This window comes from Mytilus californianus, unplaced genomic scaffold (genome assembly GCF_021869535.1).
Source record: "Mytilus californianus isolate M0D057914Y unplaced genomic scaffold, xbMytCali1.0.p SCAF_2, whole genome shotgun sequence".
Taxonomy (NCBI): domain Eukaryota; kingdom Metazoa; phylum Mollusca; class Bivalvia; order Mytilida; family Mytilidae; genus Mytilus; species Mytilus californianus.
Window position 1 is genome coordinate 96,919,950 of NW_026262668.1, and position 65,082 is coordinate 96,985,031.

Here is a 65,082-nt window from a genome sequence, read left to right on the forward strand (position 1 = left end):
ATTTTAGTCAATCTAATGGACAATTCTTTAGTGGAACATGCAGATGAGCCGGCAATGTACCGTTGTTTGTACGGAATTTTGTAAATTATTAAGTCAGGGATTTCGTTACCATGAATTACGTAGAACTTTTACTAAATTCTTTCATAGATACAAAGATTTTATTAGTAAATTTGGCTGTACCTGTAGAAAACTGATTAAAAACGGTATTTCACATCCTAAATTTTACGGTAATATTGTACTTAAAGCGCGGAAATCACTATGCGATCCGTGTAAACTCATCGAACCTTTAAACAAATGTATTAGTAAAGATTATCTTACCAATGTTGTAATTAGATCTTTGAAGGTTGTTTACATTGGCACTAATATCGATTGTGTCATCAGCAAATTAAAACATAACTAAATTTGTATTCTTTTCAAACGGGATGTATAAAGACACACCCATGTTCATTTTGATCTATAAAGAGGTTAAACTCCTAACTATCCTACTGCCTGTCGATACATTTGTTTTTGCCATTGCACAAGTCATGTCTTCTTTGACTGTCCATGACGTTAAAATACTAAATCCCTGGGATGTGCTTTAGTTGATTTTAGTCTCTGATGCATGATTTTTTATTATTAATTGGTTTTTGCTTTTAACTAGCTGTCAGTAACTGCGAGTACTTTCAAATCGCACTTTCTTGTTCATTTGACCTGTTGATACTAATTGTAATGCTTTTTTGTTATTTAATGTTTACTTATTCAGGGTTATATCTGGTCTATATACCAGCTTTGATAAGTGTTTGGTATTACTATAAATTTTCACTTCTTCGTACTATGAACATCAAAATTATTTTGTAAAAATATTTCCTTTTTCCATTTGAACTGTACACGTATACCTAACATAATTATTTTCATTTACCTGTGTTTAAAGTAATTGCATATGGCTGATATTTTTGTTCAAGTATATTGTTTTTCTTAAATTGTTTAACATTGCACAGCGGTATAACATGCTACTTTAATTATTCTTCCCTTAGTTTATTTATTTTGTATTTGTATCACAGATCAAATTTATTTGTTCAGTGTATGTTCACTGGTGTTAATATGTCTTTTGATTGAGTTAAGCCATTTCAATAGATATTTTATAGTGTGTCTTTCTATGTTGTGATGTTACACTATTGCTTCAGATAAGGGTGAAGGTTTGGAACCATTAAACGTTTAAACCCGCTACAATTGTTTGCACCTGTTCTAAGTCTGATGTTCAGTAGTTGTCGTTTGTTGATGTTGTTAATAAGTGTTTCTCGTTTTTAATATAGATTAGACCGTTGGTTTTCCTGTTTGAATGGTTTTTCACTAGTATTTTTTGGGGCCCTTTATAGCTTGCTGTTCGGTGTGGGCCAAGGCTCCGTGTTGAAGACCGTACTTTGACCTATATTGGTTTACCTTTATAAATTTTGACTTGGATGGAGAGTTGTCTCATTGGCACTCATACCACATCTTCTTATATCTAAATAAGATAAAACCAGGTATAACCCACCATCTTCGAAATATGCCTGTACCAAGTCAGGAATATGCCAGTTGTTTTCACTTCTCCCGTTGATTGATAGCGTTCGTTTTTTAGTTTGCCTTGGAGTTTAGTAATTTTGTTATACCTTTTCAAACTTTAATTCATTGTAATGATCATTACGAAGCAATAACATTTGAGCTGCATCGGATAGAAATCGACATTGTTCAAGTGCACGTATACATGTACATGTTTTAGACTTTGGTTAATTTTGGAACATTGGAATACGAAATTAAAGATGATATTTTTGTTTGTTTTGTAGGGTTCTTATAAAAACTCAAATTTAAACTGTTACAGACTTTTCATGGATTTTTTTCAACCCGAAAAAGGTAAACAGATGTATTGACAGTCATTTGCTCTTTGGTCGTGTTGTTGTCTCTTTGACGTATTCCCCATTTCCATTCTCAATTTTTATTTTCATAAGGGCGATTTCTATCCGACGCAGCTCATTTGATGATTCATTCAGATCTGTTAATGAAATAAAAACTGAATGAAAAATAGACAGTTTCTATGAAAAAAGTGTTAATTGCAGAAATCATTAGACGATGTACATATTAAAAATGCACAAGATCATAAATGGTTGGTCCATTATCAAGCAATAATATAATTGGATTGTATTTGATTTCATGATATTGCACAAGCATAATACCTAAATATATTAAATTAGTTTGATGTGTAGTTAATAACAATGATTTTAATTGTATATAATGAACAGTTACTTATAACTTTCATTTTTTTCTATTCATACTTAATAATGTTAACCCAAATAAAAAACAATTGCTAAATATATATATATATATCCAAATGTATATCAATCGAATAAAAAAAAAATCCATATTAAATAGATGAAATACTGATTCATGTTTGTAATCATTACGTTATATGAGTATCATTTTTGATTGAAAGTTGATATCCTCAAATAGAATGCTGATATCCCCCCCCCTGGAAATGGAATGCTGAAACACTTTAAAATCCCTGGTTTTGACTTAATCGCCTGTAGCCTTTTTCAGGTGCAGAGATATGTGTACAGTGTCCATTTAGGTAAATAAGTACATTGTTTTTGAAATGATAATAAATTTTTAAAAAATGCTGGGCAATTATGTAATTGGGTGGACCGTATCAAATGAAATTCAGGTGTTTTTTTTTTATTTTGGCACCTCTGTGGAAACGTAAAAAAAAAAAAGGAATCTCAAAATCTTTTAAAAACTTTTAAAGATTCTGAAACATATAATGCATTTAGAATGTAATTATCTAGTTCCGGCCATGCCTTAAAACATTACCAGATGCACATATTTGTCTGTAATCAGAGTAAATTTTGTGGTGTAAACACGGCCGTGTTTTTCAATTCCTTTTAGCAAACATGGCCGTATTTGTTTGTTTATTTTTGCTATCTCCTGCAGACTGGAAGAAAATGCACATGAAAATCAAGGTAAGGAACATAAACACATATAACTTTTATATATCTAGGTCCAGCCATGTCTTAAAACTTTCCTAGATGCATCGGTTTGTCTGTACTCAGAGTAGATTTTGTGGTGTAAACACGGCCATATTTTTCAATTCCTTTTGATGAACCTTAAAGTTGACTTTTATTCCTTCGTTCGAGAGCCATTCCGTTCAGTTCGGATTTAAGAAAAAGATTAAGAAAAAGGTAAAATATAATTATTTGACACATTAAGTTAATCACTAAATATTTGATAAATATTAATACTACTATTATTATATTATTGAAAAAAAATATGAAGCAACGTTACGAAAGGTATACGTCCATGAGATAGGGAACATACATTTTTAAACCGGATTTCGCGACGGAAATCCGGTTATTGATTTTGGATTTTGATTAAAATACAGACCATGTGTCCATGCTTTGCTTAAAATGGTCTGACAACGCTCTGTTCTACTTCTGTTATAAAGACATTTAGGTATCATTTGACGATGTATAAATGACAAGTAACCTGCTATTACTTGGAACTTTTTGAAAAGTTCCCCCAACTCATGACGTCAATATTGACCTTTCGGCTTTTTTGGGGAATCGCCTTAATTTATCAGTTGTTTACGGAAGTATGCGATGAGCATACAATGTAATAGGCAAAGTAATATCGACTGTGCGTGTTGAATTAACTGTTAACAAACTGTTAACATATGTACATGTAAAAAGTTCATAACAATAAGTCAACAATCCAACACAAGTAAAAAGAGGGCTTGCGGTTGGAAAACAAGACATAACGTCCACAAAAGTTAAAATATCTTAATCGGTGCGTATTTAGCCCAACAAAATTTTGTCTTTCTTATCTTTACTTTGCTCTTATGTGATATAGTTATATTTACAAATTTTGTTTTACACTCAAATGTATAATGTAATATTAACAAAAAATCATGGTGCTTGATCTCTGACACTTGAAAAAGTAATTGAATATAAAATACCAACTTACTCAAAAGGTCTAATTTGAAGTAATAAAGTGTGTTTAACAGGCTTATCCTGACTGATATGATTTAATTTTTCACGAAGAAGAAAAGTCTGCATGGTACTAAAACGTTAAATATATCGACAGTAATTTGCTCTCCAAGGAATATAATCAAATTATCGAAAGATCCTGTTAAATTTATTTAGCACAATTATTGGTGGAATATCAGGAAGAAGATGAATTTCGTGTTTAGCTATTGAAAATACTTCAAATTTAGATGCCTTAAGGAGAATTATGACAATGTGACAATATTTCATTGAAAAATTAATCAATTTGACGCCAAGTTTATGCACGTTTGTAAGACTACTGTGTTTTAATAATTAGATCCTGATACTTAATTTGAAGCACAAATCACGTGTCTCAGAAACGCCACCATAAATATAAAAATTATTTTGTTTGTTTCATAAAAATAATATCGAATTATGAACGACTTATAACACCTATTTATGGACTATCTAGTGGCCTTGATATTGACCGTGTAACTGTTAACCTTTGAGTATTCTTGACATTGAGGGTGGATTTGTATCTCTGGAATAGTGTTGTCCTGAGAATGTCGGTGACTTTATTCTTTTGTATTGTCTTTAGATTTACAATGGTTGTCGGTGGATTTGTCTAGCTTGAATTGTGTTTTTTCCGATTACCGGTAACCTTGGATTGTTTTTCTTGGGAAGTGTCTTTGGGATTGTTGATATAAAGTAAGTAGTATTGGTGTTGGATTTGTCGATATAAAGTAGTGTTGTCTTGAGATTTTGGTTTGTCTTGAGATTGCCAGTACATTTATATCTAGAGAAGATAAAATAACCCTGCTGTCGCTACTCACTCATCATGTACTAGACTCTGCCGAGTTGTCTCAAATGGAGCAAACCTGAATTTATTACTAAAATAAAATAATGGTGCCATATATCCTGAAACTAATCAAGTGACTACAAATAATGTATTACGAAAATGTATTTCATTTTGAATGTTCTACTGATCTGTACCAATCTGATTAAAATTCAGACCTATATTAACTCGCGTGCTCGTACGTATGAGGATAACGAAATCAGAGATCTATATTTTAATTAGATTGGGTCTGTACGAACGTCAAGCTTGAAAGAGATCGAGGGTGGCTTTGGTTCGGTTGTCTTTTTAATTAAATTCAATTACATTTTTTGTTAAACCTAATCATATGATAAAGGTTACCCATCATATATAAGTTTTAACTGATTTAATGTTGGTTGATCAATGTTCAGTGACAAATATTTCATGTATATTAAGGACGAGAACAAATTATCAATAGATTTGTATACAAAAGATAAGTTCTACAAGGTAGATCGACAGAGATGAAGTGCAGGTTTTTGACTGTCACTTGGAAAGAAGGTGGATAGGGACATATTATTTACTTGCAACAGGCCACCCACGGACCTCTCCAAGACTTGTTGCATGAGTTCTTTAACGTGCATTGAATAAATGATAATGTAAATAAAAAGTTTTAAAGGTACAGGTATCTGAGAAAAAAAAACAAATTCTAATCAAAGAATCATCATCTTTCCTTCATTCTGTTCTAAATGGTGTTAAACGGGGGTTAGTCTTGTGGACTCTTTTGTTTTTACTGTTCGTATAAATAAAATTGCCGAGAAAAGATATCGTTGACAAGACCGACAGTGTCCAGACATCTTTCAGTTATTCAAATGATGTCGCTTCACGACGTTATATGGAATATTAATATTGATTATATGATATCAAGTATATCTAGGCATTTTTTGAAATATGGATCCGATTTCTTAATTAAAAAAAAGAAAATTTAAGAAAGTAAAGGCAACAGTAGTATACCGCTGTTCAATATTCATAAATCGATTGAGAAAAAACAAATCCGGGTTACAAACTAAAACTGAGGGAAATGCATCAAATATAAGAGGAGAACTACGACACAACAGAAAGGTGTGTTATAAAGCATGTTTTTAAGAATGCTCAGATCATAATTTTGATGACGTAGCGGGGAGGATAAGGATCACCAAATGTCAAGATACAAAACTTGAAGGATTGGTCGATTGTATTGTGTAAGTGCTGAAATTAAAAATTTACATTACACCTAGAAAAGACCGTATTTTTGGAAATGACAAAATGTGGTCTTTCAAGTAGGAGAGTAACAGACACTTTAAAAATGTTCGAAGGGTTCTCTAACGTTAAAAAAAAATGACACTTTCCCAATAATGGGCATCGAGTCTAACGTCCCATCCCGTCCTGACGTTCCTCGTTGTTGGTCTAGCTTTTAATTATAAAAAAAAATAGTCGTGTTTGTTAAAGTGAAAAATAAAAGTGTCTTCTCATCTCTCATTCTATGGTTGGCAACGATTTGGGCAATCGAGCATAGTACCGGTATTATACCGGTTCTCCGCCTGTGAACACCAACTCGTAGTATCAGGGAAAATACAGCCGTTTAAATCTGACAACTAATTTATTCCTGATTGTATATAATCCATTCATAAATATCACTGCTTTTCCTTTGTACGTTTTATGATAATACACTTGTTTTGTCTTATAATCTGAAAAGAAGGAAAGCAGGTTATATCTTTTATTTTTTTTCTCTGAAATCTTCATTTTTCTTAATTACGGGCAATTTGTAACATTCTATTTTAGAAGTAAATATCTACATTTAGAATGTGGGAATAAAGTTCTCATAGATACCAGGGTTAATTTTTTTACGCCAGACGCCAAAGTCTTAAATACCAAATAAAGGTCGAAGTTGAAAAACACAAGTCTTGTAATAATTTCATTATAAAGTCACTAATGTCAATATTATAATAGATTTTGCAAGTTTAGAAGATAAAACACATCGTTTCTGAAATTGTAAAAAAATATTAAAAAAAATTATGAGAACTATTTAAAGGACATGAAAACAAATCAAGTGAAATAGTTCGTAACCTCACGTCTCCATTGTCCTAGATTTTCAGCAACAGGCAATTGTTTTCACTTATCAATATTTCGAGTATGTTTATATTGTTGATAATAAGGATAAACTTACTTATTAGATGATATACTCTCACTAAATTCAAAGTCTGGTGACTATGTTGAACGCATCTATCCCATCGAACTAGAAATAAAGGATACAACAGATAAAGTTAAGTCTGCCTCATATCTTGACTTACATCTAGAAATTGACAATGAGGGTCGGTTGAGAACAAAACTTTACGACAATTAAAATGATTTCAGCCTCCTAATTGGGAACTTTCTATTTCTAGGTAGCAACATCCCAGCAGCACCTGCATATGGAGTATATATCTCCCAGTTGATACGATATTCCAGGCCTTCGATTTCCTTTCATTATTTCTTAGATAGAGGGCTGCTGCTCATAAGGAAGCTATAAAACCAAGAGTTCCAAGTGGTGAAGTTAAAATTATCCCAGCGAACATTTTACGGTCGCAATCACGAGTTAAATGACCGTTATGTCATCCGTTTCACGGATGACAACGGATATATTTTAATTGTCGTAACCGCAATCCCGTCCTCTTTTCCCCGAATGTGATCTACCGAATTAGACTTATCACCGGATTTGTACTTACCTGAGCAACACGACAGATGACGCATGTGGAGCAGGATCTGCTTACCATTCCCAATGACATGAGATCAACCCCGGAATATGGTGGGGTTCGTCTTGCTCAGTTTTTTGTTTTCTAAGTTGTGTTTTGTATACTGTTTTTGTCTTTTTCTTTTTTGCCATGGCGTTGTCAGTTTATTTTCGAGTTTGAATGTCCCTTTGGTAGCGCTCACCTCTCTTCGATAAGTTGTAATTTGTAATCATCCAATAGACGTGCAAGTAAAGTATTAAAACAGTTCGAACTAGTTTGATTTCATATTTTAATTTTTTAAATCCACGTGTTCCATCTTCAACTTTATGAAATAATTTGTGTATCATTGAATAGATTGAACAGCGCATTTTATCTGTTTCTTTCTTTGCTACATTTATGTTGGGTGTAGATGATTAATTTTCACAATATTATGGTTTATCTGATTGTTAAGTTAGTATGAGTAACGAAATTGTTTAGATTGTCTGATGTTATTTTAATTGTATATTATGTACCAAGTCAGAAATATGACAGTTGTTCTCCATTCGTTTGATGTGTTTGAGCTTTTGATTTTGCCATTTGATAAGGGACTTTCCGTTTCGAATTTTCCTTGGAGTTCGGTATTTTTGTTATTTTACTTTCTATGACAATTTCTATAAAAATAAATGCATTCAAATATGGATTTTTGTCAATAAAAAAGTCATTAACTTTTCAGAAAAAAGTATTACAAATGTAATGTCTACAAATAAATAAATTTTCATGGTTTCCGATAAAAATGATAATATGAGTTTGATGTGTTCGTTTTTCTCATAAAATCATCATAAACCTTTTTTAATTGTTAGTTTTTTGTCTTGTCTTACTCTTTCCTTTTTCTGATTTGGCCTAAATAGCTTTGAATATTGAATTAGAAATAAACTACTGACTTAAGGTAATTAATCACTCAGTGAATTTCTTCACATTTTTACTTCCTTCAACAAAATAGATCATTGTAGAAAAGTGTCGTAAAGCGAAAAGTATGGTGTCTCATCATACCTTATAATGGAACAGATGATGTCTAGCGCAGACTATTGTACACAATTTAATGTTTGAAGCCATATTAGTAGTTATCGTGAAATTCTGCAGACTAACGTGGCGACATTCAATTTTGGTAATGAATAATGTAAGTACACTTCATCATTTTATCTAATAAAAATCTCCAACAGTTTGAAAGAAAAGATGTCAAACTTTGATTAAATGCTGCACTAGCCGTATTTTTTATTTACCATAGGCAAGCATTTTATTCTGCAATCGAATAATATGAAAGTCCATTCAAATCTTACGACAAAATCAATACCACGCCACTGCAAGTGAATATATTATTACAGTTCTGTTCTATTACTTCAGATGAATATAAAGTGAAGTTTACTGATTTTCCAAATAAATTCAATAAAATGCCATCTTTAATCATACCATTCATCCTTGAAGGAGTATAAGTAAATATTCAGCTTAAATAGAAGCCAGACTTAGAATTGGATTTCTTTAAGACTATTAATCGAAATAAGAGCGCCATCAAACGTTTAGCAGATTTTAGTTAAATTGTTTTTTCTTTTTTCTTTTTTCTTTTTTTTTGGGGGGGGAGGGTTACTGATTTAGCTTTACGGCCTACTTAAATAACAAAACTCAAAAAATGCCTTCACCTACTGTTAATACATATAAGTAGAATATAACTTGATCTTTATTAAGATATATAAAACCGGGGCCGAATATTTAATCACTTTTACTTTACTTTACTTGAAATTGGCATTAGCTAATATATGTGTAAATTTCACAAAAACTGACGATTGTAACTGCTTAGGAATAGTGTACCTTAAATAATCTTATTTGTTGCACATACATTAACAGAGTCACCCTAGTTTCAAGGGGGAGCAACGGGAGACAAATACACCTTTTCCGATTCCCGACCTTAATCTGATTTATGATAGGTTCATTGAAATGACATTGTGGAAATGTCGTTTATGGAGGTAATATATGCTATAGGAACACATAAACGGTTAGTAACTTACTTATATTTTAGGTGCAAAATGTGGAAACATATCTAAATCAAGCATTGAAAAAACAGTCGTAGGTTGTCTTTACATGTGTTTACATAAGTACTTTAGAAAATGATTTAATACATTGCTTTTTAGCCAAATGTTTATGATAAACTCATCATAGATATCAGGATTAAAATTTTGTACGCCAGACGTGCGTTTCGTCTACAAAAGATTCAGCAGTGACGCTCTAATCAACAAAGTTAAATAGACCAAATAAAGAACAAAATTGAAGAGCATTAAGGACACAAAATTCCGAACGATTTTGCCAAATACAGCTATGATCTGTTCCAGGGGTAGAAACAATATAGAAGATATATAAAGATTATAATATTGAATTTCCTATTTATTCTCAAAGTATGAAGTGTAAAATTATGCAGTACAATTAGTAATAACTAATAATGAAATAAGTGGCCGACTGTGGTATTTTCGTCACCCATCACGCGTCCTTAAAAAACCTTTCAACTGGTACGCATGTGACTAAATATATAAAAATTATTAAGAGCATAAGAGCACAAAACCAAAAAGAGCTTAAATAGAACATCCAAAAATGTAAAATATTAACTAAGCGAGTTGCAGCGTTACCCGTTACCAGGGCAAGATCATAATTTAACATGAATGCCATATTTACAGATCGAATAACCCTGCCACAGTCGTTTTTGCTTTGAACCGTTAATGTATAGTTACATTTGGAGAGGCAAAGCTACTTTTTGTGTCGTATAATAAATAGAAAACCCCCAACTTAATACCAAATTATAACTATGTAACACATGCCTCTAAGAAACACATTGAGATATATAGATCTCAACTTTATGCTTGCATTCGAAAGAAAGGCCAGAGCTCGCGCAAGTTATTGAAAGCAATATAAGGTTAACATACTCAACAGCACCACCGTATGTATGTGATAGGTAAATCCTATCAAGTAGACCATATAAACAAATATGTTGTGCTGTTTTAACGAAGTAAGGTTGGACACCCGCAAACACGATTTACCCAGTCACACTCTGTATATGCCTATTCTAAGTCATCATATCCTGTTAAAGGAAACCCTATTACATATGTTCTGCATTTTAATCACGATACTGAAATGATTTTACTTATTACGCAGTCGTGGTTAAATTCCGCCGTGTAAAATTATCAAGATAGAATATATAATTATAAAATCTAAGGTGAACCAAAGAGAGATAATTCTAATTCATTTGATTTGATTTCTTAAGCCTTGTGCATGTAATTTCTTATTTTTAAGTCAACAAGAAAGACAAACATATCAGCTTGTAAAATATTTTACCATTAAAATGCAAGTGAGACACCAGTCTTATTCAAATTATTAAAAGTATCATACTTTCCTAATAAAACCATTGAATAGTTATAGATTTGACTTATAGATAATATACAGTTGGGATCACTTCTAAATTGTCTTTAAATTTGTCAGAAACTGTATTTTTATAGTTTTTATAACACTTTTAGAAATTTTAGAAAAGTTTTTGACACAATCAGCTCTAAGGACAGTTTTACTATAAAACAGTGTTAGACAGTTCTTCCTAGAAATAGTTTTATAAAGTTCTAACCTAAAACAATTTTGAGTAATTCTATCCTAAAACATTTTTGGACATTCCATAAATATCGAATTCAACAGCCATTCAACTGGAAAAAGAACTTCAGGTTACTGATAGGTGAATTTGAGGCCAGATAATTTGTAAAGAGTGAGTAAGATGAACAAATACTGGACACAGAACATACATACCAGTTGATACATAAAGCAGTAATAAGATTCAAACCAACACTGTAGTACATAATGTAAATCACAGAAAGACTCAAATATTAAAAGATCATTAGTACCAATATTTATACCAAATAGACCAAATTAGAATAGTTGGTTGCATGGATTGGACGGATTACCAAGTTTATTTTGAGATCGTATCTAAAGTTAGCCAGTGGTCAGGAAATATACACTAAAAGAACTTCAGGTTACTTATAATGCATATGAAAACTATGAAAATGGGTAAAGCGTGAGTCAGATGAACCAAAAATGGACATGAATGGATCAAAGCTGTTTGGTCATGCATTCATAAGCGAATTATAATTTAACTATGTTCACATGAATTTCTGCACGTTGAAGAAGCCCGAGGTTGTCGATGCTTTATCCTCTCTTCAAAACAAATATGCTATTTCAATTGAATGCTGGAATAATTCATAGGAAAGAGGGTGTCATTTTATTGTTTTCTATCAGGCTAAATATAGCACTATCTATACACGATCGAATTAACTTTCCTTTTCTTAATTATATGCATTTGCCAATGCTACTAGACTGAATGATTTCCTGTTGACAATACTCATTATAAGATCAAAGAACGTCGTAACAAGAAATGACGTTTTCTACCCTTTCATCTATATATAGTTAATCCTTTTCGCTTATAAATCGTCATTGTCTTCTCCTTTTATTATATATGATATATTTATAATCATTGATAAATGAATACGTAGTCAATCAATAAAATAAGGGTCTGTTTTTTAACATTGCACTTTGAAAACAAAAACTAAAAAAGGACAGTATTGACTAAATGTATGTATAGCATGAACAGATATGGATTGGTATTATTACTGGAGAAGAAATTTGCGTATTGGCCGATAATAAATGTCACCGATTTTTTTTTCATCCTAAGAACGGAATTAATAGAGGGATAGTTAAAAGCATAGAATTAATGTTTTAATGTACCGAACCCTCCCAATATACGGCTATTACTTAACCATTCGAAAACTTATCATCTGTAGTATCTGTTTTTGCTCAGTCGTCAAATATTCTTAGGTGCAATTTATATCAAATATAGATGAAGTTAAGTTCAACAATAGACAATTTCTAATTCCTCAAGATTTAGACAAAATTGCATTGTCTGTCTGGGAAATTATCAAAAAAACTAAGGTTCGGGGAACTTCCAACTCTCTTTAGGCAAAGTTGACATTCGATGTATTTGGTTATTGTTAAGGCTCTTTTCGGTCATATAGCTCTTAACGTGTTTATATAGTTAAGCCCAGGTTTTCAAATGTTTTGGTATGAGTGTTCCCGCTGAAGGTAAATCCAGAAAAGCGCATTGGACTCAACAAATTTTTCTAGCACTGGGTCAATTCTGCTGTAGGTGACCTGTTGGTCACGGATGGTATTATAAACTTTACAACATACTTTTGTGATTAAATTCTTCGTTGATAAATTGAGAAATTATATAAAACAAATAAGGTTCCAATTCTCTAAGGTAAAGTTGACCATAACAGATGTATTTGATTATTCTTTTATAGTCTTATGGTCTTTTGGTCATATTCATATTCACTTTAGTAGCTCTTCGTGTGTTTAGGTAGTTATACATTCCTTGTTTTCAATTGTTTTGGGTATGAGAGTTCCTGATGGAGTAAAGTCCAGAAATCGAATAAGACGCAACAAATTTACAAAGTGCTATTTTCATTTTTTTTTATCAAACGTACTTAAATATTATTGTCGTATATTGTTTTAAATCAAAAGTCCCTTTTCCTAAATTCTAGGGAAAATAGAATATAGATTTCTAAAGGAAACACATTTCTTTGTGGTACAGACTATTATCATCTAAAACAAGATATTGTCAACTTGTCAACGGGGAAATATGGGTGACCTGTAGGATTGTGTAACAAGAGCCTGACTGAATGGCCTCTTGTTAATGAAACTGGGTGATGCACCTGATCACACAACGAACGAATACTCTGAATGACGGTGACAGAATGTGTGGAGTAAAACTTTGTTCAGATAAATATTATGACATTTGCTTAATATGTGTACTTTTACCCTCCACAAATTTTTCTTCGGAGGTTTATATGAATTATATTGATGAGTTATGTACATGCTATGACATGTATTCTGAAGATTGTACTACTATTGTAGAAGGTGGCTGTAATATTGACTTAACTAGTAATTCTACAAGTAGTAAATTAACTTGTTTTAAAATTTTTTGAATGATAGAAAATTATGTCTTGCACCATTACTACAGGGCAGAGTTGGTCCTAAATATACTTTTAGAAGTAAAGATTTTACCAAACGATCATTATTAGATTATATTTGTGTACCTGAATATTTGTCAAATGATATTTTTACCTTAGAGATTAAATCAAATTGTCCATATGCAGTTTCTGATCATTATCCAGTCTTTGTACAGATGAATATTGATCTGCTAAGTAGGACGTCAAACGCATACAACATAAATAAAAAGACATTGAAATGGTCAAAATCAAATGATTTTGAACTTAAGATGAATCACACCGAAATCGACAAAATTTTAAACTTTTAGACAAACTCTGATAATTTATCAAAAGCTGACGTTGAGAGATTCTCCTCTCTACTAATAAACGCTCTACATATGGCGGCAAATTCTTGTATTCCAGTTGGAACATTCCGACCATACTTAAAACCTTATTGGAAAAATCAAAATCTTTACAACAGTCATTTCGAGCAAAGAAATGCAAGACATAAATGGATAACCAACAATAAAACAAGAGAAAAAACTGATCTCAGCTATGTTGAATATAAAAATAAAAAACGAGAATTTCGTAAGCGAAAACGAATCGCTGAAAAACTTTGGCAGGAGGAAAAATTCGAGGATATAAAACTTGCTGCTGAAATGGATATTGGTGAATTTTATCAACGTGTACGCCGTATGCGAAAAAGTGGTCCATCAACTACAAAGTTGTCATACAATGGTACTGAAGCTACAAACGATAGTAGTATATGTGAATTATGGGGTGAATATTTCCGCGATCTATACTCTGAGCAACCAACTGAATGTTTTAATGAAACTTTTTTCCATGAAATTTCGTCGAAAGTGAAAACATACTTTGAAAATAGTGATAAAGCATCTATTCCAGAACTTGAAAAACAAGTTACTTTAGAAGAAATTCGTGAACAAATTAATATTTTAAAGTGTGGGAAAGCACCGGGTCCGGATCGTATTACTAACGAACATATACTATATGGCGGTGATCAAGTGATCAAATGTTTGTGTAAACTTTTTAATATGATATTGAAAACTGAATATCTACCTGTTTCATTTCGGCATGGTATTATTATTCCACTGTTTAAAGGAAGTAACAAAGATAAAACTAAACCTAACAGTTGCAGAGCTGTGACATTAACATCAGTTTTAGGAAAACTTTTAGAAAAGATATTTTTGTCTCGTATTAAAAGCTTTTGGAAAATATAAACAATGTTGTACCTCATGGCTTACAATTTGGTTTCGTAAAGGAACATGGACCAATTCCTGCTATTTATACATTAAAAGAGTCAATTAGGTACTATATCGAACGTTACTCATATGTGTTTTCAATATTCTTAGACAACGAAAAGGCCTTTGATCGTATATGACAAGACGGACTTTTGTTTAAATTGTGGAATGCTGGAATTACCGGTAAAATGTGGAAAATAATACATATGTCATATAAGACAGCAACTGCACATGTACAATATAACCGTTTAATGATCAGGTGTTTCAAATAAAACAAGGTGTAGGTCAAGGTCAAGTTATGTCAGCTTGGCTATTTGCGATATTTATCAACGATTTAATAACTCAACTATTAGAAACAAACTGTGGGTTAATGATTGGACACATACATATACCTACAATTTTACTAGCGGACGACACCACTTTACTAAGTGGCACAAAATCTGGTTTACAAAAAATGTTGAATGTTGTTAATAAATATGCATATACATGCCGATGGCGGTTGAAATACAACGCAACTAAGAGCAGTCACCTTCTTTTCAAACCATCAAAATCTACTATAAAACATAATGAATCAAAGTATGAATTTTGTCTGGGTGAAACAAAGGTCCCTATGAAGCAAAGTATTATTTATGCTGGAACTTTGATTGATAGCAATATGAAATCATACGATCGTACTGAAAATGCGTGCAAAAAGATGAAAATGAATCTGCATTCTCTATACAGTATGAACTTAATCGGAATGGCATGAACTCAATTACAAATATTATTATTTGGAAACGTATTGTGTTACTAACTGCACTTTACTCGTATGAGCTTTGGGGACAGTTAACATTTGCTGAAACTAGAATGTTAGAGCAAACACAACGATACTTCGTACGATTTGTATTAGGTCTAGATAAACGGTCACCAACTGATTCTTGTACAAGTACTGTCGGACTATGGTCTGTACAAGGACTCATCGATAAATTCAAATTATTGTTCCTTGGACGGTTGTTCAGAGCTAATTCCAATACAACTCCTCATAAACAATTATTTACTGTACGTCTCAGTCAACTGTTGCTTGGCGAATCCGATAAACGTTCAATAACATATGTCGTAATAAAAACTCTGATTAAATATGACATGCATTCCTTTCTTGAGAGTTACATGGATGATTTGTTTATCCCGGATAAAAAACTGTGGTCCAAAATTGTGAATCAATCAATTGAAATCCGAGAAGAAAATATTTGGAAATCATCTATACAGAGTCGACCAGAACTTTGTCGTTACTACGAAATTCAAAACAGATTATCTAGTCACAAACTTTTACGTCTTGCCGTTGTCTATACGCATTTGAACTATAAATTATTAGTCATGATAAAACTGGGCTCAATAGCAATAAAGGATGGCCAGTGCTCTTTTTGCGGATGTTATTCCACAGATGTCGTTCAACACTTAATTTTATACTGTGAAAAACTTTTGGATGTAAGAAATAACATGTTTTACGGAATTGTCGATGTTTTACCAGTCCAGGAATCTGTACGCTTTTTTCAGCAAGATGATAGCGATATAATCGTAGCTTTACTTGGTGGCATTACAGATTTTATGCAATCTGTGAACTCTGACAACTGGAGAAACATGATGTTCTGCTTGGCAGATCAAATATTTCATCTGTACGGAAAATTTAAAGGCGAATTATCTGAGCATAGGTTTAATTTTGTACACTTAAATATTTGCATCAAACAAATGTAGCATGTAGATATATACATATATATGTAAAATGTATTTTTTTTTTTGTGTGTGCTTTAATTTAGTAGTAGTTTGTATTTATATGTTGTTCATTTCTTGCAATTAGTATACTTGTGTTTAAAAATGTAAATCTTCTGTATAATGGAGGAAATAAAGAGAATCAATCAATCAATCAAACCTGATCACACAACGAACCAATACTCTAAATGACAGTGATAGGCTAGGTGACTGACTGAGTCGGTTGCCTGGAACTGTGAATCTGAAACTCTGGTGTAAACTAACAACTGAGACTCTGGAAAACGCGATGATTAATCAATAATTCAGCATGGAATACTTTTATTACAGATGGACTGTGTTCAATGTAAAGTCATGAGTCCAAAGCTAATTCATAAAAATTATCAATAAGTATTTATACAAATTTATATAGACAAGAATAAACATAACAAACCACTCTCAGTTTGAGTGATATTGTTCACTGTCAAGGTTTATACTATTTTTAGAACTTGAAGAATAAAGTTAAATTACTTATCTGATTATAATATTTAAAAACATATAATTATGAAAAAGGTAAATTGTCACTAATTAGTTAACAGAGTAAAACATGTCACTCAATGTCTAAACTGAGAATTAAATTGTATATCAAAGCATGTTGATTTAAGTCCTGTATATGAAATGTAAATAGAAACGAAAATATAAAATAAAATGAATTATAAAACACAAAGAATTAAAGTCTAAAATATCAGTCAAAATTGAGAATTTTATATTAAAGTCCTAAATAATAAATGAAGCTGCTTTTTCCCTGGTCACATATGCCTCTCCTCCAAATTAAGTCCGTCATCGGACTTAGCACTATCTAAATCGGCCTCCTCTTCGGTTGTTTTAGTGCCTGTTGTTATAATTGAGTCGCTGTTGGTTTTGGCGGGAAAATAAAAGTTGGTATTCTTGGTTGAGGCTCTGAAGTTCTTCTGACAGCACTTTGAATCAGCTTGAAATTGTACCTTGGAACTTAGGCCTGCCTTTTCTTTTTCCAATATTTGTTTTTCATCTGAAAATTAGCTGCAACGTAAATAATAAAGATCATTCAGCATTTTCACAGTCTTGTCTTTTTCATTTACACTGTCTTTCAATTTCTGAATTTGGCTTTCATATCTTTTGATGTCATTAAGTGAAGCACTTTGTTGGTTTTGCTGCCAAATGTTCTTTAGCTCTTGTTCTGACTGGTCTTTCTTGGACTCGATAATGTGTTGATTCTTTAATTGAAGTTTTAGGTCCTCGATGCACTTTTGTTGTTCTAGATTTTTATTCCGTTCCTATGAAATTTTCTGCTTTACACTTATCAGTTCTGTTTTTAGCACATTCGCAATATCCAAATATTTAATGAAGGCTGAATTCCTCATAACAGAGAAAGATAAGGCTCGGATGATATTTTTGCGCTCAATATAGCTGTTCATTCTAGCTGTATCACAATCATTTTGTTTCTAGATTTCACACTGACTGGTTTACTTTGCCTGTCCTTTGCTACTTTTGAAAAACACTTACTCGAAGAATGTCTAAATTTTTCACAAGAAAAACATCTCTGATTGATAGAATTACATATATAATATTTGTGAAATGTACCGCATCTTCCACATGCTTGACTATAACCTGACTGAAAGTTCCATGGTTTCCATTGTGGTGGAAAGCTGTACTCCATCGCTGAATATCTTTGCTGGGGAACTCGCTTAGCTGCTTATTGTCTTTGTTGGGGAACTCGCTTAGCTGCTTGAGGTTTCTGGGTCGTGTGCTGAGCTAAAACGTCAGCATGCCGTTCGCCTGCACCAATCTGTCACCGGGGAAAATGGGTGACTTGTAAGATTGTGTAACAAGAGCCTGACTGGCTGGCCTCTTGTTACTGAAACTGTGTGATGCACCTGATCACACAACGAATGAAAACTCTGAATGACAGTGATAGGCTGGGTGACTGACTGAGTCGGTTGTCTTGAACTCTGATATGAAACTCTGGTGCAAACTAACTACTGAGACTCTGGAACACGCGATGAATATTCAATAATTCAGCATGAATACTTTTATCACAGATGGACTGTGTTCAATGTAAAGTCCTGAGTCAAAATCTTTTTTATCAAAATTATTAACAAGTATTTATACAAAATTAAATAGACAAGAACAAACATAATAAACAACTCTCAGTTTGAGTGATATTGTTCACTGTCAAGGATTATACTATTTTTAGAACTTGAAGAATAAAGTTAAATTACGAATCTGAATATCATATTTAAAAACATATAATTATGAAAAAGGTAGATTGTCACTAGTTAGTTAACAGAGTAAATCATGTCACTCAAGGTCTAAACTGAGAATTAAAATGCATATCAAAGCATGCTGATGTAAGTCCTGGATATGAAATGTAAATAGAAACGAAAATATAAAATAAAATGAATTATAAAACACAAAGAATTAAAGTCTTAAATATTAAAATTGAGAATTTTATATTAAAGTCCTAAATAATAAATGAAGCTGCTTTTTCCCTGGTCACAATATACAAGATCTTTACTTTATGGCCAATTAAAGATGTAGGGACGTAACTGTGGTATTTCAATATCTTTGATTACTGCAACCATGGAAAAAATCGTGATTTTTTTATAACCATGAAAAGAAATCATAACACGTAAAAGACATGTAATTTTCTATAAACAGATTATTGACATGTTGCTGGTATATTTGAACATCAAAATGCAATGAAAATCTTTTGAGTAACTGCTTCAAAATTTAATGGACACGATTTCTCCTGGTCCAGCGTAACTTGGCCTGTCTTGGATGCAAAATTGCAAAACTACAAACTATGTCGTATTTACTTCTGGAAAAGCTTACTACAATCCGAAAATTCTACAAATTTATCCAAAATACAACAATGTACATTACTTTAGTCAATTAATTGTTTTTTTATCCATCAAAATGATTGAATTGTACCTTTTCAGACAAGACATCCCGATAGTGTGCCCTTCATCCTAAATGCGTGCCCCTCTTCCCTAAAATACTTACCAGAAGACTCGATATGATTGCCAATCAGACAACTATCCTCCAGAGATCAGAGGTCATGTGTGTTAGCAAATATAATTCACCATAGTATTACGGCCGTCATCAATGACCACAAAAATAATAATATAGTAAGCTTTACAAGGACCTTGCATCAAAAATGTAAAATACAATTCAAAAGACAAAAGAAAACAAACGGGCTTATTTATGTTAAAACAATCAACAAAAATGACAGACAGCAATCAGCGATTAACATTGAATTACAGGATCCTGACTTGTGACATGCACATATAGAACTTGTAAAAGTTAAAAGTGGCTGTGAGCACTCAACCTTCCTCCTTACCAGGGACAGTGGTGTAACAGTACACACCTTAAAAATCAGTCAGAAAAGGCTTGACTCATCAGATCGGTATAAAGCACAAAAACAACTAACACAAAGACAAAAAGACACAAAGTACCGATCTTAGAGTACTCGCAATTACTGAAAGCACCCCAAAGCCAAGAACAACTATTAATTAATTCTTGTTTTCCGAGACTAAAATATCAATCCGTACACATCCAATGGATTTCAGTTTAAAGACCTTATAAACAGTACCCTGCATTCCTTAAGCCTGGTCAATGCCAAAATGTAAATACATTGTATTGAAAGGATGAAGCACCATAAGTTTTCATAGATATATAGCGATACGTATCATTTGTGTTTTAATTTATTATCCGCCTGGTATCTATGGTGACTCTCCATATACATTATGGTTTAGTCATCAATTCATTCATAAATCAACGTTTAAGTTAACATGTGAGAGCTACGAATTTATAATAATGAGAAGAACTTTCAAAAACATTGCTGACTGCTAGGTACATTTCTTCACAACTTTGAGCCTGGAGGTCTTTAAGGCAATTTAACAAATTTAGATTTACATTCTTTTGAAATTAAATAATTCCATTTTAATCTTTGACTATTTCTTCGTGCAAATATTTCTAATTTCGCAACTCACTCACACTTGTCTGACAATTTCTATTCACTATTCACAGAAATATACCCACTTCCAACGCAAAAAAGGGTCCAAACGTTTAGCGCTAAATTTTCTCACTTTCTTTTTATCTCTTTTTTAAATACCGGGAAATTCAGGGTAGGGAATACAACCGGACAATGGATTTTGCAACTTGGGAAAACGAGGTACGTAAAAAGTACTCCAAAGTATCAAGTGGAATTAACATTTGTGAACGAGAACAAGTTTGCCCTAATGAAAGTGATAACCTATCCTGCCAAGAATATGTTGTTTAAAACAATTAGTGTGACGTATGTTTACACATTTTTGACTGCTGGATTCCAATTATTGTCACATTAACCAATTATTCTGTTGAGGTTGCTTACCCAATTTTGTCAATATAACGGAACTATAAACAACTTTCATACAAGTGGGAGGTTTAGATAGCTATAAAACCAGGTTTAACCCACCATTTTCTTCGGAATAATGCCTGTCAGGAATGTGGTAGTTGTTTTTTTCACTTGTTCCGTTGATTGATAGCGTTTCATTTTGTCAGTTATTATGGACTTCCCCTTTTTGAATTTGCTTTGGAGTTCAGTATTTTTGTTATACTTTTTTGGTAGTTACTACTGGAGGAAAGGAGTTATGATTTGGATAGACGTGTGCTAAACAAAAATATATTAGAAAAATGAAAATGACATTATCAAGTTGATGCATTACTCATCAACGAACAGTTTATTTCTATATTTTTTTTAAATATATAATATTTTCCATTTTTCCCCAGGAAATAATGAACAAGCGTCACATTGCGTTTCTTAAGTGATCTTGTCACGTTTTGATGCAAATTTCACCGTCATTTTCGCTCCATTAATTCAACAATTTTCTAAAGCCAGTGATAAATCTTGCTATTTTATCCAAAGATAACACACATTTGGCTCTTGAGTTCACTGTTATTCGCCTTTCCGTTTTATCCAGAGATAACACACATTTGACTCTTGATTTCACTGTTATTCGCCTTTCCGTTTTATCCAGAGATAACACACATTTGACTCTTGGTTTCACTGTTGTTCGCCTTTCCGTTTTATACAGAGATAACACACATTTGACTCTTGATTTCACTGTTGTTCGCATTTCCATTTTATTTAGAGATAATACACATTTGACTCTTGGTTTCACTGTTGTTCGCCTTTCCATTTTATTTAGAGATGATTTCATTGTTGTTTGCCTTTCCGTTTGATCCAGAATTGCAAATATTTTACTCTTGAAATTTTTGTTGTTCTTTTGTAATGCTGATCCATTTTGTTAAATACCCAATAAAATATGCAAAAGCAATACAAATACTAAAAGAATAAACAATTCTACGAAATGTGAAGCATTATTTACAACTTACTCTCAATAGACCAGAAGGATTCTCGATCAACAGACTTTTCATACAAACGTTGATCAACGGATTGAGTCTTCAATAATCCAAATGGTACCTTTGTAAAATTGAGATTTTCTCCCCCGTGTTTGCAAGCGTTTCTATTCATAGAAAGTATAAATGAGCATTTCCTTCTTCATCTCTGCTTTAAATGATAAATAGGGAGGTAACAAGTCGTCACATAAAATTGTTTTTGTTAATGTTAAATACTTGTATTGTTTAGATTTGTTGTTTCGTAACTATCCTGTGGTTTGTATTCTACACTAGTAAAATGCTTATCTTATCTTAAAATGAGGGGAAAAATTGCTGCATCCAAAACTCCTTTGTGGATGTACCTTTATCGGGAACGCTCATACCCAACATATTGAAATTCATGATGTATATCGACATAAACTCGTGAAGAGCTAGATGAAAGATGAAAGGGAAAATATTAGAATAAACGACATAATAGAAATTGATTTTCACCTGATTCTATTGCGAATTATGATGAACTGCGTTACTCGATGACAGGAAGGAGATGCTCAACCTGCCAAGTAAACGCCTCCAATCCCAGTCATTTTGGAGATCATTTCTACGGTGTTTACACTATGAAGTATCTTACCTCTACATCCCCATTGTTGCATATACAGTCATTGACATTTTGTTTTCTCGAACTTAAATGTTACACTTACAAACGAAGAGAACTTTATAAACAACTAATACATTGTATATGACTTCCAAAACTTTCATGAAAAGGGCAACATTTAAATACTTTTACAATTGATAATCAACTTTTTGAGGTCCTGAGCATTTTTAAATCAATTATACAAAGAAAACCGAAATTTGAGCAGTTCATGATACCGGGTCTAAAGTCCCAATAAATCTTCTTGTTTGGAATGTTTTCAAATTACCATTATAAGCCTGGTACCTTTGATAAATATTCCAAACATGGATATGATAACGGATTTGTTTTTCAGAACCGTTGACACTTTTGTGCTATTATAGCCATAAGTGGGCACGTTTCAAAGTCCTACTACACCAGCCAGCAATGTTTGGCATATAGTTATACGTTTGAGGGATTGGACACCTTTGAACGGAAGGACACGCCTGTTAGTGTAAGAAATTGTTGCAATGTTCTCTTTTTTAATTGTGGGTGTGAGAGTCTTTTATGAAAGTACCAACAATTGAAATAGAAAGAAGACGGAAGATACCAAAGTGATTTTTAAACTCATAAATCGAAGACAAACTGACAAAGCCATGGTAAAATACGAAAAAAAAAACCAAGTATACAAAACACAACATAAAAAACTAATGACTGAGCAACACGATCAAAATCTAAAAAAACAGTGGTGGTCTCAGGTGCTCCGGAAGGGTAAGCAGATCCTGCTCCATATGGGGCATTCATCTTAGAGAAGAATTTGATTTGCTTCCTTGTATAATACAATTGTTACATGTCAATGTTTAGGTCACAACTTTTACAATCATTTAGGGTGCTAAGTGCTTTACCAAAGCATAACTGTTTTGAAAAACTTCAATGAAATGTATCAAAATTGGGATCACAGCCTTTTTAAATCTAATTCGCCACATGTATCTCTGTCAATACTATGATGTCGAAAATGAGGGACACAAGGAGAGGCCACCAGAGATCATTAACATATAAGGGTCAGACAGGGCATGTTGGATAGAATTACAAAGTAAATAACAACCAAAGTCAAGAGGAGACAATTCAAATACAATAAAGAAAATCAAGTTTATCTATATAATTTTATAATTACTCTAAATATCAGCACAACAATACTTAGAGTAATTATGAATATAATATTGTTTTCAGCCGTGTATCACCTTCACTGGTAATCCAATGCATGGATCTGTCGTAGAGTTGTCACTTGTTTAGACGTACTTATTATATAATTTTATTTATCTTACCTTCTATAGGTTTATGTGGATATGATTGGTTAATCGACTTCACGTACGTGGTGACCATATAATACCACATGGGAAGATAGTCGGTAAGATAAATTCGTTACACGGTGTGCTAGTGACCTAATACGATCGCTCTCACCCAATATGGAATTTACTGACCCCATATATATCGTATTAGGTCACTAACACACCATGTAACTAATAATATGTATAAAAATATCAGTAAACATCATAGAGAGCAATTTTATGATGCACACAAATCACTGTCCAATATTTTGTAGGTATTTTTAATCATAGTTATCGCACCTGTAAGAGTTGGTAATGAAGTGTTAAAGCGACATGTATAAATGTAATACTTAACCAGAACAGTGAATAAGTTTATTAAACATCCCATGACTCTGACCCAAGAACAATATTTTTTTTGCATTTAATATTAAAGTTAAATAACATTTAAGTTGAAAAAGTGCTGAAATTTCTGTCCATAAATTTCAAACTCGATTCCAATTTTACTGCACCAGAAGCCCATTTCTACAATTAATGTCTGCTAGATGTGCTTTCCACTATTATTCTTCTCACAAACTTCTAGAACATTTTTCTAAAACTTTGAAATCTTGGATTATCTTTCAGTTTGGAAATATTTACTCCATATGCAAATCCAGCTTGTATGGTGCTCCATAGAAATTAAAAGTTTACAATGTGGGAATTCAAGTAATCTCTTTTGTCTTAAAGTTTAGACACATCTTTTAAATTCTATAGATGTAAGTCAAGGTAACAGATCCTATAATCATGAAATCCTCCGACTAACGATTTCTAAGAACTGCCGAGTAAGAACAAATGTATTTGTAAGGAAAATAAAAAAAGAAGAAACGTGGCTAAAAATGTCTTCCCAACACCGTTCGGAATCTTAATAAAATGGATTGGAAAACTTGACTGACTCGCTACCTTCTGTTCATATTCAATAAGATTAGAATGTTGACTCGTCTTTATTTAACGTTTGTAACTAATTCATTGTTCGACTAATCGAAATAATAGGGAATGTATTGGGGGAGGGGGATTAACCTCCTTATTTTAATATGACTTCCAAGTCAGGATCATTGTCCATAGTTATTGCTGCCCATTGATATCTTTTGTCGATTGAGAAGTTAGTGTTCTGTCAGATGTTTGGTCGTAACTCACAGATTGTCTTTTAAGTTACCCTTTACTACTTTTATATCATCAAACCGGAAATTGTCACAGCAATATCAGATCAAATTTTATTTTTTTTATTTTTGGACGGATTATCAAGAAATCGTAATTCTAAATGAAAATTGACGTTCTCATTTTTACCTAACATGTAGATCACCCCCAGTTTTTGGTGGGGTTCGTGTTGCTTAGTCTTTAGTTTTCTATGTTGTGACATTTGTACTATTATTTGTCTGTTTGTCTTTTTATTTTTGGCCACGGCGTTGTCAGTTTGTTTTCGATCTATGAGTTTGACTGTCCCTCTGGTATCTTTCGTCCCTCTTCTATACATTTAGAGATATATTTTAAGAATGTTTAAGTTAATTGTATCTTTTGAAGAATAAATACAGCATTTATCATATTTCGATATTCAAATGTAGTTCAGCGATTTCTAGATGCATACAAAATCCCAATTCTGTCAATTTAACTTTAATGAAAAGAACATTCTCAAGTTTTTAAACACTCAAATCTTTGAAATTATATAGAATCAAGAAAATGAATTTTTATTTTTTATTCATTTTTGTGTTATCCGACAATTGGTCCCCCAACTGAAGTATGTGTATTGTCGTGAATCCATTGTAGGAACGTGTAAACTTCATTGTATACACCTGGGTATCCTGGTTGTGCACATCCAAATCCCCAACTACTTATACCTGAAATTAAAACAGAGAAAAGTGTAATCTGCGTTCTTTATTGAAAGACTTTTACATAACTGACTGATATAAACGTATTTACACTTTTGGTATTTAGCTGAATTTTTGTCTCCTAATGACCCGAGTAATGACCTAAAATCTGTCTCCGAATAACCTTCTGACGTCAAGCAACAATCACTTTTTAATTATGACGTCATTTTTTTAAATTGTGATGTCAAATTTTACGGGAAATAGTGTGATTTTAAGTAATTGTGGACTAATTTGCATACAAGTGTAAATACGTCTATTGACTAAGACAGATGTCACTATAATCGTGTAAAACCAATCACTTATAAATTCACTCTGATTATATATATATATAGATTCTAACATTGATACCAGTGGATTATCGGATTTATCCAATCGAGATAGTTAAATTATCAATTTTAAAGTCCGAGCCTCGGCGAGGACTTTAAAATTTATAATTTAACTATCGAGATTGGATAAATCCAATAATCCACGAGTAACTATGTAAGAATCTGTTTCTCTAATGTTTAATAAATAAATTTTCATTTTTTTGTTAAACGAAAGTCCCCTTCGAATGCCTTCCACATTCCCCGAAGTTGTCAATTTCATTAACACCTGTTGGCATATTATGATACATCCAGTGTGCTGATAAAGGTTTTGACCCTTAAATTCATCCAATCATCTTCTGAGATCAACGGCAACCACACGTTGATTAAATTTTTTTATACAATGGGTTCGGAAAGGAATAAATTTCCATAGAATTAGAGAAATGATATATATAGTGTTATTTTCTCACATTAGAAAGAAATATTCAGCTGAAGTTGTTCATATTAATTAACATCGGTGTTTTAATCATTGCTGATACGACAGCTTATTTTTTTTTTTTTTTTTTTTTTTTTCAGAATCAACGCTTCGTAAACAGATCTAATATTATATTATGTATACCAGTATGTTCATCGTATGACATCTATTGACTCTTTTTTGATATATTTTATAAAGTGGTTTATTTTTCATATGACGTGAGGGCTGCCGGAGATCAAAATAAACATTTGTTTTGGTGTTGCTCGCTGGTAAATTAAATAAAATCATTCTAAAAATAAGTCTACATGTTTTTGGTTCATTTTTTTTATCGTGAAACAGTTGATTTTCTATATCGTTTTGGCTTCATCAAATCGAAATGTCTGCCTTTCGAACGTGTATTGTAGGTCAGCTTCGAAGTACAAAAGTTCTAAATTTTCCTATAAGAATCGAAATAATACACGCAAATTTTGTTTCGTCCTCCCAATTCAATAAAAAAAAAGTGTTTGCACTTAAAAATTATTTCTTATACGCCTTCATTTTTCCATAATAAGGATAATTTCTGCTTCATACCCATCCAATGGAAATTTCAATAATGTATACCGAAAGTGCGAATTTTTGTTTTAATATTTGAATCAACTACGTTTATACTTCTAATAAATGAATGTTATTAATGAACCATGCAGTTATTTGAGCTCACTGATATAAAGTGACATCTAATTAAATTAAGTCTAGGTTAGTCTTTGAAAAGGTATATACTATGAAATTTAGAACGAAGGGCTTGCCCCGAGCTCTTAATTTCATAGTATATACCTTTTCATAGACTATCCAATTTAGCACATATTTACAACTCGAGTAATCTTTTAATTGGTCTATTGATAGTTTATTTTGGCTGACTACTTGTATCACATGTGTTTGTAAAACGGAGCTCATTAACGAAATTTTGTAAATCTACTCACTATTATCATTGTAAAATATGTGATTTCAAAAGGCCCTTGACTCCAGAATGAAAAGATGGTAGCTGCTGGGGTAAGTATGTTTATTGATATAAAGCGGTGTTTTACTATACATGTACGTCTTTACGTGGTTAGATGACAAAATAAATTGACCAAAAGCAGGCAATAATTAAATTGAAGTGGAAGCTTTACATGTCTTGAAAACAATTTTCAATTTCACAGTAAAACTAAAGCTATAATAAATTTAAAACATATAGATAGTATGCAGTGGTGGATCCAAAGGGGGGGGGGGGGAGGGGGGGGGGGGGGGTCAGGGGATTGCAAAACCCCCTTTTTTGGACGATCAATGCTTTTGAATGGGGACATATGGTTGGAACCCCCCCCCCCCTTTATCCTGGGTTGGAACCCCCTTTTAAATGGCTGGATCCGCCCCTGGTATGTCCCAATAGATAGTCTAGCGGATAGTCATTAAAAAGCAACTACCAATAGATCAAAGATACTAGGGTTTGTTTATTTTATTCATTTCAAAGTAAAAACTAAAAGATTTATCAGAACATATATATATATATATATATATAGGTGGCACATTCTCTTCAGACATTATCACGGTTTTTTCAACTAATGACATCGTCCTGAACATGCATGAAATATTTGCCACTGTACATTAAGCAAACAATAATCAATCAATCAATCAATCAATTCATGACGAAAAGTTGCCTTAATATCCCTTCACAAGGTTTCATAGTACACACTTTTTGCTGTACAAAGTAATTGCATGGATGATAAATTATCACAATTTTAAGATGGCGTTGTACTCTAATCAAGGTATAAGGAACCATAGTTGTTACTCTTTATTTAAATGAAAGAAACTTGCAATCGTCAAGAACATTTTTTTTAGATCCAAATATTTTAATAGCAGGATATTTAAAAATCAATGTGAAAACTTATTACAAATTATTTAATTTAATTTGGAACACAGCATTTTATTTCAAAATAGCCAGTGGCATTTTTTGTTTTAATATCTTGATTACGATACAATGAAATCTTACCCTTGTGGTCATGCGTAGTTACTTAGTACATGGAAAAAGTATGTACTATGAAAATTAGAAGGCAAATTCAAGCAATTTGATTGGACGAGAAGTTGTATGTGCTAAACAACTGTGATTATAAATACTATGGCTCGTTATTAAGATATTATTCGCTCCTCAAGCTAATATCTTTAAACACCGTGAGAGAACTGCTCATTATAAATCCCTTTTAATTTTTTATTATTGTTTATTATATCTCCCTTGTAGGAATCGTGTAAACATGTATAATTAACTCTGTTCATTTTTTTTTTAAGATTTTGCTTAATACAGACCAACTAATTCCCATTCTCCTTTGGTATTTTTACATGCAAATGGTACCCCAGAGTCAAACTGAAATATAAGCACAAATATGAATATTTGATAATCTGTTATTTCACAAAAATGTCTATATACGGATTCACTTTTACATTCCATTTAGTGGATACCTTTAGCTTATAGCATACACACAAAATTGATGTAAATATTAATCAAAGTACTGAAGTACTGAACATCGGATGACTGCAAGTTCTTGTGGATGGTCACAAGCACTTGTCTCAGAAAAACAAATCACATCTCTATACCTGAAAGTGAGGTTAATGTACAGATATAATTTTTTTTCTTAGACAAGTTCGTGCGTGGATGATAAATAAATGACAGGGAATTCAACCTCACCGTAATAAATATGATATTGAAGTGATACAAAACAGTATACTCTGGTTTGTTGTTACATATTATATTAATATTTGTATATTACAGTTGCATGTATATATAATTTTCATCCATTTGTATATCATTCTATTCTACTATATTTATAATAGTGCAGTGCAAGTGCATGGTGGACACTCTTCTGTAATAATTCGATTTTTCGAATAGATTGGATTTGAGTAGGCATTCATATTTTCCCGCCAAACTTTCAATCTCCCATGCAGAGTTATCGGTCCTTGAGAGAGAGCGAGGACCGATAACTCTGCATGGGAGATTGCAAACGTTCTTGAGATATTCTTTCGCGTGCGTTAACACACATTTTCTGTACGTGTGCATGGATATTAAAGATGTTTAACTTATATTTTGCACTCGATAATGTCCGCGTATTTATCATGTTTATAGAGCGGTTACAATCCCAACACGAAAGTTACGTAATGGAAATCTAGGCGACAGCAATAAACCGGAATGCCCTCACGGTCATCCGATGTAAAAACAGATATTTACGTCAAATAAATATGTGCACACATGGGAAAAAATAGTATATGATTCTATTGATGGCGAAGTTTATTGACATTCAACCGAGTTTAAGATGATAACCAATAAAATAGTCTTTCATTAAGTGCCCATCATGAAGGGGAAAGCGGGATGTACATGTCACTTAATAGAAGGAGGTATTCAAAGGGAGTAATAAAATCTTAATATACTCAACCGATTTAACGGCTGCACTAATGAGATTTAAATCAAAAGAGAGTCAAGATACAAAGGGGCCAATCAAAATGCATGAGTCTAATAAAAACAGACAACGCTATGGCTCTTTCAATTGTCGCATCTATTACAGGGTTTTCTATATTGTTTCTTTATAGGTATGATATGGTTTTGAATGAGTAACAATGTGTTCCATTATACACATTAACGTTTGGTTTAAACATTTTAAAATGGAAAACAAAACTTTCACATTACTAACAATAAAGCATGATTCAAATTGCACATTTTTAAACTTTAGTTTATCCTTTTTTTTAACTAATTTTCAAATCGTCAGATTTTTCTTTTTTTTGCATTCAGCATTTGACAAAAAACATATGAATGAAAACATACGAGAACATCACTTCTCTTTTCATAATTTTTACGCCTTTTTAAAAAATAATGATGTACCATAGCGTCATTTTAATGATATTAATTTGAAGACATTGTAAGGCGTCAATAATGACACAGACAGAACTCATTATATGTTATTTTTAATGTAGTAACCTGAACAAATTTAGTGTTAATTTGAAAACGGAAACCAGAGACAAATGTTAATACAGAATAAGGTTATTTTAATGAAATTGCAATAACTTGATATTCATGCATTTGTATTCTTTTTATCATTTTGAATCCATTGTTCGTTTCTATTTATCGTTTTGTAAATAAAAGGTCTTTTCCATAATGTGTATGTATTATAATGGTAAAATAGTTTAAAACAAAGTAGATTTGACCTAAAACTTAACGAAAGCTAGAAAATGTGAAAGTTCAATACAAGCCAAATTATGTAAAATTATGAAGAAACTCAACCCATATTTTTACTCTTTTACAACAATTATTAATATGTGTTTTACATTTATGCAGTACAAAATAGGAACAACATTGCAGGAAAGCCGATTATTTTTTTAAAAGTCCACCACTACTTAAAATAACAAAATATTGTCACTTTGAAGCTCAACACATGAATCATCTTCATTCTAGCAAGTTTTATTCTTTACAAAAGAAGTTGAAATGTTTCCAAATACTACACATATTTCTTTGATTGTAGTGTGAAGTGAAAACAAGTCAATCCATTTCAATGATTTAATTTCTAAACATGATCTTTCTTTCAGATTTCTCAGAATCTCTTCAAAGTTTTCAGAATCCACATTTGCATGGTAAATGCTACTAGTTGAACAAAAATCCTTGTACAAAAATAAGAAGATGTGGTATGATTGCCAATGAAACAACTCTCCATCAGAGACCAAAGTTAGCAAATAAAAGATGATTTTGCAATTTAGATTTATCACAATTTAATAATTTGGCCGAAGTAATGAGGAGACAGTATTTTATATTTGTATTCCTTTTATTGAGAGAATGTCGATTATAGCTCTGTGCATACACTCATATCTTGACCTTATCTATATGAGGGTCAGTTGAAAACAAAACTTTACGACAAAAGAGATGATTTCGGGTTTCAAATTGTAAACTTTCCATTTCTATGTACACCATTTTAGCAGCGCATGCATATAAAGTTTACCTTAGTATATCTTTAAGTTGATACAATATTCTAGAGCATGCGTTTCATAACATGATTTACTTTATAGATATTTGCCGCTTAATAGGAAGCTGTTGAACCAAGGGTTCCGTTATAGATTATTTGTGTAACAAATGACCACGAATATATTCCAATTGTCGTACCCACAATCCTGTCCTCTATTCCTCGATTGTGAAACACTGAAAGAGACTTAGCACCGATTTTGTACTAGCCAAGAGTAACACGACGGGTGTCACATGTGGAGCAAAATCTGCTTACCCTGACATGCACCGGAGATCATCCCGGTTTTTTTGTGGGTTCTTGTTGTTCAGTCTTTAATTTTCTATGTAGTGGTTGGTAGACTGTTTTTTTCTTTTTGTTTCGTCGTTTTGTCATGTTTTGATCGGTGACTCTTCGACTTTTGATTGTTCTTTTGGTATCTTCTGCAACTGTTTATGCACATGCCAATTATATGATACGTTTTTTCAGCATACTGCCATTACAGAAGGTGTTAAAACCTTGCTTCAGAAATTATCAAAAATTATAAGCTGTACTGGATCGGACAGCAATACTCTCGAAAAAGGAATATCGTTTGCCTTTAACACTTATATTTAGATTTCCTCATTCAGTAAAACAGAATGCCATGCAATTTTATAAATTTTATCAGAATTTTTTAACTTTCCCTTGTTTTCTCGTACCTTCTTATATATATAGTCCATACTTATCTTTTCTTATGCTTAACTAACAGAAAAATATATAAAATAAATCTACGTACACTACAGGCATCAACTCCACCCTGAACTAAATTTCCAGCACACAACATTGAATGGTTATTATAACCAAATACACTTAATGCAGTTGCACAGTCAACGTCAGCAATTATAGGCTTGTAAACTTCATGAAGCCTATCAACTGGTGATCCACCTTAAACGACAAAAACAGCAATAATATTTCCACGAAAAAACTAGTAAAACAATCGTAAGATATAAATCACCAATACCAGAATGTAATGAATACAATCATTATACAATTAATGGCGATAGAAATATAGATTCATATTATCCATCAGTCATATTACGAACAGAATTATGACAATTGCAAATCAAATGAAACAGATTAAAGGTTGAGAACAGATGCTTCAGAGCAGGGCGAATTTCAAAACTGGTCACACAAAGATATCACATTGCGTGCTGTAATAATCGACCAACCTATCTTTAATATCATTGTCATTGACTATCCACAAGTGCTTATGCCGCCATAAACATATTTGAAAGTTTAATAGTCATTCGTAAGGATGTGTACCCTTTGTAGGTCCATCGAGCTCATGCCAGTTGTAAAACTAACTTAATTGTTGAGAGCAAAACTACAGACGGGAACCGGAGATGAATGAACTGGTGAATTACACGGTCTAAGCTTTTTGGCAACTGAAAATACATACGAAAGGCTTTATATAACGTAAGAAGATACTAAAAGGTCAATCCAAATATCATTATTCGAAAAAAGACAGGCAACACCATAACCAAAATTTTTCGAAAGACAAACACGAAAGTTGATGGAAATCCATAGTTTAAACATTATGTTCTGTAAAAATGTTTGAAAAAACTCATCAAAGATATCAGAGTTATATTAGTTATCTTGGTGTAATCAGGGGTGTACAGAATTTTACACCGTTGTTGAAAATTCATACACCCTGAGGCGCAGCCGAATGGGTGTATGAATTTTCAACAACGGTGTAAAATTCCGTACACCCCTGATTACACCAAGATAACGAATTTATTTCTTATGAACAATTTCTTTACTCATTTTTAAACCAGGATGTAAAATTGAAAAATGGTAATGAAAAATTTCCAGTGTAACATTTTTTCAACGTCGTTGTCAAATATTTTTTTCTTTATTTTTTGGAAAATTCAGAAAATTTTTGTGTTCTTTTGAATTTTTTGGAAAACATTTTTTTTAAATATTTAAAAAAAAAAAATTTCAATTTTTGTCCTCAAATTTATTTATTTTTTTTATTTTATTTTTTTTTTTTTTTTTGACATTTTATTATATTTTTTTTTTTTTGAATTTTTTTTTTTTTTTTCTTTATTTTGGCAAAATTTTATTTTTTAAAATTTTTTAGCAAAATTTTATATATCCCGGGTTGAACAAGGGTGGGGTGTTATTTACACCGGGGTAATTAACCAATCAGATTGGAGTATTTTTGCTGCATAAGAAATAATAGTTTTTACACCAGACGCGCGTTTCGACTTGAAAAGACTTATCAGTGACGCTTGAATCAAAAATTAGAAGTACGAAGTTGAAGATCATAAAGGACCCAAAATACCGAAATGGTTTTGCCAAATACATCTAACGTAATCTATCCCTGAGGAAGAAAATCCTTAATATTTCGAACATTTTAAAGAGTGTCGTCAGATCATTAAAGCTATTCTTTCTTCTTATTGTAAACATTGGTCAACACGGGGTTCATCTGATAAAAATCAAATGTAAGGAATATTGTAGATATTCGCATATCAGATTTCAAAAATATTTTTAAAATTAATACTAGCAAAAGGTTTTATTATACGATCATTTCTAGGATTAGAAGTAGACTTCAAATACTTCCGGATTAGTTTTCTACAAGTAATCTATTTGCCTTTTTAACTAGTTCCATGACTACAATTATTAAAGAACTATTAATACATTTTATAATGAAGCGTATGCAAATGATGGATTCATTAATTTTAGAGTATATAAATTCTTTGGGTGTTTAAGATAGATAACGTGTTTTTCAAAGTCCTTTTAATTATATTGACAGTTGTGACTTTTCGACTCTCTACACTACACTCCATATTCTAAATTCAATTTCATTGAAAATAAATATACCACTGACCGTTACCTTGAGGATAGTTTTACTTAGCGTAATCAAGAATAATACTGCGAAAATACACATAAGGGAACTGATATAAAATAAAAGTCCTTTTATAGATTTGGATATTTCAGTTTCACATCTTAATTTTACCGTGATGTGTTTATAGAGCTCGTAAATTTAGATACGATCAATGTAAACTTGTTAATCCTCTGAGTAAACTTATTCTTAAAGGTTATCAATTTGATATTAAGGAAGATCTTTGAATATTATCTTTATCATTACTAAGATTGACTTTGGTGTTCATAAACTAAAACATAACTAAATGTGTATAACTTATACAGTTGGATTCTTGATTTTTGGATGTTTTAACCTCAAGCTTCGCTGAAGAGACATTAAATGTCGAAATTGTGCATCCGATGCAGTATAATTTGTATCGTAGATGTTATTTTATCACTGGGTCGATACCTCTGCTGGTAAACTGTCAGTCCCCAATGGTATCATCAGTCCAGTAGCCACAATTTGATGCTGACATGAAAATACGGATGTTGTTAGATTGAAATTTGCTGTTTTTTTAAATCATTTTGAATTATGCCTCGAGAATCACTGAAGAGACATGAATTGTCGAAACGAGCATCTGGTGTAGTAAAGTTGGTACCATTAATGTTATCGTTCTACATCTTGTCAATACTTATGTTTTGGCATTGCACACTGTTTCTGACGTCTTTATACTTAAGTTATCATTTGGATGTGTTCTTGTTGATTTTTTTAATCTTGGGAAACATATCCTGTTATTTAGTTGAAATTGGCGTTTATATAGCTTGAAGTTACTACGAGTACTCTTTATATAGATCGATACTTTTTGTTTTTTGTTAATTGTTTGTTGCGCTACATGTCGATCTGATGTGTAACATATAAACACTTTCCAAATGATTTTGTAGTTTTTTCTTGTGCTTTGATTACACTATTGTTCCATGTTAGTGGTAGGGTTGATCGCTAACACATGTGTTCAACCTAGACACGTTCTTAATGTGCCATCTCAAAGTCAGGAGCCTCTAATTCAGGGGTCGCGATGGTTTCTGTCTGTCGTACTTGTTTCTCGATTATTGTTATTAGCATAAATCATGACAGTGGTTTTGATTGTTTCACATTTTGTCATGACAGGGTCTATAAGCTTAATATATGGTATTGGTTTCGCTCATTGTTGGAGGCTGTACGGTGACCAAAAATTGTTTAAATCCACGACTTTTGTACACTGGTGTATAGTTATTTAATTCGCAATCGTACCATTTGTTATTTAATACATGTATCAGATAAAGATGAGAATGGAAATGGGGAATATGTCAAAGAGACAACAACCCGACCAAAGAGCAGACAACAGCCGAAGGCTACCAATGGGTCTTCAATGCAGCGAGAAAATCCCGCACCCGGAGGTGGTCCTCAGCTGGCCCCTAACTAAAATTGTGTGCTAGTTCAGTGTTTTGATATTGTAAATGTTTTAAAAAATCTGACTGAGTTTTTGGAGATGTTTCTAAACTTTAAACTTAGAGAATGGATACATCATACGCCGCCTTGAGTGATATTCCAACATTTTGATTCATAATCACACACCTGAATATTTATTATCCCTTTATAACACCTGTCTACCTTTTTATAATGCTATGAAAGCCGACACTATTCAAAACTATTTTCCTTGCCTAATATGTCCTTTTCCGACAGATGTGAAATAATTATTAAGCCATGGAACATATTTGCCGTACAACCGGATGTAATCTACATTATTGTGCTCAGTGCATTAAATACAATTGGTTAAACAAATCAGCGTTATAATTAAAAACTATTGAAATGTAATAAAATGTAGGATGGAGAATAATTGCGTCGGACATTAATATTGCATTAGATTATAAATCTAAATCAGCAATAGACATAGTAAAAGATGAAAATAACCCTTTATAAATTGCATGCATCCGAAGAGTTTTTCTGGATTCACTTCTATAAGTAAAGCTCAATGCCAAGTATTTGAAAGCCAAGGATGTATATAGATATAAGAACTAAAACACGTGAAGAACTATATGACAAAAACGGACCTTAATTAATAGCCAAATGCAAAGGTCGAATTTCCCTGAAGGAGTTGGAACTTTCATTTCTTTATAATTTCTAAATCAACATACAATTTAAGAAAATTTTGTTATAAATCATGTCGGTACCGAAGCAATGAATACTGATCTTGGGGACTAATAGATCACAGCAGCGGTATCTTCCTAGTGCTACTAAAATAGGGAACACACACTTTTATTTATTTATTTATTTATATGTGTCCGACGCGCTTTTCAGGATTTACCTTCATCAGGAACGTTCACAGTAATTTTGGGATCATTTGTCACTTTTCAAAAAAAAAAATACGCAGTTATTGTCCCTATATATCTATCAAATATTAGTCCCTCAATACATCTTATATTGAACTTAGGCACCGGGTAGATTATCATGCTGTTCTGTGTCGAGGTGATGGAGGACGACGACGATGATGCTGATGATGTTTATTGGTGTTTATATCCAGTGGGAAACAAAATGCAAACTAGGCGGAAAAAACGTGAATGGGATATTGATCGTACTTTATACAAGACCGACATGGTAAGCCGGATTTTAACGTGCCAGTTCCCAACAGTCCACAAAAGCAGATATCCCTACTCGGACAAATTATTCTGACTCCGAGCAAACTAATGACATGAATGAGTAAAAATCCAATTTTTAAGCCTTTCGAACCAACGACTCTCCGCACTAAAGGCGATCACGAGATAACCGAGGCGTTATAATTATATAGAACGTTTTTGAAAAAAAAAGAATTTAGTGAAATAGTTTAAATTGATAAATGTATAACATGGTAAAAAAAACAACCAGTCTACTATCTAGAATAAATCATTTCAGTATTTTTGAAGTGTTTTTCTGTTGTTTGAATGAAACACATTTACATATTGAATTGGCTAAACCTAAATAAGCTTTTATGGTATAAATGAAACCCTTTAGTTCTGAACACGTGTGACACAACCAATCGGACAAGCTTTATGTTTACCCTACCACCCTCACCCCGTCCACTGTTAATCTTGTTAAAGATATTATTGTTATAATTTAAATGGCCTCCAACATTAAGAAGGTAATATATGCTTGGCTGTAAATATGAAAAATAATGATAAGTTTTATCACCTCTATACATTAATGCTGTGCTTAGCCGACAAAATTATTTTCTAACATTAACATTAGTTATAGCCACTACATTAATTTATGAAATTGGACAGAGGAAAAATCACTTATTCATGTCTACTTTCTCCCTTCTGCTTAGTTTGCAAAGTTATTGATTTGCAGCAGTTTTAACTCATTTTTAAATTGTATTCTAGTATGCATTGTTTCAGAAAATTAAAAAGACTTTGTGATTGCTTTGTTTATCTTTCCCACAGAAGGTGTTAAAATTAACTAAGTTTGAAAAAGATTTGAAATGTTCACTCATCTACTAACTGTAGTGAGTTGCATTGCATGACATAGCCTACAGAGGAACAATATATATCTGCACAACAAAAGGTGACTTAAACTGAGTATAATAGTGGACCGTATCAAATGAAATTCCGTGTGTCTGTTTCTTTAACCACCTCCTGCTGGTTTGAAAAAAAAATGAATCTCAAATTCCATGAAAGTTTGTATTATCTGAAACATAAAATGCGTTTAAAATTTATTTATCCAGTCTCTTCCGTGCCTTTAAACTTTGCTGTGGGTACTGGGTTGTCGGTACTCAGAATTTTGGTGGTAAGACGCGGCCATAATTGTAAATTCCTTCTGGAGTAATACCAACATTGTTTTTCTCCTATTAGTCTTTGGTAAATTGGCATTTTTTCAAAAAATTGTGCAGAATTTATCTTTGTTTAAAATAAAGAAATACTTGGCACGAGTAAAGTTTTATCCTGCCAGTAATACAGTGAAAATTTCACATAACATGTCATTGCATATAAGATAATAACTATCCCCGGAAGTAAACCAATCAAATTTTCACCACTTTTTTTCTGTTAATAAGTTTTAGTAACCATGTCCCCAAATAAAAAAAAGAATGGATCTTTGAAACTCCCAAGATATATGTTTATGACTCAGATTTTTTTTTTCTGCAATGAAATGCAGGGTTAATTTCCTACAACTTTCAAATTAAAGGGAATATTATTTTTCGACCCTTTTTCGTATGAAACCGGATGTGACGTACTATGATCTGGTGGTATAACACCTTCTGGTGAACCTTAACAATTATAGTTATTCACTTCATAGACCAGTGCATTTTGCAAACTCACCTTGAACATCAGCTCCCCATCCTATAACAACGCATTCTTGTCCGACCTTAAATTCAGAATTTTCTGTCGTCAAGCATATTGGTTGTACATAGTCGTTCAATTCAATAGGCCAAGCCGTTTTCAAAATTGCAATGTCATCGTCCAGAAATTGAAAGTTAAACCCAGGATTTTGAATAATTTCTTGAATACCATATTCTTTTTGATTTGGTTCCATGGAAGCGCGTGAGTGAACCCCAACATCCGCTTTCCAGTCTGCAGGATTTGTTGCCCTGTGAAAAATATTTTATTAACAATTACGGTAATTAGCGAAGATCACTTCTTCAATATACCTCACCAATGACATCTTACGGAACTATTACAAGAATCCGTCAGAAATATGTGAGGATGTTTGTAATTTAATAAACTCTTCAGGAAATCTACAAAAAAAGGATTTTGTGAGCTCAGATGAGAAGCCGGATTATGAAGTGACCTTTAAAGTTCAAAGACCATTTAGGTTTCATTGTCTTGTCTGTTGGAAATTATGCATATACATGTACATGATTTAGAACAAAAGTGGTTACGGCTTTTTATAAAGGTGGTTCATGTTTTAGGCAATGACGTACCTTTATGCTGAAGCATCAAAATGTTTTCACATAACAGATGAAAAAACTGCCATACCTATATTTTGTACAATGAGGAGCATCTACATCCATAATTGCCTGACTTGGACATTTTTGTGAGTCCTAATTTTTTTATTAAATTCTGGCACAAGTTGTATGGTAAGTAAAATTTCTCACTTTCATCATATGACGATTTGTCGACTAATCTAGTTTGTAAATATTAGGATTACGTATGTCCTTATCATGATAAGTTAAAAGGGATAATAGGTATCACCATTAATACCTCACTGTACAACAGACAACATCAACTATACAAACATCCGACTCATCAGAAAATGAACAACATGCAAACAAAGACGAGCAAAAACAAACAACACATGATCTAGATACATTTGTAGTCCGACTTGGTGCAATTACACTATGTGGTGTTTGTGTTTTATTTTGGATTTACTTAAACCATATAAAGGCATATATGATATGATAGAACCTATGAAAAAATCTTAATCTATGATATATTAATATCAGGACACGGCATTATTATTAATCTGAGCTCTCTAAGGTTTCCACATTACTAAAACAATATAAATGACTTCAAACCACCTTTTCCCTTCTGAAAAAGCGATCATAGCATATTGCCAATGATGATTTATAACCAACCTGTTTTTAATGTTTAATATTTCATAAAAATAAAATCTGGATAAGAGAGTACTTATGAATAAGGAAACTTTTATTTTTATTGGTGTATCTATAGCAACCACCATTTTAAAGCAACAATACTAGCCATCAGGAAAAATTACATATTGAGTGTGTTTATTTTAAAATACATAAAGAATTATATTACATTTGAGCAACAAGAACCTCAAAAAACTTTTCGGGGGTAAACAAACTCATCATTGATACCAGGATTAAAATTGTGTACGCCAGACGTGCGTTTCGTCAACAAAAGACTCATCAGTGACGCTCGAAAAAAATAAAGTACGAAGTTGAAGAGCATTCAGGACCCAAAAATTCCGAATGGTTTTGTAAAATACAGCTAAGGTAATCTATTCCTATGGTAGAAAATCCTTTTTATTTATTATTTATTAGTATGACCATATCAATGAAAATTCATGTCAACACAACGTTGATTACTAGGCTGCTGATGATATCCTCGTGGAGAAACCTCAACCAGCAGTGGCATCGACCCAGTGGTTGTAAACTCATCATAGATAAAATAAAAAAATAATCATTATCAATTTTAGTAAAATCATTTTCATTTTGCATAACATCTCAGAAAAAAAAGTTTATAAAATGATATGTAATCGATTTTCGTTCGTTCACTCAAATAATTCCTCCATATATACAGAATGATTGTCCCCTACATCGTTGTGTACGAGTTGTGAACCTTTTATGACATACTATTTAAGTTAAATTCATTTAAATTGGTGTATTCAAATATTGAAAATAAAGATACCCATCGACACAATGCGCTGCTGTAACGATTACAATATTTCCATCGGCACCTCTAACCAGCGACCCTCCGCAGGTTATTGTAGCTGTTCTAAATCTCAGCAGCACCTGTAATAATAGTCATTTTGCATTCATTATGTTTTGTCATGTTGCCACGGACTTCAAGCGTTTCAAATACAATATTCCTAATTGAAAAAGTTGTTCTGTGTAGGTACATTTGGTTTTGACATTTTGGATGTTTTATTGTATCCAAAAATTCTATTTTTACGAGTGTACTTTAATCTAATTCAAGAAACGCGTTTCGTGCTTTCTGAAATTGATTTCAGACTTCTTGTAGGCTATTAGTACCCAAAGTATCTTAACCCAGTAACAAATGCTCGGCAATGGCATATGTATAATTGATATAGTACATTTTGATGATATATCCAATGAAGTTGACCTTAGGTGGATTTCACTGTTCTAATCCTAATTGTTTTGATGCTCTTAAAAAAAATGTTTTAGGTTCCAAAACTTAGTTTCGAGCGTACCTGTTTGATGGAGATTGATCCAGAGACACGTGTCATTAGAACTGAAGTCGGTATAATTATTTTAAATGCCATGTTTTAATTTGTTTAATACCTACAGTTCTCGCAAGTTTTCAATGATATTTTGACGGACTAGTGGATCATGAACTGTTTACCCTTCAGTGCTTTTGAGTCAGCATCTTGTTATGTGGTGGGGTTCATGTTGTTAATGTTATGTGTACAAAAATATTCAGCAATATCTCGGACAATTCGACAAACAGCACCGATCGAAAAGATTTTGTTACTTGTGTTTCCTGAAAAAGTGAATAATATAGAAGTGTGACATTGTAAGCGTTTCAATGGATATATCCTCCTTTCCAAGGAGCGGGTCCTCTGTCATATTATTCGTTTACTGCAAACGTTCTTTCCATTAAAAGGAAGGAAGCACTAAGTCTGTCTTGCTTATAGGTAAATGTAACTTGAGTACATGATGTCATGTGTCCTTAGCGCTTTTCTGGATTTACCTTCACCAGGAACGTTAAATATCGAATATACGAAAGCCAAGGGTGTGTTAGGACCGAAATAGTTGAAAAGCTATAATACCAAAAGGACCAAAATAATAGCCATATCCATATAAGGTCAACTTTGTCTTAGGAAGTTAAACTATAGTTTCTTCATAATTTTTAAATTTATAAACGATTTAAGGAAGGTTTGTTACAAATCATGTCAGAATCGAAGTATTACACTCTATACTAATAGGTGTAACTAGAAATTGTACAGAAGAATAGGCGTGTTTAAATAGAAATTGTTTAATAAGTTATCCGTGCATACGAAATAACATATTAATGAGAACCATAATCAAAATGCAATAGCATTAATGGTTAACTTCGATAAACATACCATCCAAGGCCAGCTATGTGGTATAGACTCTTTACCTCCAACAATGCGCGATACACGTGATGCGCTACTGTGTTGGTGTGGTTTTATGACTTGTATTCCACAGGTGCCATTTTGTGCTAATATACCTGTAACCATTGAGTAATTAATATAAATGTAAAAATATGAAGATGCGGTTTGAATTACAAATGAGACAACTCTCCACCAGAGACCAAATGACATAGAAGTTGCAAACTAAAGGTCGCCGTACGGCCTTCAACAATGAGCAAAACCCAGTCCGCATAGCAAACTTTAAAAGGTCCCGAAATGACAAATGTAAAACAATTCAAACGAAAAAACTAACGGCCTGATTTGTGTACAATACAATGAACAAAAACAAATATGATATACAGCAACAAGCAACAACACCTGTATTACAGGCTTCTGCCTTGGGACAGGCACATACGGAATGTGGCGAGGTTAAACATGTTTGCTGGTGTCAAACCCTTCTCCTTACCTGGGACAGTGGTGTAACAGTACGACATAAGAACAAACTATAATCAAAGTACTGAAGTACTGAACATCGGATGACCGCAGGTTCTTGTGGATGGTCAAAAGCACATGTCACAGAAACAGATCACATCTCTATACCTGAAACTGAGGTTAATTTACAGAGATTTTTTTTTCTTATACAAGTTCGTGCTTGGATGATGAATAAATGACAGGAAATTCAACCTCACCGTAATAACTATTATATTGTAGTGATACAAATCAGTATACCTTAGACTATTATACTAATATAATAATAGTTCCAGAGAATACACTGGTTTGTTGTTATATATTATATTAATATTACGGTTGCATGTATATATAATTTTCATCTATTTGTATATCATACTATTCTACTATTATTATAGTGTAATGCAAGTGCATGGTGGACACTCTTCTGTAAAAAAAAAATCAAAGTCTTAAAGGCTGTAAAAGCAATTGCTGCCATGTTAATGTTTTGTGGACTATTATTTTTCATCCATATATATCAGAATTAAACCTGACAGGACAGGAGTGTTGACTATTGAGAAGCAAGACGGTTTTAACTTTATATCAATATATATATAAGACTTTAGCAGGAAATCATTTTAAATATGTTTTATATTTTACAAGGAGACAACAAGTTTACCAGGCTAAAGTTGGGGTTAATTATACATGTGCTGAAACATATAACTGAAAAAAGAATCATTATGGATTATCCCCTGGTAGTGTTTGTAACTGGGCAATAATTTCCTTTATTGATTTAATTTTAACCATTTTCATAATTAATTTAAATTAACCATTCAGTTAAAACATTTCAACTTTCCAGACGCAAATGTTGAAAAACGGGACAGAAATAAAATATCTTACAAGACATAAACATGTAAAAAATAAATATATATTTCAGCTTACTAAAAATATTTTCATAATGTTACTTTGACATCATTTCTTAAAACTAAGTCCCAAACATAATTGCTCAGTTGACATGTGTCATCCTCATGCGATACGAGATAACTATAATTCTGATGCAATCCCGAAAAGGGGGGTCATCACAAACAAACATGACATTAAATTGTCATTATACGAACTAGAACAAACAGCTCTATGTTGCTTTGATATTTATCAATTTTCAGGAAACATGTGAAATAAATTTCAGGTCCATTTCATTATAGTGCCTAACAAGATTGTGTGAGGTAGACGAAATTGACCTTAAAACGATCGTATTGTCTTTTGCTGTCCAAAAATAGGCAGATCGGACATATAAGGACTTTATCTAATGGCTACATAAATTTGGGATTTATTATTATTATAATATTCTAATGAAACTGAAAATTGTGTATTTTTTTTTAGGATAAACAACAATTTTACCTGGCGTAGCCGTTCATAAATGTTTTTCTGCATTTATCTTCGAAAAATGGCGTATTTAATGGAATAGAACGTTAATACAGTAAACTTTCTCTTTTTTCTCCGCAATAGGCTATCAAAAATAATTTATCTAATGTGTATGTGGAAAATTATGTGAAAAGATAAAAAGTGGCAATTGTTACCTTTCATACCTTAAGTTTCGTTCATCTGATTCTGACCAATGCTTATATACTAAATATCTATTTATATGCCGCTATTATTGTTGTTGTTACCAATTATGTAAATCAATTGTATCTGATTGTATGCCCTTTATGGGCCCTGTAATTTGGGAAATAAAAAAAAAATCTATTCATTGATAAAACGTAATATGGACTGGTCCAGTGTCCAGTTTGCAGGTCATTTAATTTTCTGTACACATTCATGCACGCTCTGATTTAATCAATATACTCGTACGAAAAAGCATGAACAGTTTGACGGTAATCTAATAATAACTTAATCCAATCAAATTGCATAAGATTCAATAACAATGTCAAGTCCACATCATAATGAGTAATAGAGGTAAACTGGGTAGGGAGAAAATGACAGATATTTCAAGTTAATATTTATGCAATAACGAATTAAAATTTGTCAACCAAACGTTTTGCTACAATTTCAAAAACATGTCGTTCTGTATGGGTATAGTTTTCGGATCTTTCATTAGCGTATTTAAGGCTATATAAAGTTTGGGCTTCAAAAGTTCACACAATTATTGACTTTATACAGAAAATTCGTCCTTGTAAAACATTTAATAGTTCACAAATGATACGCGATTTTAAAGTAAAATTATTTCTTAAAACACTGCAAAAAATTTCATTCATATTGATAAAGTGGTATCGTCATAAAGTGCGTTGAAATGAACAGTGGTATAGCAAACATCGAATTCCCTCACAAAATGTTATCACACACTACAGTGAGGGGAGTCAGTTAAGTTTGTCTATTTTTAGATACTATACAGGTAATCTTTTGACACTACGTATATAACCTGTGTGACCTGTGTAGTGATTTTGATTTTACGATAAATTCATGAATGAACGATAATTTTATGAATGAACATGAGCACCTGACCTCTTTCTTAAACACCTATTAAACATATAAAACCGTATTTAATAAGGAGATAATTCAGTCAAATTTTCAGTACTAAATCAACAACTGAAATGATTCCATTTTTTGATGAAACATCGTACGAACGGAGAACGGAATCGCAGGTATAAAAATGCACTTTTTTCCCTTGTAATGACCGCGGATCTATAATTTTTATAGATCGGTTGAAATCCCAAAACTAATTTGCATAATGGAAATTTAGGCGATAGCAATACATCGGAGTGACCTCAAGGTCATCCTCTGTAAAAATCGGTTGAAATGAGCTTAAACTCATCAGATCGATAAAAAGCATATATAACCCCCAACACAAACACAAAAGACACAAAGTACAGATCTGAGAGTACTCGCGGTCAATTGATAGCTAGTTAAAAGCTAATAACAACTAATACAAAATCATGTGTCTAAGACTAATATATCAATCAGTACACATCCAGCTTCCAATGTATTTAGTGTAAAGACGTCATAAACAGTCACAGAAAAACATGACCGTGGGCAATGCTAAAATATATGTCAGACAGATTGTAGAACCGTGAATGTACATATGTGTATAACAATAATATTCAGTTTGGTTTTAATTTCCTGATAACAAAGTCAATATTTATACAGATAAAAACAATATTCAAAGATATAATTACAGTGTTGAATCGGTAACCTTTTAGAATAAGTGGTTATTAAAGAGCAAAATGTGTGGGAGGATAAAGATTAAAACGTGTAATCTCAACTAGTCGATACAGAATTAGAACATACATTTCTGTATGAATTCTCATAATTTGGCAAGTCATTCATAGCTGTAGTTTTAGAATCTATTTCCAAGGCATCTAAAATTTACTGACATAATTGAAAATACATGAACGGCATAAGTAAGGACTGCAGTTAGGAACTCACATACATACATGATGCAGTAATGTATAAACACATTCCCGTTAACAATGTCGTCGTGTGTGCGTCATAGAATCAAGCAAAACAACCAAACATGCAAACAATAAAGGGTATATAGGGTGAATAAGTCAATATACGATATCGCCAACAAGAAGTAATGGGAAACGACATTGACATACGCTGAGTTTTAAATTGATAAAAAAACCGGTAAATTCTAAAGTTTGCTCTTGCTTTTTTGCCATGATTGAACGCTTCCCGCTATGACTATTTTCACTTGTGAGGATTCAGATCCACAAATTATATATTATCTGTGTATATAGATACTACTTATACGAGAAACATCCACCCGACTGTAAAACACTTCTCCTCTATGAAAATTTCATACGATTTGAATTGCCATCATATGTACTTGACCTAACTATATATCGCAGTTTTGATTCGACAATTATTTTTGTAGTTATGGCAATGTGGTTATTTATGTTATACTGAAATACAACCCGTCGTGGTCGCTATTTGACACCCTATGCCCGATAGCTTTCGTTGCTATGTCAAATTGTTTGTCATTATATAGAATTGACCTATCTCATTGCAATATAGATCCCGTGTACACGCTTACAATAATCTGACACCGGACGCTCTGTATTACTTTCTCTTTCAACATTTTTGAAAATTCATTGCTTGCGACGCCTCCGTTTGATTCAACAACTTTTTGTAGCAAGTTATGGCACTTCATACATGCATAATGTAGTATATTGACACATCGTGAACGCTTCTCTGAGACAATATGTCCGAAAGCTTCCATACTTAGATTTTGATGTCACTATCTGTTGATTGTCAAACATTTTAGGTAGATTGATTTGTCGATTTTTGCGCAAATAATTTGACGTTGACCTTTTTTTTTTTGGCATTTGTTGCATATTGACACCTTGTAAATATCGCTTCCCCAGTTTCTGAAATCTATTCCATACTTTGTAGGAATTGTTAATTAACGTCATGTATAAATGACCATACTGTCACTTCATAATCATTTGACAGTGTTTGAATGAGGTATGATACTTTTAACATTTTCACCTTTTGAGTATGTAGGTATATGATAATGTCAATTTCGACATTGACTTACAATTAAATGGTACGACTGTATTTGATAAGGAATATAATAATCCGAAAAAGTATTCTCTCTCATTTTTCAAAAGATAATGAGATAATATTAGACTTTAATCAATTCTGTGAAAATTGAGGTTTCAACTTACCCTCAGAAAAACTGATTGCTAACACAATAAGCCAATGCCACATCTTGAATAGAAGTGTATAATGTAGTGTATAATCTTTTGCGTACTGCTAGTTATCATTATATCCTTGGGGTCAAGAAGGGTGAAACGTAATACATTAAATGACGATGTAAGCATATTTGAATTTTAAGTGATGCACTAATGAAATATAGATTTTAATCGAAGTGCTTGAATTAAGTCGCATTCTTAATAGTGTATGCAGTAGGAAAAACTATCATGTAAATCCCTCCTGATGGAAGTTGGACTAAAATCGTGACATCTAACAGATTTATATTGATAAGACATATACATATTTAATATACTGAACTACATGTGGCTACAACATAATTCATAGTTAAGATATTCCTTTATAAGTATCTGTTATATTTTTTTTCCACATGAACAAAATTTACAAAATTTGTTCCTTACGGATTAAAGGATATAGAATATGTGTGCTCTCGGAACACATTTTATGGCATTGATTATAACTAAAATGTCCACGGGAACATGTGCCGTTCGGAACAAATGTACGTGACAATATCCGAGTTACCTGCGTTAGGAAAATATTGTACTTTCAGCGGTTTATTGTAATTACTTCTACAGTTGTATTTAAGAGTGAATGTTTGAAAGTAAAATTAGATACACTTCCTAATGTTCATTGAAGTGTGCATTGTAGGACATGTTTTATGTGTTTATATCTATGAAAGTGGTGAACAATTACACATGCTTTGTTCCTCTCTCTTTCGGATAATTGATAGCTAAACTGGTTTTCTATCATTACTCTGATTGCCTTTTGCAAAGATTAGAGATTCCTACTCAAACTCATAGGTCGCTCTGATTCAAACAAAAAATTCTCTGAAACTGACATTATCAAGGTGCTTGATTTCTTGATTGACAACATATTTGTTACGTTTGGAGGACGTGCTTTGCAACAGACTGTCGGAATTCCAATGGGAACCAATTGTGCCCCTCTTCTTGCCGACTTGTTTCTTTATCATTATGAGGCTGACTTCATACAGGAACTTCTTAGGAAGAAAGATAAGAAGTTAGCAATATCCTTTAACTCTACGTTCCGCTATATAGATGATGTTCTCCCACTAAATAATACAAAATTTGGTGACTATGTTGAACGAATCTATCCCATCGAACTAGAGATAAAGGATACTACAAATTCAGTTAAGTCTGCCTCATATCTTGACTTACATCTAGAAATTGACAATGAAGGTCGGTTGAAAACAAAGCTTTACGACAAAAGAGATGATTTCAGCTTCCCAATTGTGAACTTTTCATTTCTATGTGGCAACATTCCAGCAGCGCCTGCATACGGAGTATATATCTCCCAATTGATACGATATTCCCGGGCTTGTGTTTCCTATCATGATTTCCTTGATAGAGGATTTCTGCTCACAAGGAAACTATTAAACCAAGAGTTCCAAATGGTGAAGTTGAAATCATCCCTTCGTAAATTTTACGGACGCCATCACGAGTTGGTTGACCGTTATGGAATAACCGTTTTACAAATGATATCGGATATGTTCCTTATGTCGTAACTACAATACCCTTCCCTTTTCACGAATGTGACTTACCGAATTAGACTATTTACCGGATTTGTAATAACATAAGCAACACGACGGGTGCCACATGTGGAGCAGGATCTGCTTACCCTTCCGGATCACCCCCAGTTTTTGGTGGGGTTCGTGCTGCTTAGTCTTTAGTTTTCTATGTTGTGTCATCTGTACTATTATTTGTCTGTTTGTCTTTTTATATTTGGCCATGGCGTTGTCAGTTTGTTTTCGATCTATGAGTTTGACTGTCCCTCTGGTATCTTTCGTCCCTCTTTTCGAAGACAAACTGAAGAAATCATGAAAAAAAAAACGAAAAACGACGACAAGACTAACAACAGTCTACAAAATTGTGCATAAAAAATAAGAACTAAGCAACATTACCACCCCCCAAAAAAACGGGGGATCTCAGGTGTTTCGGAAGGGTAAGCAGATCCTGCCACACATGTGGCGTTCGTCGTGTGGCTCAGGCAAGTACTTATTCGGTGATAAGTCTCATTCAGGTTATGTCACATTCGAGGAAAAGAGAACGGAATTGTGGTTATGCCAATTGAAACATATTCGTCGTCATCTTTGAAAATGATATTTCATAACTGTCAACCAACTCTTGATGGGGTTATTAAATATTTCGAAGGGATGACTTCTACTTTACCACGTTAAATAGCTTCCTTGTAAGAAGCAACCCTATATCAAAGAAAACATAAGTCATCAACAAGTTTGATTAAAAAAACGGCTGATTTCTCAGTATGTATTTCAAAATTCGTTTTCATGTGTAAATTAAATGTAAGAACTTACAGACAAATAACAAAGAACAAATTGGTCAAAAGTCAGAGCGCAAGTTAATTATGGTTTGACATTACAACAAGCAGTCTACAGACACATTATTGAGTTTTTGCAAATGTTTTACGTGGCGATCTCATTAAACTGACTGCAGATTTACATCCCTGTTGGTAAGTAGATTTAACATCCCCGTTTTGGCCGGACATGGCTGCGTATTTATATATCGTGCACGAACTAAGGACACCGCCGCAAAGCTCTTACAGTGAGTTGGGAGAAGTCTGGGTAATATTGGTACACCTCGATCATCCTTCGCGTTTAAAGAATATCAAAAGAATATTCAGCTTTCAAAATAAATAAAAGTAAACACTAAAAACAAATGAAAAAAACGCAAAGTTTATTGAAGAAGAAAAATACTTATTATAAGCATTAAGTAAATTAATCAATTTAATTGATACACATTTAAATGAAAACATCAACACTTACATGATATTATGTACAATTTTACACTGTGTTGAAAACTTAAGGGGCATTATGTTTTTTGGTCTGTGCGTCCGTTCGTTCGTCCGTCCGTTCGTTCGTTCGTCCGTTCGTTCGTCCCTCCGTCTGTCCCGCTTCAGGTTAAAGTTTTAGGTCAAGGTAGTTTTTGATGAAGTTGAAGTCCAATCAACTTGAAACTTGGTACGCATGTTCCCTATGATATGATCTTTCTAATTGTAATGCCAAATTAGAGTTTTGACAACAATTTTACGGTCCACTGAACATAGAAAATGATAGTGCCCGCTTCAGGTTAAAGATTTTGGTCAAGGTAGTTTTTGATGAAGTTGAAGTCCAATCAACTTGAAACTTAGTACACATGTTCCCTATGATATGATCTTTCTAATTGTAATGCCAAATTAGAGTTTTGACCCAATTTTACGGTCCACTGAACATAGAAAATAATAGTGCGAGTGGGGCATCCGTGTACTATGGACACATTCTTGTTATCTAATATCTAAATACACTTCGATACAATTGTCTTTTAAAAAAAAAGGATTCAAAGGTGGTTTTTTTTCATTCAACGTAACACAAAATCCATTTCGGAGGAATTCACTCCTTATTTTGTATTCTACAAGATTCCTGTATTTAGTGGGAACAACTTTAAATCTATAAGTTTATCGCATTTACACAAAGATTGTAATAAAGAGGAGTATATACAGGGTTCATGTTTCTCCAACATTTGATATTTTTGTATACAGGAAAATTATTTTTTGTTGGAGAAACGTGATTATTATGTACTAAGGATTAATGATTTTACCTGTAATTATATATAACTTCATTTCCTCTATGATGGAGATTTGGTTTACATGCAATATATAAAACAAACAAACAAACAAAAAATGTAAGTTCAAGTTAGGCAAAAAACGTAAGCAATGTCTATTATGGCGATTACGGACACATAAACTATCGATTATCAAAACCTCTGCAGAGTTTTTCCACATGATGATCACAAATCTAATTCGAATGATGTACTGCATGAAAGAATTGTAGTTGTGAATGAATTCAGATGCAGAGAGGCTGTCCATAAAGATACTAAACTCAATTGGATTAATGTTGATTATGTCCTGTCATAGATCATCTTGTTTGTAAAATCACAAGATACATGTACCAGAAAATGTTAAACAATATTTAAGAAGAATTTGCCACATTTGTTACAAATTAAATGTTCATCTTCATAACGTACTACAGACAATAGGTCAATAACATACTTGGTAGAGGCATGAAGTTCAGGAAAATGTTTTGCAATTGTCCATGCTACATTGAATCCATTGTAAATCAAACAAATGAACTGATAGGAGAAAAAAGTAAAGCTAAGTTTAAGAAAAAATATTAATCTTTGGTAAAAAGTGCAAACATACACCAGGAGGAAAGAAGAAGGTGTTTGTTGACATTTTTATGTCATTGAGATGTTAAAGAGCAATCTGCTTTTTGAAGTTTTGTAAAAACGGTGATCTTTTAACTCTGTTTTTCTTAGATGCTGATGATAATGATGAACTATTTTGACAGACAATTTTATTTTTTTTTTAATTTTTCCTTATAATTTGATAAATTAGATTATCTATTGACCTTGCATGTGTTTCTCGATAATATTTCCTTCACGATCCTATCGCAATACTTGACCACCGTTACTTATTCTTTCACGATAATTTTTTCTCGATATACCGAATGACAGTTGTGCAGCAGGTCATGTATTGTTTTATGAGTACCAGGCTTGATGTTTACAAGTGATTTTATCTTTTAAAAAATACCGGACCAATTGCAATTCAAACTTGATCACGTTTATCATTCTGGCGAATTAAACTTCAGTTTCCTTATATGTAACACCAGTTCATGTCTTAAAAAGAAGAAATTCACATATATTCTCTTGAGATGACCAATTCAAATTACATTTCAGAAAAATACTGCTCATTGGGGTCAAAGAATGTATTTGGATCACATATCGGAGCATTTGCAACTTTGTTAGACGTACATAGCTTTAGCATACTCCTATACTCACGTTTTGTTTGTTCAGAGAAAATGATATATACAAAAGGGAGAACAAAGAAACTAAGCGTTTGTATAAGTAGGATGACAAACTCAACGTTGGTGAGGCGGTCTAAAACGGAAAACATATTCACTTCCTTCGCAATGTTAACGATTGTCAACATACACCATGTTGTTATAGATATACCAAGAAGCATATACACGGATTTCTTTCTTTTGTAGTGAAGAATGATATTTGAGTATGGATTGGACCATAGTTTTTGGATTATTCTTGCATACTGTATAACCAAAAATACCGCAGTCATTATATGATTAACAACCAAGTCTAGTGAAAAAACAATAACATCGCCTGCATTCAGCTGGTGGTGGCATGACGAGCTAGTGTCCACGGAAATAGACGTTCGCACCATGTAAATCAGTAGAAATGATATAATACAGTACAGAACTGATATAAACCAAATTAGGACGAGTGATTTCTTTGTGTCTCTGTGACTGGGTATATATGTAGTTGTCTTCACAAAGTATTTGAATCGTTCATTGGCCATGCAAACTAAACATCCTGAAGTAGCAACATGCAGACATTTGTCAATGAACTCCATAATAGAACAAAAAAAGAAAACTTTGTCTGTTTCAGGAGAAAATAAGTAAACTGACGTTTGTAAACATACGGATATGGCAGAAATTATGTTTGCTGTCAACATGGATATTAGGTACAGGTTTGGAACCGTCTGGAGATGCTGTCTCGTTAGTATGATGTACAAAAAAGACAAATTTAGTACTGAAGATGGCAATAGAAGTACCAGGACTACGGAAAAATAATCATTACTAGTGGACATGGTTATCTGAAAGATAAAAAAAATAGATTAAAACGTTTTTCCCAAATTAACTGATAAAACATTACATGTAACAACAAACAGTACATATATTTAATGTTTGGGCATTCGACAATTTAAAGGAAATGAATGTCAACATGCATAACAAATATTAAGTATGCTTCTGTTGGTAATAAAATAACATATTATAAAGTTCGTGCGTCCGAAATGCTTTTCTGGATTTACCTTTTTTAAAAAAGTATTATATTTTCATGAGTTTTGTTCATTTCAATGTGATAATTTTGACATTTTATCATTAGTTGGCTAAATCGACATTCCTGGATGTAGCTGCTTAAGTTCTTTTGTGCTTTATATCTTTTCAGAATTTATTGACGGGGTATTCTGTTAAAAAACAAAACCTGATTAATTACCTTTATTATAAAATATATAACAAAATCAAACGTTCACTGTATAAAATAAAAACCGTATGATGGTTCATTACATATGACAAGTATCATAGGCGCATTTTTGTTTATAATTACGTCCAGATGGTCGCAGTAAACAAACTGTTAGTCTCTGATGCATGATTTTTTATTATTAATTGTTTTTGGCTTTTAACTAGCTGTCAGTAACTGCGAGTACTCTCAAATCGTACTTTCTTGTTTATTTGACCTGTTGATACTAATTGTAATGCTTTTTTGTTATTTAATGTTTACTTATTCAGGGTTATATCTGGTCTATATACCAGCTTTAACTAGTGTTTGGTATTACTATAAATTTTCACTTCTTCGTACTATGAACATCAAAATTATTTATTTTGTAAAAATATTTCCTTTCTCCATTTGAACTGTACACGTATACCTAACAACAAAATTATTTTCATTTGCCTGTGTTTAAAGTAATTGCAAATGGCTGATATTTTTGTTCAAGCATATTGTTTTTCTTAAATTGTTTAACATTTCACAGCGGTATAACATGTTACTTTAATTATTCTTCCCTCAGTTTATTTATTTTGTATTTACATTGTATCATAAATCAAATTTATTTGTTCAGTGTATGTTCACTGATGTTAATATGTCTTTTGATTGAGTCAAGCCATTTTAATTGATATTTTATAGTGTGTCTTTCTATGTTGTGATGTTACACTATTGTTTCAGATAAGGGTGAAGGTTTGGTACCATTAAAACGTTTAAACCCGCTGCAATTGTTTGCACCTGTCCTAAGTCAGGAATCTGATGTTCCGTAGTTGTCGTTTGTTGATGTGGTTCATAAGTGTTTCTCGTTTCTCGTTTTTCATATAGATTAGACCGTTGGTTTTCCCGTTTGAATGGTTTTACACTAGTAATTTTTGGGGCCCTTTATAGCTTGCTGTTCGGTGTGAGCCAAGGCTCCGTGTTGAAGACCGTACTTTGACCTATATTGGTTTACTTTTATAAATTTTGACTTGGATGGAGAGTTGTCTCATTGGCACTCATACCACATCTTCTTATATCTTGTTACAGTATTTCAATAAATATACGATAATACACGATATTGAAAATTAACACGAGTTGAAACCTGACACGCGGATTTTTCTTCTCCTAGTAATAATTTTAATTTATATGAGTAAAAATGGAATTAGTACAAAATCGACCTGTAATAAGAATACTTCTGCTGTTTATAGTGGTGTTTACCATGAAGAACTTATACAAATGACTGATAAAGTACCATTTTTCACAGGAGTCAGAAAGTATAACTTCTGTGATAATCTATACTGCATTTGTAATTGGACACCCTGGGCTAGTATCATGAAGCAATCATAGTGTTTATGATAGTCTTAAGAATATCTGATCTGCTAAGAGTGTATCCAGAAGTAATCTTAGAATAATTGACAGCCATTACAACTAATGTTACACGGCAATATAAAGATTTTTTTTTCTACAAACTAAATTCCATCGGCGTACATAAAATACATTAAAATTATAAATTAGTATCTTAGATTTATGTTGCTGTGTGTGTTACCTTTAAAACATTTAAAAACCATTTTTCAGAGGTACAACATATTAACTTGACAAACAATCTTTCAATACACAGAAAGAAAAATATACAGATTTTTTTTTCCTAAAAAAAAACAACTTATTGTTCACGAAAAACCATCTAAAACATTTTTCGACCGTTTCTAATTAGCCGAATATTACCTTTGAACATGGTAACAGGAGAGACAAAATATTGCAACACCTATCAAAAAATGTTTAATATATGTTTGAATAAAATGATATAGATTGCATTTTTTATAAGTTGTTCAAACAGTATTGTTTGTTTTGATTTGCTATGAATAGCATGGTTTAAACTTAGTCTAGTAACTTTTATTCAATTTTGCAATTTTCAAAATTCGACATTTTTAAAAAATGACCAATTTAGCTTACTATATGATATGAAATCTGGCTCGTTTATTAAAAGCCGTGCGATTATCTATATTTTCTTACATCCACGTCGGTTGGTCTTTGGTGGATATCTGTTTCATTGGCAATCATACCACATCTCCTTTTAATACCAGTAGTTAGGGTTTCACTTCGTTTTCCATGGTACAAGTAAATTTGCGGCATTCATATTGGAACCAACTGTGCCCATTTATTAAGGAAAGCGGACAGAAAGTCACAGGACACAAAGTCTTGATATCTTTACTTTTTATTACATACAAATTATTCTTTTTACAGTTGAAATTGTTCATTAGCCTTGATAAATGAAGATTTATTAAATTTTAATCATACAAAGGATATATTTCTTGGCACCATGAAGCCGTTTAAGTACCAAGCCACTTTGACATTTTGTTTTCTTAACAATTATTTTGATCGTTATTGATATGTTTTAATAAATTTTGTTTACAACAAAGTTGGTTTATATATACAATAGTTCAAGAAAAATACACAAATGTTGTTTTTTTAAATAAGTGTTTTCTTATTCCAAAAAAAAATCTAAAAACTGAATTGTGACTTTTTGTCCTGTGACTTTTTGTCCGTGACTTTTTGTCTGTGACTTTTTGTCCTGTGACTTTCTGTCCTACATTATTTTCTAACTATTGTTTTTATACTTATACGCGAGTTTGGATAAAGGAAACGATTATCAAAGAAGTCAGTTCATTAAAGTCCACATAGCCTAATTATAATTAATGATTATCATAAATATGTTCTCTCAATTAACAATCCAAAACTAAATGTTAAACAAAGATAAAGAAACAAGAGTTTATGATTCAACTTTCTTCTCATTTTTTGACCTATATTTACATCGAATTTCAACATGTTGGCATTTCAGTGAAAGAATATACGACAAACTAAAATGTTTCAACTTTTAAATTATGAATTTCCCCCACCTTAGCAACAAAAAATAAAATAACAAAAATACCGAACTCCAAGGAAAATTCAAAACGGAAAGTCCTTTATCAAATGGCAAAATTAAAAGCTCAAACACATCAAACGAATGGAAAGCAACTGTCATATTCCTGAAATGGTACAGGCAGTTCCTTATGTAGAAAATTGTGGATTAAACCTGGTTTTACAGCTAGCTAAACCTCTCACTTGTATGATGGTCATATAGAACTCCAGTATATTGACAACAATTGGGGTACAGCAGTCAACATTGTGTTATAATCTTAATCACTATAAAAACAAATAACTATTTCAACAAAGAAAAACAAAATGGCATTAACCGTACTGTGACCTATAATGGTTTACTTTTATAAATTTTGACTTGGATGGAGAGTTGTCTCATTGGCACTCATACCACATCTTCTTATATCTATATAGACGCTCTATAGACAAAGTACATAAGCAAAAATGAAAGACAAGAATACAAAAATGACCATAGCACAATGACTCTATTTACTACTATTTATATATCATGTTTATGAAAATCCAGTTAAAGAATACAGCGATCTCCAATGACAGCTGGTATTGTAAATTATGCACATTGCCAAATTTTACTAATTCGTAATTTGACAACACAGAGGAATCAAGCACACCTTTTGTGGATTATGTCCTTTTATCTGAAGAATCCATTTCCGCTATAAATAAACATAAATGCATGTTTTCAGAGCTGAGAGAATCAAAGAAAAATATCATAAAACTTTATTTTATCGTACATAAACTTCAACAGCTTGCAATATAAATTTGATGAAAATAAAGAATTGCTATCTGACAATATTGCTGATCTTCTGTTTGTAGCAGAGATAAAGTTAGATTCCACTTCCAACGATATTTTATTTCAAGTGGACGGGAATACTTTACAGAGACGTGATAGAAATAAAAATAGTAGCGGCATTTTATTTCTTATAAAATCGAACATTCCAATTAGCAGAAAACCAAACTTTGAGTCTGAAAATTTAGAAAACATTTCTCTTGAAATCCATATTAAGACCAGAAATGTCTTAATATGGGTATAAACAAACCACTCTCAGTAACTGACAATGATTTTGCAAAAATATATTACAAATGACTCAGACAAATGTATTATTAAACATGATAATTATATTGTTTTGGGTGATCTGAATTTTGATATTGTGGTGCCGTTGGATGATTGATACACCGCTTTAGCGGTTCTCCAATATAGGAGGAATATGATATCTGAAACCGGGAACCAGACAAGCCTAAACCTCGCTCTCTATATGATGGGAAAACGGATAGAAGGAACAGACCAAAAACAAGGAACCAGACAGGAACCAGGCAGAGCCTCACTTCTATTTCCAAGCTTCAAGCAAGACAGTTCGCTTTCTCTAAGACTGCAGAGTTGTGTTATTATAAGCTTATTCTAGGAGAACTTGAGTCAGATATTCAGGTAATATTGCATTACACGCCCAACCACAATCGCTACATTGGTTTCAGATGTAAAAACATCTGAAACCGCAAAAAATACCTGAAATTGTCATTATAATTTCGTGCGAGTTTTCGCGGGGAAATTGTCAAATTTATCGGATTTGAATTTTGAGTTTCTCGCGATTTATAATTTGTATACAATACATATTTATGTCCCAATACACATAAAACAATTATTGTTTTGCTCCACTGTAGTTATATAAACAGTGAAGTGAAGTTTGTTGCACTTTTTCAATATATATTTGAAACAGTGAAGGGAGACAACTGTGTTGTTTACAATTTGCACAGTATATATAAATCAAATATGTTTCTTATGAGTTAGAATATTCACTTTAAGAAGTTGTGCAGTTGAAATAAATACATTTTAACAGTATTTGTGTGATAGTAAATCAATAAACCGGACAACTGGTATTGACTTTTCAATAATTCATACATGAATATATTTCAAGTTACTGAAATTTGGTACGATTCGAGTCAATAAATCGTAAACAACTGGTATTGACTATTAAACAATTTAATAAAAATTAAAAAAAAAGGACAATAGCAAAACAAACAAACACACACAACCCAAAATTTTCATTTGTTATACATATTCCGGATAAGCTGGATAAATGTATTGATACAATAAAATTCATGATTGGTAAATTATTACGTCAAGCTTTGATCCTGTGAAAATTTCGTTATTCTACCAGCATAGTCGTTGATAGTTTGTGATTTTGCTATATTTATAACATTTTTACATATTGATTTTTCTACATATATATTTCAATAAAGAATTTTCATATTGTATATGAAAATTCTTTATTGAAATGTATATGTAGAAAAATCAATATGTAAAAATGTATATGAAAATTCTTTATTGAAATATATATGTAGAAAAATCAATATGTAAAAATGTTATAAATATAGCAAAATCACAAACTATCAACGACTATGGTGGTAGAATTACGAAATTTTCACAGGATCAAAGCTTGACGTAATAATTTACCAATCATAAATTTTATTGTATCAATACATTTATCCAGCTTATCCGGAATATGTATAACAAATGAAAATGACGGTTTGTGTGTGTGTTTGTTTGTTTTGTTTTTGTCCTTTTTTTTTTATTTTTATTAAATTGTTTAATAGTCAATACCAGTTGTTTACGGTTTATTGACTCGAATCGTACCAAATTTCAGTAACTTGAAATATATTCATGTATGAATTATTGAAAAGTCAATACCAGTTGTCCGGTTTATTGATTTACTATCACACTAATACTGTTAAAATGTATTTATTTCAACTGCACAACTTCTTAAAGTTAATATTCTAACTCATAAGAAACATATTTGATTTAAATATACTGTGCAAATTGTAAACAACACAGTTGTCTCCCTTCACTGTTTCAAATATATATTGAAAAAGTGCAACAAACTTCACTTCACTGTTTATATAACTACAGTGGAGCAAAACAATAATTGTTTTATGTGTATTGGGACATAAATATGTATTGTATACAAATTATAAATCGCGAGAAACTCAAAATTCAAATCCGATAAATTTGACAATTTCCCCGCGAAAACTCGCACGAAATTATAATGACAATTTCAGGTATTTTTTGCGGTTTCAGATGTTTTTACATCTGAAACCAATGTAGCGATTGTGGTTGGGCGTGTAATGCAATATTACCTGAATATCTGACTCAAGTTCTCCTAGAATAAGCTTATAATAACACAACTCTGCAGTCTTAGCGAAAGCGAACTGTCTTGCTTGAAGCTTGGAAATAGAAGTGAGGCTCTGCCTGGTTCCTGTCTGGTTCCTTGTTTTTGGTCTGTTCCTTCTATCCGTTTTCCCATCATATAGAGAGCGAGATTTAGGCTTGTCTGGTTCCCGGTTTCAGATATCATATTCCTCCTATATTGGAGAACCGCTAAAGCGGTGTATCAATCATCCAACGGCACCACAATATAAAAATTCAGATCACCCAAAACCATATAATTATCATGTTTAATAATACATTTGTAATATATTTTTACAAAATCATTGTCAGTTACTGAGAGTGGTTTGTTTATACCCATATTAAGACATTTCTGGTCTTAATATGGATTTCAAGAGAAATGTTTTCTAAATTTTCAGACTCAAAGTTTGGTTTTCTGCTAATTGGAATGTTCGATTTTATAAGAGACAAAATGCCTCTACTATTTTTATTTCTATCACGTCTCTGTAAAGTATTCCCGTCCACTTGAAATAAAATATCGTTGGAAGTGGAATCTAACGTTATCTCTGCTACAAACAGAAGATCAGCAATATTGTCAGATAGCAATTCTTTATTTTCATCAAATTTATATTGCAAGCTGTTGAAGTTTATGTACGATAAAATAAAGTTTTATGATATTTTTCTTTGATTCCCTCAGCTCTGAAAACATGCATTTATGTTTATTTATAGCGGAAATGGATTCTTCAGATAAAAGGACATAATCCACAAAAGGTGTGCTTGATTCCTCTGTGTTGTCAAATTACGAATTAGTAAAATTTGGCAATGTGCATAATTTACAATACCAGCTGTCATTGGAGATCGCTGTATTCTTTAACTGGATTTTCATAAACATGATATATAAACAGTAGTAAATAGAGTCATTGTGCTATGGTCATTTTTGTATTCTTGTCTTTCATTTTTGCTTATGTACTTTGTCTATAGAGCGTCTATATAGATATAAGAAGATGTGGTATGAGTGCCAATGAGACAACTCTCCATTGGGAAGGGAGGTAATGCAACCAGTAGATCTACTCTTGGGAACAGCAGAGAGTAACATGGAAATAAACCAACCCCATCAGTATATCAAGGATCTAAAAAATGCATTAGAAAAAGCTCACAAAATTGCTAGAGATAACCTTAAGACAGCTCAATTCAGACAGAAAAGAGATTATGATGTAAAACTTAATCACAGGATATAATAAAGGTGACATTGTTTACAGAATAGATTCCGCTACAAAAATAGGAGAAAGTAAAAAATTGCGGGCACCCTGGCAAGGACCATACCTAATTGTAGAGGTACTGTCATCAGTTCTGTATAAAATGAGAACAAGGAAAAGAGAACTAACAATCCATCACGATCAGTTAAAACCTTGCTCAGATAGAAACATTCCACAGTGGTTGAAGTATATGAGACACCGTCTTCTTCAAGGTGAGGTAGATTATAGCCTGGAAATTGGCCAGACTGAAGAAGAAAATATTCATGATTTGTCACAGTTATTTGAAGAAGATAATGACAGGGAACCAGTTCTTTTTGTTCAAGAGACAGAGGATGGTATAAACAAAGACCATGCCGGATCAACTGGCTTAGAGTCTTTTCAACAACTCCGAGATTTGGAATCTTTTCTTGATAATACTGAAGAAGTTCAGGAAATTGGTGTAGACCAGCATGGTACAGGATTAGAAATCAGATATCCATCTGATGTCGACTCAGAAGATAGACATATTGTAACTAATTTAGATGGTGTAAATTTGATTTTAAGTAATAATAGTACTGATAATTTAGATGATACATTTTTGTACGCAATTGACAACTATGGTGGTAGAATCAGAAATCGTCCAAAATACCTGGACGATTATGATTTGTCCGATATGTTTTAATCATTGCCGGATTAACTGGCTATTAAACAAAACAAAATAATGATAAAAAAAAATAAAAAAACACATTGTAAAATATTGTATATATAAGTTTTTAAAAATAGCATGAGGATTAGTGTGTACTTCCAGCATGGCAAAAAGTTGGAGTAATGATAAAGAGATGGAAGAGGTATATAGGCAGAATTATGAAGACCTTGACTATGATGAGGATTTGGATGTGGGAAAAGAAGATGTTCATCTGGAGACAGAGCAGGAAGATGTATGGATAGAGCAGGAAGATACTCATCAGGAGACAAAACGGGAGGATGTAAGGGTAGTGATTAGGGAGAAAGAAAGAAGGAGGCAGGAGAAAGAAGACAAAAGATAGCATCAAGTAATGAGAGAGGCTGATGAGGACCTTTGTGTGCCTATGGTAATATCAAAGAAGCAGGAATTAGAGATGGACCAGAGGAAGTATCAGGAAATACTGAAAGCGGCGGACGAAGATATTGGGATACCAATCGTGGCAAGAGGTAAGCCAACAGATGATGAGCAATACCATCAGGTAGTGAAGGAGGCTGATGAAGATCTCTGTATACCTCTCACAACACCTGAGGTAGCGGTGCCGTGTCCTCCAAAATGTAAACTTTGTTTTATTTGTCAGCTGCCTATGAGGCATCCGTTTAGGCATGCAGCAAAATTCCATCTGCCATGGTATGTGGCTCCTGAGTCCGCTTGTTTCCATTGTAAGCAACAGTTTGCCCAAGTTACAATGCTGATACATCACATAAACAACGTTCATCCAGAGGTTGAAAGTGACGCAAAGTTTGGCCCAGACAGTTACCAGATGTGGGTGCAGCTTATTAATGGTCTGCTTAGAGAATTAGCCAGAATATTAGAAGTGACATATCCAGATGGACTAATACATTTTGTTAGCTGTTTGAATATTCCTGGCAATAAAATGTACGGAGCATCCAAAAATTTAACATTTAGAACAGAGGAAGTTTTTCTTGCCGATATTTTCTGTCAAATCAATAACCTATCTAAATTCAACTTTAACATATTCGACAACTTTGGCCAAACATATTTACATTCTTTACTTCATTGGAAAATTCTGAAAATAGTCATCAGTAAATTAACTGCAGAACAACAAAACATGATACAAACTTTTGAAGAACAAAAAGATCGTTTTGGATTATTTAATGGATGTCTCTCAACCAAACCAACAGGACCATTGATGGCTGTCGATGCCCATTTTCATCTTGACCAACTCATGGTAAAAACCGGATTAACTGGTATCCATGAGTTGGATGATATGGGAACATCTGACCTCTTTAAGACCAAATTGTCATTTTTAATTGCCAATTACTGTAACCCTGCAAAATTCTCATCGTCAGCAGAAAGATCAGAATTCAGGAAAGATCACAGAATTAGACTCTCTTTTGGAATGCACCCTCGAATTGTCAACTCAAACTCTACATCAACTTTAGACCGGTTCTTCAAAAATTTAACTTCTATTTTGGCATCTTCAAAAACTGTATCGGTAGGAGAATGTGGATTGGATACTACCGATAGACCAAATTCTCAAAACTTTCAGAAGCAGATAACAAATTTTGAAAAACAGCTTAATTTGGCAGTGCAGAAAAACCTTCCAGTCGTTGTCCACAGCAGAGGAGATAACAACCTAAACCTTTCAACTTTAACCTCCATGGTCAACAACTTACCTAGGAACCATAAAATTCATTGGCATTGCTTCACAGGGACAGAACAAATTTTTGAATCAGCATCCTCACATTTTTCAAACATTGTATTTGGCGTTACACCTTTCATCTTTACCAACAAATATCCCTCCATCAAACAGTTCATCTGCAACAAAGGAATCAGCAGGATAGTTTTAGAATCTGATGCTCCATATATCCGCTATAAAGAACAACTTGCCAATCCATACTCTGTCATCTTTGTAGCTCATGAAATTTCAAAATTATTACTGATACCTGTTGAAGAAGTTTTGGCCACTACTACAAAAAATTCTCAAATGATTTATGGTTGTTTAGGGGGAGGGGTTGGAAGTAATGTTTGGCAGCAATTTTTAAATTTTCTTTTCATAATTTCATAGTGATTGGCAGTTTTAAACAAAATTTGTAATGTTTTTAAATAATAGATATATTTGATTAAATATAGTGTCTCATTGATGCATACTCTTGATCTTCAGCCTTTTACATCTAACCGGATTAACTGGTTTGTAATTGGTTTAAGATATTTGTATATAATATATATTTGATTAAATAGTGTCCCATTGATGTACACTTTTGATCTTCAGCCTTTTACATCTAACCGGACTAACTGGTTTGTAATTGGTTTAAGATCTTTGTAAAAATGTTACTACTTTTAATTGTCCACAAATTTGCTCATGGCGAACAAACCAAGATCATTTGGGTTTTTCCTCTAGAAAACGGGGAGGAGTGTGGTGCCGTTGGATGATTGATACACCGCTTTAGCGGTTCTCCAATATAGGAGGAATATGATATCTGAAACCGGGAACCAGACAAGCCTAAACCTCGCTCTCTATATGATGGGAAAACGGATAGAAGGAACAGACCAAAAACAAGGAACCAGACAGGAACCAGGCAGAGCCTCACTTCTATTTCCAAGCTTCAAGCAAGACAGTTCGCTTTCTCTAAGACTGCAGAGTTGTGTTATTATAAGCTTATTCTAGGAGAACTTGAGTCAGATATTCAGGTAATATTGCATTACACGCCCAACCACAATCGCTACAATATGTTAAATCATAGTAAATGTCAACCTTTACATGATGTATTTGATATTTTTAACTTATCTCAAATTGTGACAGAACCAACATGTTTTATGAAAATCGCTTCACCATGATCAGTAGTTAATGTTATTCTTACTAATGAAAAAACAATGTGTTATAATCCATTCATTTCTTAATTTGGTGTTTAAGTATTTGCATACGCCTGGAGTAATTCGGTTTCTTTACATAGACTAACCTAGACATATTTTTCGATTTCGCACCTTTCTCTCGTCGAGAAAAAATCACTGATCAGAAACGACACGAATATTTTTCATTCCTGATGTGTTATTCAATAAAACTATTTCTTTTCTGATTGAACTTTTTTTATGTTTGTAGGTTTACTACCATTTATTCGGAGCTTTGGAGACTATGCTTTTCAGAATTTTCATGATTTATTATTGAATTGATCATTGCAATTTCTCATCCCCCATTGCTTTTTTGTTTTATTTTGCGTATTATTAAGACAAACTTTGTGTTCGTATGAGCATAGAGAAGTAGAACATAAACTAAATATTCCAACATGTGTAAGTGATTGTCACAATTAAATAGCAACAATAATAAAAGGTTACTTGCCTGTACATGAAAAAAGAAAAATAACATACAGAAGTTACAGAAATTTTGATATTGAATATTTCAATATTTTAGCAGTGACTTACAAAAACTTGAAATATCTGACACTTTTGACGAAAAAACTGCATATGAAATAAATAAAATTTATACGATTTATGAAAAGAATGTCATAAATATACTAGATAAACATGCGCAGTTTTAATTGACCTCTCCAAAGCTTTTGAT

The 65,082-nt window shown here is 32.5% G+C and overlaps 1 protein-coding gene across 1 annotated transcript; it reads right to left on the reverse strand.

Annotated features, from left to right (window-relative positions):
• Nucleotides 1-25,642: 25,642 nt before the first annotated feature.
• Nucleotides 25,643-47,396, reverse strand: LOC127730487 (transmembrane protease serine 3-like). The gene is made up of 7 exons (XM_052238916.1): nt 47,348-47,396; nt 42,210-42,334; nt 40,811-40,914; nt 38,759-39,027; nt 32,364-32,512; nt 28,920-28,977; nt 25,643-25,799 (listed from the first exon to the last, which is right to left on the reverse strand). Exons 1-7 carry the CDS (start codon nt 47,388-47,390, stop codon nt 25,672-25,674), a joined length of 876 nt encoding a protein of 291 aa, XP_052094876.1. The 5' UTR covers nt 47,391-47,396; the 3' UTR covers nt 25,643-25,671.
• Nucleotides 47,397-65,082: the final 17,686 nt, after the last annotated feature.

Excerpts from the sequence above, each read along its gene's own strand:
- LOC127730487 (XM_052238916.1), bottom strand. The coding sequence starts at position 47,390 with ATGTGGCATTGGCTTATTGTGTTAGCAATCAGTTTTTCTGAGG. Across the intron at positions 42,335-47,347 it reads AGCAATCAGTTTTTCTGAGG|GTATATTAGCACAAAATGGC; the intron begins GTAAGTTGAAAC and ends CAATGGTTACAG. Across the intron at positions 40,915-42,209 it reads CACATAGCTGGCCTTGGATG|GTGCTGCTGAGATTTAGAAC; the intron begins GTATGTTTATCG and ends CTATTATTACAG.